Source organism: Tenrec ecaudatus, unplaced genomic scaffold (genome assembly GCF_050624435.1).
Source record: "Tenrec ecaudatus isolate mTenEca1 unplaced genomic scaffold, mTenEca1.hap1 Scaffold_222, whole genome shotgun sequence".
Taxonomy (NCBI): Eukaryota; Metazoa; Chordata; class Mammalia; order Afrosoricida; family Tenrecidae; genus Tenrec; species Tenrec ecaudatus.
In genome coordinates, this window is record NW_027458450.1 from 251,027 (window position 1) to 323,115 (window position 72,089).

At 43.2% G+C, this 72,089-nt stretch overlaps 1 protein-coding gene and 1 pseudogene across 1 annotated transcript; both read right to left on the reverse strand.

The window, feature by feature from the left end:
- Positions 1–12,948: 12,948 nt before the first annotated feature.
- Positions 12,949–14,193, reverse strand: LOC142436337 (nuclear receptor subfamily 2 group F member 6 pseudogene; annotated as a pseudogene).
- A 21,820-nt stretch (positions 14,194–36,013) lies between these two features.
- On the reverse strand, positions 36,014–36,938 carry LOC142436338 (prostate and testis expressed protein 1-like; the record flags this gene model as incomplete). The annotated part of the gene is made up of 2 exons (XM_075540053.1): positions 36,014–36,156; positions 36,810–36,938. Coding segments are annotated over 2 exons (272 nt in total), but the record flags the coding sequence as incomplete, so codon positions are not given.
- Positions 36,939–72,089: the final 35,151 nt, after the last annotated feature.

Below are 72,089 nucleotides of genomic sequence, written 5' to 3' on the forward strand. Positions count from 1 at the left end.
CGAAGGATCTTAAATGCACAAATGAACATACACGAATCTAACATGATTAACGAGGTAAAACAAATCACAGCCTGTCCTCTAAGGGAAGGAAATATTAACGAACCGGTGGATAAGCACGTGGTTCATGAGTACCATACCTTCTCCTGACTTAATCATCCTTTCCCCTTTGAGTGTCTCCTTCTGAGTGGTACTGTGGGATTACTACTGGACAGGTGAGTTTTGCATCTCTAGGGCATCCATGCCGCTTCACATCAAGTTGGACGTGTGTTTCTGAACTTTTGTTACCTCCTCCCTTCGACATCTCATGGTCACACAGGCTGGTGTGTTTCTTCCATGGGGGCTTTGTCTCTTCCATGCTAGATGGCTGCTTGTTTAATTACCAGCCTTTAAGACCCCAGATGCTATATCTTTTGATAGCCAGGCATCATCAGCTTCCTTCACCACATTTCCTATGTGCTTATGCACCATTATGTGCTTATGCACCAACTTGTCTTCAGGGAACTTGGACACTCTTCGTGATCGTCCAAAAGATGAGATGTGAAAAGTCCTTCAAGTCAGGTGATAAGGCACAGTCCTGCTCAGAATTGACCTGACCTCCCTATGCTCTGTTGACCCAGGACACCATTGACTATCTGATTGTGGTGTGTGTGTTTGTGTGTGTGTGCAGGAACATGTGTGTGTGATTTTATTATGACTGAGTGAAGGTTTACAGGGCAAATTAGTGTCCCACTTTACAGTTGATATGCATTCTGTGTCCTGTCATTGATTGTAATCACCACACTGTAAATTCACTTTTGCCAATTCATCTCTCGTTTGAATTTACATTCCTCCGCTTTCCTAGCCCTTCTGAACTTTGTCTCTGTGTAAATGCTGACATTTTGACCTCACGTCGTTGATTAGCCAATAGAAGCCCTACTTCCCTGAAATTATTGTGACCCCATTGAGACCTATTTTTATTTGGCTAAAAATCGAGCCTGTTCCAGATATCAAGGATTGCGAATGGCCATGGTGGAGTAGTGGTTATGCCTTGGGTTGCCATCTACAAGGCCAGCAGTTTGGGACCACTAGGGGTAAAGAAGGGCTTTCTACTCCTATAAAGAGTTACACTTGGAAATTCACAGAGCAGTTCTACCCTGCCCTACTGGGTCACTATGAGTGAGAATTGACTCGATGGCAGCAAGTTTGTTTTGTTTTATTTCGTTAAAAATGGAGGCACACGAGGAAAATCCGCTCTAGACCTCAAGGATTTCTAAGGAGCATAATCTCCATAGTCCTGGGGCTTCAGTACTCTTTATCCAAGAAGTAAGCCTGTTTCCTGTGTTTGTTTGGGATCGTTAGTTTTATTTCACATTTGTATCTCGGTCTATCGAGGACCTTGTCTGTAATTCCTTCCAGGCAGTTTGTTGTGCTGGCAGGACATCATCCAATTCTTCTGGATTCAGAGATGAGAAAGCTGATGTTCTGGGCCTTTACTCCATTGGGGTAATTGTTTCTCTACATCTTCAGTTTTCTTTAGTATCCTTACCTGGAGATGAGGAGAAACCGATCATGACACTTCAGTTGCTGCTCTCCAGCTATGAAGACCCCAGTCACTCTTCACCAAAGTAGGATGTAGAATATTGTCAAGTTTGCTATGCCTGTTGCTCTTGGTTTCCCCCATGGATACATTTTCAGTAAAGGTATGTATACATGTAGAAGTATCTGTCAAATATATGTAAGCACGTATGTACAATCCTACTCTCCCTCCACACTGGTTTCCCCATGTGTGTTGATCCATGCATTTACTGGGAAATCACTATAGTTGAATGATGTATATAACAATATCCCTCTATTACTGTTAACTGTTGCACTCCTGCCAGTGTTTTCTCTTGACTCCATCACTTTGGCTGACTTCACTCTTAATTGTATCTTGTCTTCTCCTTCACCCAAGTTTATATAAGCATAACCTCTCGTTTGTAATTTGCATTCCCACCACTTTTAACCCTAGCAACACTTGAAAGTGATTCTTTGAGTGTGAAAAGCTTTCCTTTTTATAACGTATCATCTAATAATGTTCCTCTAGGGTTGATTTATTTCAATCTGGAATATATATCTAGCAATGGGATTCCTGGGTCCTATGGACAATCTGTTTTCTAATCAGCAGTTCATAGACTTAGTGTCAGACCAGCTCTGAGACTAAGTTCAATCTCTACCAGAAAATAGAAGAGAAGGAGCAATTACCAGATTATTTATGGTTCAGACACCAAAACCAGACCAGGACTAGTTCCCACCCCTTCAGAAGGCATTCCTCTTCCCGGTACCACCATTGTGCATCACAGGACAGTACTCATCTTGCAGGGCTGTGTTGGCGCTCAAGGAGCTGGTTTCTGTTGTCATTGCAGCTGCAGCTAACTGCTGGGACTGAGCATCCTGATCCAAAGCAGCAAGTCTTGGCCACATGGGACCCTCTGCCTCCTAGGTCAGTGCTGTTCCACAAGATGGGACTCGGGGCTGGGGCATCCTGGCTTCCTAGTCACTGGGAAACATTGATAATAGTCTTGTAATGAGACCATGGTAACTTAGTGTCTTCCTGGTTCTTTCTGAAATTGTTTGCTGTTTTAATGAAGTTGAATGAGATTTCAGTGACATAGGGAACCTCTTCGTGGGGCCGACGCTTCGTACATGGGGTCTCGCTTATTCTCACAGCGATCTTACAAGAAGCAGTGTTGCTCCCGTTTCACAGGTGAAGACACTGAGTCTCTGAGAGATGAGGGGTCGTTGATCGGGGCTACAAAGAAGAAGAATTCGGGACTTATTTGTTCTTTAAAATTGTTTTATTATTAGGAAGATCCATCATATAATTTGAAAACTAAAAATTTAAAGGAACAATTCCAGGCAATACAGGAGCATATCCTGGAAAGCAACTTCTAACATGTCAGGTACCCTGTTCCCTCCAAGAGATAACATTGTCTTAGAATCCTTTCTTTAAAATAATAATAACAAACCAAACAGGAACGTGCTCTGCACACTATTGTTCACCTCGTGTTTGTCTGTTTTTGCTCCACAGTAACAATATATCTTGGAGGTGTTCTCCTTGGTCGGGTTTACATTGATCACATTCTTGATCTCCTTTTCACTTAGGTTCTCAGTATTGAGTAGTAAAAGCACAGTGGGCCGGGTAGGTGGGTTGCCTTCGGACACCCAGTTTCCTTCTCAGAGCAAATGCCACAACGAATTTTTTTGTTTGTCCTTCCTCAGACACGTGTCCGTTTATGAGAGGCAATGAGCAGGGTGGTTAAAACATGGACCCTGGCTGTTACAAAAGACAAAGGCGTTCATACCCAAGGAATCGACTTTGATGGTTACTAAGCAGATGAGAAGGAAAAATGAAACACGGTGACTGGCTATCAAAAGATATAGTGTCTGGGGTCTTAAAGGCTTGAAGGTAAATAATGGCCATCTAGCTAAGAAGCAACGAAGCTCACATGGAAGAAGCACACCAGCCTGTATGATCATGAATTATTGATGGGATCAAGTATCAGGCAGCTAAGCCCCAGAACAAAATCCTACCCAATGTGAATGGCCGGAGGTAGACAATTGGACACACTCTCACAGAGGGGTCACAGGGAAAAGATGAGGCAGTATGGGTGCAGTATGGCACTGATGAAACACAGGATTTCTCTCTCATTCTTTGTTCTTCCTTCCCCCCACTATCATGACCTCAATTCTACCTCAAAAATCGGATTAGACCAGAGCATGCACACGGCTACAGATAAGAACTCACAACACAGAGAATGTAGGATAGATAACCCCTCAGGGCCAATAATGAGAGTAGAGATACTAGGAGGACTAGGGGAGGGTGGCGGGGAGAAGAGGGGAATTGATCACAAGGATCAACCTATAATCCCCTCCATGTGGGACGCACCACAGAAAAGTGGGTGGTGACTGACAGCAGATGATATAAGATATGAAAATAATAATCTATATCTCTTATCAATGATTTGTGAGGGAAGGAAGGAGGAGGAAGAAATTGGGACCTGATATCAAGGGCACAAGTGGGAAGAGATTGCTTTGAAAATGGTGATGGCGGTATATGTGCAAATGTGCTTGACCCACTGGATGAATCGTGGATTGTGATGAGATGCAAGAGCCCCCAATAAAAGTATTTTTTAAATTCAAGGAGTAAAGAAACAACATGGGGTAGAAAAGAGTTCCCTTGGGTGAAGTGGAAGATAGCATTCCATAAGAGGGAGGGGAGAAATCAAATGAGGACAGCAGGGCAAGCTACTGAGTGTTTTGGTAAGTAGTTTAAGTTGTTATGTACCAATTGGATGATCTGAAATGTAAATCTCCACTTAATTTATTTTGAAAAATATTAAAAGAAAGAAAGAAACATGGACCCTGGAGTCAGATAATTTTAGGTTTGGAGGCTGCCTCCGTTACTCTTTTAACCCAGAAATTGGTGAGCCTTTGTAGAGATAGTTAGTGGAGAAGATTGTATTCAAGCCACAGACTTCAAAGCGCCTAAGCAGGAGGCTTTCTGACCCACTGAATTGCCTCTCTCTCTCCCCTGCTTTTGCATTCAGGAAGATAAAGGCCCTTTGGCTCTTAGTTGCCCCACAACTCACTGCCATCAAGTTCATTCCTGACCATACTAACCCTTGAGGACAGAGTAGTGCTGCTCCTTAAGGTTTCTGAGACTGTATCTTTACAGGAAGAGAGCCTCATCTTTCTGCCGTGGATTGGCTGGTGAGGTTGAACCTCTAAGCTGTGGTTATCAGCCCAATGCATAGGCCACTGTGTCATGAGTTTATCTTAAATAAGAGCCCTTGTTGGTTACTGTGCATTCCTATTAGCTCATTTCTATAAAGCCTCACATAATAAAAATAACGAGCTGAAAATTCATTTAAATTCAAAAGCATTGAGAAAAGTTAACCTGAAAAGATTATTACATGGTCAAAGTTGTTTTTGTTATTTGCTTCTAAAACCAGTCAAGTACACTAAAGTTGCAGGCATTTTTTTTGTGTGTGTGGTTAAACTTGGATGTGAAGGTGGAGAGAAAAAGCTCATAAAATCATGGACAAGGGGTGTGTTATATGAAAGTGAAGCAAGAGCCTCGTGAGGGACTTGGCTATTTTAACGTTTCATCTGAGAAATATTAATGTCTATTTCTCTAAGTAATTAGAATTTATTAAGCATTCAGATGCTACTGTCAACAGCCACGTGCCTCTCTGGCCTCTGGTTCCAGCTCTGTGCTGCACTTTCATATGAAAATCTCTTGATTTATTAATAATATTGTATGTCCAGCCTTGTTCTCGTTTCATTCGTATTCTTGTTTTACAAAACCCCTTTGGTCCTGTGACAATCATCCTGTTAGCTGGGAGAAGGAGAAGGCTACGGCCTGCTGTGAAGAGTCAGCTTCAGGAACCCAGGGGCCATTCTACCTTGTCCTGTCGGATTGCCAGCAGGTGAATCACCTCAATGGCGGTGATGTTGGTTTTCAGTCATGAGAATTTGCATTGCAGCTCTTTGGTTCCTCTAACCTTCAGGACTCTGGGGGCCCCATTGCAACTGCAACCCAACTTGCCACCAATTGTGTATCATTTGTTTGTTCTGTTAGAGAAAATGTTTGAACTGATCAGCACCCAACAGTGTGCTGATTTTAAGAAAAAACACTTTTGGGAGGCAAATTTACATATAATAAAGGAAATATGTTTCAAGTGGGGAAGAGGGCTCAGCCTTTGGTGGGCTACACCTGCAGTCTCTTCTTTACCTTGGCTTTTGCTGGTTCAGAGCCATCCCTCTCTCACGCATTATTGTGCTTCAGCATTGCTGCCTGAAGTCAACCAGTTCTCTATCACAAGGAATTGATGAAGGGTTTCTGGCCAACTTACAGATTTGGTGGCTGAGTGGCACAAATGATCTACCTCGTAGCCACAAGGTTGGGGAGAGAGCCTCCAAAGACAGACCTGGTGACTTGGTCTTGAAAGAACAGACTTTTGAAAACCCCAGACCAGTTATGCTCCACATGTGAGTTGCCATGAGTTGGAATCACCTCCACAGAAATTGACAAGAGCAACCTGTACGTCAGATTATGCCAAGCCTGGGCTCAGTCAGTTGTGGCCAGGATGGCAGTTAAGAAAACGTGTGTCAATTTATGTCCATAGACCTTTCAAAAGGAGAAAGGTTTGGTGGTCTCAGCTCCTGTAAACACTCAGTCTCCGTTACTCCATATGGCATTAACCATAAACCCTTATCGAAGAACTGTTATTACACTGTGGCTCCATACTTAAACTCATGAAGTGATCACTGAAGAGCTGGGTGCTAGAGAAAAGTGTGGGGGAAGAAATCAGATAGTGCCCTGTGATCAGCAACAATAGCATCTAGCATGTAGTGTCTTAACAACTTGTCTTAACAAGCAACCATCTAGGTGAAGTGCCAAAGTAGTCGTGTGATCCAAGGATTTGGAATAGTAGACTCTAAGATTAGAGGAGGGAATTATATTAGAGTTTAAATTCTGAAAACCTGGTTAGCAGAAGGCTAAGGATGACAGTGAAAGCCCCCTCCGTTTGCGTAGACCTTCTGTGCGTTGAGCCTCTAGTTAATTCCCTCAGTTGATTGAATACCCGTGTAAACAATCTGGTCCACAGACAGGGTGAATTGGAAAGTGAATCACTGAGATAAGGGGTCAACAAATTTTTTTATATTCATTAGCCATCGTGGTACATAACAATAATTTAAAAATTTATTCAAGAGCTATAAAATATATTTATAAATAAGGAAAATTTTAAGTAATACTATAAATGAAAGTATCATGGTGTTATCTTCATTTTCAATTTTACATCATAGTCACATATCCTTGCTGAAGGAGCTGCATAGAACTTATAAGTTAGAGTTTTCTGACCCCTGCTGCAGATTGCTTTTAATTATTTTAGATATTAACATTTTCCCCCCTTGATCCATTTTTTAATACTTTTATTGGGGCTCTTAAATCTCTTATCACAATCCATACATTTCTCCAGTGTGTCAGGCACATTTGCACCTAAAAATGCCATCATCATTTTCAAGTCTCTTCCCACTTGAGCCCCTGATATCCGCTCCCCATTTCTTCCCCCCACTTCCCCTGGGAATCTCCTTCATGAGCCCTTGATAAATTACAGATCATTTTGTCCAAATCTTATATCGTCCTCCATCGCCCCTCACCCACTTTTCTGTTCTTTGTCTCCCTGGGAGGGGCTTCAAGGTTGATCCTTGCTTTTGACCATTTTTTAACCTGTCCTAGTTTTTAATTACTTTTGCAAGGAGACTGTTCGGTTCTATTTTATGGTTGCTATATTTTCCCATTTTGTATGATTTTTATCAGAAATTCTGGATAGGTAAACATATAGCTCAATCGGTTTCTCTGACTACACTAGAAGACACAGGGGGACAGGGGATGCTAGTACTGATGGATGCAAGAATGTTGAAAATACTCCAACGTGGATTGTGGCAAAGATCGCACAATTCTTGATGTTTGAATCACTAATGTGTGTGATGTATGAGTTATATGTTAATACAATGTTAAAATACTAAAATTAAAAGATAAAGAAATAATCTTAAAATGGAAACACATTAAAAATTAAATACAAAGTTAGTCGATTTAGAAAAATGAGAATTGGACATGCACTTTGAACTGTAGCAGTGACTCAAGAATCTACAGTGAAGAATTATTTATAAACTATTTGGACTTGTTCATTTTTTCCAAAGAAATTTGAAGAGATTTAATAAAGTCATAGACAACAGAAAACTTCAAAGAAAGATCAGCATTTTCCTTCTTAATCACACATACTTCCAGTCCCCTGTTCTAAAGCTGGTCAATGTTTTCAATTATTTCTCTACATATGTAGGCTGTGAGCTTGTATTTTATTTTTTTCATATTGGTATAAAATTAATATTGTCTTGTGTTATTTGCTTAGGGGAAACAAAATATACAAGAACTGTTTTGAAAATTTGTTCTTATTTAAATATTCCTGAAACCACTCACCTCATCTCTCTCCACTGGAGTGAGGCACTATCCTGCCATTTCTAATAATCACTGAGTGTAGATGGATGCCTCTCTGATGTTGAATTTTGGTCCGATTTTGAAGGTTACATAAATGAACCTATACTTTTCTTCAATATCTTGTTTGAGAGATTGTTCTGTAGTTGATGTTGCTGTCAGGGGCCATCAAGTCATTCCTACTCCCAGCTCCCCAGAAGGAAACACACCACCTGGTCCTTCCTGTGCCATCCTCCCACTTGTTCGTAGGGTGGAGTTCGCAGTGACACAGTCACTGTCAATCAATCTCGCAATCTCGTCTACGGCCTTCCTTGGTTTGACAAAGACTCACCATCCTTGCCTCTAAGGAGCATTCTGGCCGTCCTTCTTCCAGGATTGGTCTGTTCGTTCTTCTGGCAGTCCATATACTTTCAATAATCTTCTCCAACACCGCGGTTCAAGTGCGTTGGATTTTCTTTGGTCTTCCATTTTCAATGTGCAATTTTCACATGCAGAGTAGACCATTGGGAAGACCTTGGTTTAGGTCAAGCCCACCTTAGTCCTCAGAGTATAATCCTTGCTTCTCAATGCTTTAAACAGGGGTTGTAGAGATTGACCCAAAACAAAGTGTAGCTTGGTCACTTGACGGCTGCTTCCATGAGTATTGATTATGGATCCAAGCAAGATGAAATCCTTACCAACTTCACATTTTATTCCATTTATCCCCTGCTACATATTGGTCCAGTTATGAAGATTTACGTTTTCCTTTCATTGAGTTGTAACCCATGCTGAAGGCTTCTGCCCTTGAACTTTATCAGCAAATGTTTGAATCCCCCTCACTTTCGCCAAACAAGGTTGTCACCTGCATAGCACAGGGTATTAATAAAGATTCCTCCAGTCCTGATGTGCAGGCTTATTCAGGTAATCTAGCCTCTCTGAGTGCTTGCTCAGCATACAGACTGAGTAAGTAGGGTTAGAGGATGCAGGCCTGACACAAACCTTTGATGATGTTAAAGCACACAGTGTGCCCTTGTTCTCTCTCCTGACTTCCTCTTGAACCAGGCACAGGTTGTGCACGAGCACAGGGAAGTGTTCTAGAATTCCCGTTCTTCACGGTGCTACCCACAGTTTGTTCTGATCAAGTTTTTTTTACTGTTGGTCTTTCTCATATAGTCTCTTAGAGTTCTAGTTCAATTCAACAAGTTTCATTGTGGATGTTTTGGTTTGTTTGTTTGTTTGTGTAGACTGCTAGTGGTAAACAGCGCTATGCTTCCAGTTCTGACCCCATGATTTCAACACTGGATATGGGCTTCCAGCCCCTGGGCTTAAGTAACATCACCACATAGCATTGTCATTACCTCCTAGGGATGGATGGTAATAGCTTCTTACTACAACTGAATTGTTGGTCATCTCTACTAATTTAAAGTTTTTGCTTACAATTCTTCTGCTTTGCATTGAACTATATTGCCTGTGACTTTCCTGTCTAAAACTCTCATTCAAGGAAATGAAGGAAAACGAACCTACTAAAAATAATAAATAAAATGGACGTAGTAGATTGTTCCTCTAATAATTTTGGTTTATCTCATCAATTTTCATCTTCTTTTGGCTTTTTTCCTTCCAGTGGAGTTTGTTTTACTATCATGTTTCATTTTATTATTGTAAGCTTCTGCTACAACGTTACAATTTCCACAATCTCTTCCGGGATGGCAGTGTGTTCTTTTCTTTCCTGGTAGAAGGAGCCTTGTTTATGTCCTCAAGTTTCAGAACCAGTATTTACCTCTGATTTCAGAGGTATGCAGTTAGCTCTAAACACCAGATATTTCTGGAGTTGTAGCACGAATGGACTTTCTTCTTGTTGACCCACCCACCACTATTGGCAGAGCTGAGAGAAAAACGAAAAATAATACTCTTCAATAAAATTCTAATTTCAGGAACATTTGAGCAGTTAAGTTGTGCTTAACGAATGAAAGAAGAATCGGAGGGTCAACAAAAGAAGGTGCTTTCGCAGTGTTTGTGTGAATAGATCTACACACAGAGTAATAAGGTCAATCCAATTAACTTGCTAGTAAAGATTCCAAATGGGATCTTATACCCAAACATAAGCTCTTTGTGCTTCCCTACTAAACCAAGTTACAAGATCACAGTGCCTTGCTGGTTTCTGATGTTGAATGTGAATGTCATAGGACCATCAACTATCTACGCTTTCATCAGTTGTGGATTCATCAGATACATATAGAGAGAGAGTTACATCACTCAGAAATGCCAGACGGCGTCAATTGCTGATACACAAAGTTCTGCTCTTATCGGAAAAGACAATGAGAAAGCATCGTGTCTTATGAGGAATGAGGCGGTCCTAATTTTCCTTTTGTGCACCACATTTGAACGTTCTCTTTCTCATCTGTGATCATTAGAATTTCTGTCAGCTGGACCTGTTTGTGTGAAAATAGAGTTAGAGTCCAACTTATCAATCAGGTGTAAGTCCCATGAGCCCTCTTCTGGGTTGTCGTCTCTATTATAAGAGGAATCCTGTGCAGAAGCGTGCTTTGTCTTGCCCATTTCCCTTTGTCCACTTCTGGATTCTACATCTGGTTTGTCAATTTCCTGTTAGGTCATCTACTGATCACACTAACCATCAGTGGAATGTCAACTTGTATTGATTCATCCCAACTCAGATTCATGCAGCGCTGCCTTCCCCACCCGAGACCCTCTTCCTGCATCTTCCTCTTTCATGTCCATCAGTTCCCGTAGCTCTATGAGACAGGAGAAGTCTCCCGCTTATATATGACCGATGAACTTGAACCAAACTGGACTTACCTGCTTCTATAGCTGTTTAGGCAATTGTGGATATATATCACTATTTGTCCATACATGTATCATACAAGTATCCTTGGTCTTGCTTCTCTAGAGAACCCTGGTGGCATAGCGCTTATGCATTGGCTGCTAAGGTCAAGGTCAACAGTTCAAAACCACGTGTTACACCACAGCAAAAGGAAGAAACATTTTAATGCAATAATGAATTACAGTCTCTGGAACACAGAGGGGAAGCTTACCCTGTTGTAGAGGGTTGTTCCGCATCAGAGTTGACTTGACGGGACCAGGAGAGGTTCTAAAGAAACAGAATGAGAAAAGATGAGTTGTCTAAATTGGTTCTGATGTCTGATGCAAGCCCTAAAGCTACTGTACATACCCCACATCTCTCGGTAAGTTTTGAGAAATCTATCACTACGAACCAAGAAGGTGTTTTCATCCCTGGCCCTGATGGCACAGTGATCATCCTCTGTGCTACAAAACACAAGAGCAGAAAGGTCAAACCAAGGGCAGCTCCCCTAACAAAAGACCAGGTTTTCTTCTCTCATGAAGAATTACAGTCTCAGAACCCACAGGAGCAGGTCTACTCTGTCCTGTAGGGTCCCCATGCGTCCAAATGACTGAGTTTGGGATGTGTGCCAATAATGGTGCTTAGGCTGTATCTGGAGCAAGACACCGCTGCATGGGCCCAGGAAACACCTCCCACGGTTTATGGCCTCCAGACCTCTACCTAGACTTAACTCATAGCAAGTTCCCAAAGTGAAGCCCAGGTGTTGGGCCAGGAACAGCTATGCTCTACCCCCCAAAAATATTCTAGAATTCCTTAACTTGTGCAGACAGAAACCTGCAGACTATGTGTCAGGATCGTTATAAGGGTTGTGTGATTATTGTGCAAGGAACATAAACTCTGATAAGTCTCAGTTTATTGATATGGCCCACTCAGCACAGATTCTCTGTCCAGTATTGGAGCTTGCGGGGTTGATGTAGTCATTCATTGGTTGGCCATCTACAGTAAGTCAAGCAGACGTATCAGACCTACAGTAGCATTCCCTAGGAGAGGGATCCAAAGGCTCAGGGAAAATGGCATGGGAGAGTGGACTTCTCAGAATAAAGCCATGGACGCAAAATCTGAGAGCCACGAGGGCACGCCTGTGAGCAGAACTGTAAGGAGCACATTTATGGAAGCAGCCCCAGCAGGGGGTCTGCAAAGGGAAAGCAAACAATTAAGCTGAGTGTGGTTTTCTGTTTGTTTGTTTTCCTTCAACAAACCTCTGCAGGCATAAGGCAACGTGACAACATATATGAAACTTTAAAAGAAATAACTGACAAGCAAGGATCTTAAATCCAGCAAAATATGAAGAAGAAATAAGGGCATTTTCAGTCAAGGAGAATTCCAGAAATCCAAAGCAGCGGAATGAGTTATAAAAAAATACGAAGGCTATTCTATGGATGGAGAATCAAAAGGAAGAGCAAACATAAACCTGAGATCAATGAGCAAGGCAGTCCCCACCAGACAGTAACCAAGGTGAAGCAGTTCTGCAAATATGACACAAGACTGAAAAGAGAGAGCTACAAATATCAATCTGCAATGGAGACAAACACGAAGCAAATAGGGGGAGAAAAGTACATGCAAAGAAACTGTATGGAGAGGAAGGCAAGCAGTACACAAGAGAAACATGACCATCTTACACTAGATAAGAAAATAACTATCAAGGGAATGTCGTAAGAAATAGGAAAGAAACCTCATCAAAATGAAGAAAACCACAAAAGCCAACTCAGTAGTAAAATAACAGCAAACCAAGAAGGACAAGAAAATCCACAAGCACAAGGAATCCAGCACAGAAATTTATGTAAAACCAACTTACATAGACATCCTCTCCAAATGACTTCAGGTGCCTATCCAGGTGCAGAACGCAAGTCAGCACCGCCGAGGCATGTGCTTGCTGTGCCTGAAATAAACCTTCCAGGCTTGTAAGGCTCTGAAGTCCAGTAGCCTCCGAGTCAAATTGTAACCAGGGTCACTAAGGGCTACTGCATATTACATAATGATCTTTCGCCCTAGTCATGGTTCTGGTTAGCCACTTGGGGAGGCTGTCCCTATCCTTGGCCTGGGGACCCCGAGCATCTGTGTCGCTGGAGGTCGGTCACTGGCCGGAGCCCTAAGGCCAGTTGAAAGTACTCCCCGAGAGCAGCATGTCTCGGATCAGCGTCTCAACGGGTGTCTTGCCCACCAGGCGCATGAAGAACAGCTGAGAGATGAGTGAGGCTGGGACTGCGCGCAGGGCAGGCAGACGCAGCAGCAGGCGGCCGAAGCACTGGGGCTGGGCTGGGTACTGGGTCAGCATGTACTCGGTCAGGGCCACCTGCGCCTTCTCCTGCAGCCTCTCCACGTGTGCTGGGTCTGAGAGGCCACAGGCATCAAGAGTAAAGAGCGCGATGGCCTTGAGGCAGCCATACTCCGCCGAGTCCACCTGCAGGCGGCCCAGCTTGTCCACTTGCTCCTGGAAGGCGCGCACCTGGTCCATGAAGGCCACCGCCCGCTCGGCGGCCATGGGAGCGGTGTGCAGCCCGGCTGCGGCCAGCAGAGGCGCAGTGTGCAGGGTCAGGGCGGCCTCCGCCGCGTTCAGCAGGAACAGCTCGCTCCAGCTGAGCCGCAGCAGGGCCACCTGGTCGGCCACGGGCAGCTCGGGGAAGAAGGGCGCGTGGCGCGCCCACTCCACGGTGCTGAAGAGCAGCCGCGCCGCCAGCTCCACACACGTTATCGATGCCCAGCACCGCGCCCGCGCCGCCCGGGCCGAAGGCGCTCGCCGCGCCCGTGCCAAAGTGGCCGGCCACCGCCAGGTAGGGCTTGGCGCTCAGCAGCTGTGCGATCAGCTCCCACACTGGCTGGCCAGGGAAGAGGTCTCCGCCCACCGCCTCCGCCAGCGCCAAGCCCGGGGGGGGGGGGGGGGGGGGGCTGCCGGAGACGCGGCGCCAGGACCTGGCGGCGAGTGGGGGCTGCGGCCCCGCTGCACGGCCTCTTTGCGCATGCCGACCGGAACACTTCTTGAGGCAACAGTACTGACACTGGTTCCGGTGGTGCTGGTCAATGTGGCAGTCACGGTTGGACCTGCAGGTGTAGCTGAGGTTGAGGAGTATGCTCCGCTTGAAGAAGCTCTTGCAGCCCTGGCAGGTGAGGACGCCCTAGTGCTTGCGCTCGCCTTGTCCCCGCACACCACACAGTCCACCTGCAGCCCCTGCCGCTCCTCGTCGCCCTGCTCGGCGTCGCTGGCGGCGCCCGGGGGCGAGGCCGAGTCCTCGGTGGCGGGCGGGTAGCCACCCACCTTGTCCACGCCATTCGCGTCTCCACCGCCGCCGGGGCCGCCCCAGCCTCCGGCCACCATGGCCATAGCCCCCGGGCCGCGGGTCCGGGGCGCCCCCGCTGCGCGTCGCTCTGGGGGTACCTCTCTCGGCGCAGGGGTCGCTAGCCGGCGCGCATCCGGTCCCGACGCACGGGGGCTCCCGCGGAACCCCCCAAAAAGTTTTGCAGCACCAACTTCTGCGGCCGGTGTGCGCGCCGGCGGAACTGGTCGGGCCGGTTCCAGGCCAATTTTCCCACGCGTGCGCGGGCCCGGGGTCGGGGGAGGCGCACTGGCGTTGAGGCCCGGGGGCCCCGGGGGCAGGAGCCCGGCCGCCCAGGGGCTCCGGCGGGGGCGCGCGGGCCATGGGCCGGCCCGAGCCGCGGCGGGGGCCACAGCCAACTTCGCGGGCCGCCCCGCGCACTCCTGAGGCTGGGGCCAAACTTTGGCCACAAGTTGCCCGGGCGGCCGCGGCGCGGGGAAGGGGTGGCGGGCGCGCGCTGGGGCCTGACGCTGCGCCTCCCAGGAACCCCTGCGCCCCTTGCCGCCGCTGCCGCCGTTATTTTGTTATATCGTTATTTTGTTACATCGTTACATCGTTACATCGTTATTTTGTCATATCTTGCTCTATCCCAAGTCTCCCTTCCCACATTTTCTGCCGTCCCTCTCCCAGGGAGGAGGTCACATGTGGATCCTTGTAATCAGTTCCCCCTTCCAACCCACTCACCCTATACTCTCCCAGCATCATCCCTCACACCCTTGGTCCAGAAGATATCATCCACCCTGGATTTCCTGTGCCTCCAGCCCTCATATTACCAATGTACAACCTCTGCCCTATCCAGCCCTCTAAGGTAGAATTCGGATCATGGTAGTTGGGGGGAGGAAGCATCCAGAATCTGGGGGAAAGCTTTGCTCTTCATCGGCACTACCTCGCACCCTGACTGACCCATCTCCTCTCCTAAACCCCTCTCTGAGGGGATCTCCAGTGGCCGACGCTTGGGCCTTGGGTCTCCACTCTGCACTTCCCCCTTCATTCATTATGGTATATATATATATATATATATATATATATATATATATATATATATATATATATATATACACACATGCACACATATTCTTTTTTTTTTGCATGATGCCTTATACCTGGTCCCTTTGGCACCAAATATGGATTTCTTAAATTGGTTTTCCAACCTATTTAGTCTTGACGGGGATACGTCTACTACCCGTACTAATCCATGGTCTGAAATAGCAAAGATAATATTAAAGTAGCACCTAAAGTAGATGACATGCTGGATAAAGGAGATGCTCTTGGCAATCGTATATTTGATATTTTCCAGGAGTTTTGTGAAAATGACAAGTATAGCGAAGCTGGTTGGCTGGTCCTTCATACGATGGAAAGTGTTATTAAGGAGAGGGATGATCTCAGAGCCTCAAAAGCACGCCTCACATGCAGACTAACAGATTTGAAAATTTCCATCTGTGCTACAAAGGAGAGCCTTCCCTCCTCTAGTAAAAGAGCTGACATTGCTGAGAACCAGGTCCAGAGTCTCATTATACGAGTGGCTGAATGACAACGGCAGCTGAATTGCAGATCTAGAGCAGTGTCTGAAACCAAAGTAAGGGCATTCATTGGGAAAAGTTGGGACCCTGAAACATGGGATGGGAACATAGGGGCTGATGATCCGGAAGTAGAGGATATTGAGCCCTTAGAAACACCTGAGCAGATTAGCCAAACGATTCAAGTTGATAGGCCAGGTGGGGCTGCATCAGTAGCATTACCTGAGGAAGATGCCTCGCAAGGTATTGCTGAGAGCACCCAGGAAACACCCTCAGCACCCATTATTTCCACTAGACCTGTCACTAAAATGAAGTCTCAGAAACCTCCTAAAGGTGAGGTTGAGAAGATTATCCAAGAAGAAGTGCGCTACACACATAAAGACCTGCTTGAGTTCTCAAATACGTACAAGCAAAAGCCTGGAGAATACCCCTGGGAATGGTTACTCAGGGTGTGGGATACTGGTGCACGAAATGTAATATTAGACCAGTCTGAGTTTCTGGATATGGGACCCCTAAGCACAGACTCTTCTTTCAATGTCTCTGCGAGACAGGCTAAAAAAGGATCTAAGTCTTTATTTGGTTAGTTCAGTGAAGCATGGACTGCCAGATGGCCTAGATTAGACCAACTTGAAGACCCTGACCTGCCTTGGCACACTGTAGAGGAAGGCATCCAAAAGCTTAGAGAAATTGGTATGTTAGAATGGATCTATCAAGATATTCCCATAGATCCAAAAAGGGGGTGACCTGAAGACATACCCTTTACCATAACCATAAGGAACAAGTTTGTGAAGTGGGCCCCAGCATCTCTTAAGACTCCTGTAATTGCTATTCTATGTGCACCAGGATTAACAGTGGCCACTGCCCGAAGCGAACTCCGACATTTGCCCACAATGGGGCTGATTGGTCCCCGTGATGGTAGAGGGCAGGTGTCAGCACTGGATCCACGGAGATAGGGTGGGCGTGGTTCTAATAGACAACGAGTTTTCAATAACAATCAAAGCAACCTGTCTCGTGTGGAATTATGGCATTGGCTACTTAGCCGCAGTGTCCCTAGGAATGAAATGGATGGGAAGCCTACTAAATATTTACGTGATCTGTACAGGCAAAAGAATGGTAGATCAGGCGAACAGCAGAATAGACAGTCACGATCGCTCAATCAATTCCCAGACCTGAGCCAGTTTACAGACCCACAACCCCTTGAATGAAGGGGAGGCCGGGTCCCTTGTAAGGAGGATCCTGCTACATCACTGAAGGTTTATACTGTTAGTCTTCCTTCTAGCCTTCCCCAAAGGGACCTGCGGCCTTTCACAACAGTGACTGTTCATTGGGGGAAAGGAAATAATCAAACTTTTCGGGGATTACTAGACACCGGCTCAGAACTGACACTAATTCCAGGAGACCCAAAATGTTTCAAAGGCCCACCAATCAGAGTGGGGGCTTATGGAGGTCAAGCTATCAATGGAGTTTTAGCTCAAGTACGCCTCACTGTGGGTCCAGTGGGCCCCGGGACCCATCCTGTGGTTATTTCCCCAGTTCCAGAATGCATCATTGGAATAGACATACTTAGTAACTGGCAGAACCCCCATATCGGATCCCTAAAATGTGGAATAAGGGCTATCATGGTAGGAAAGGCCAAGTGGACACCATTAGAATTGCCATTACCTAGGAAAAGAGTAAACCAAGAGCAATACCGCATGCCTGGAGGGATTGCAGAGATCAGTGCCACCATCAAAGACTTGAAAGATGCAGGGGTGGTGATTCCTACTACCTCCCCCATTTAGTTCACCAATTTGGCCTGTAACGAAGACAGATGGATCCTGGAGAATGACAGTGGATTATCGTCAGCTCCAATTGCAGCTGCTGGCCCAGATGTGATTACATTGCTTGAGCAAATTAATACTTCTCCTGGTACATGGTATGCAGCTATTGATCTGGCTAATGCCTTCTTCTCCATACCAGTCTCAAAGGCCCACCAGAAGCAGTTTGCCTTCACCTGGCAAGGGCAACAATATACTTTCACAACTCTCCCCCAGGAGTACATCAACTCTTCTGCCCTGTGCCATAATTTAGTCCGAAGGGACCTTGACCACCTGTCTATTCCACAGCATGTCACACTGGTCCATTATATTGATGACATTATGCTGATTGGACGCACTCAGGAGGATGTATCAAAGACTCTAAATTCATTGGTACAATATCTGCGTACAAGGGGTTGGGAAATTAACCCAACAAAGATTCAGGTACCCTCCACATCAGTACAATTTCTAGGGGTCCAGTGGTGTGGGGCATGTCGAGATATTCCTACTAAAGTGAAGGATAAGCTATTACATTTAGCTCCCCCAACGACTAAAAAAGAGGCACAACGCCTAGTGGGCCTCTTCGGATTTTGGAGGCAACATATTCCTCACTTGGGTGTTCTACTTCGACCTATTTATCAAGTGACACGAAAAGCCTCCATTTTTGAGTGGGGCCCAGAACAAGAAAAGGCTCTTCAACAAGTGCAGGCTGCCGTGCAAGCTGCTTTGCCACTGGGACCATATGATCCAGCTGACCCAATGGTGCTAGAGGTGTCAGTTGTAGATCAAGATGCAGTGTGCAGTCTTTGGCAGACCCTTATTCGTGAATCACAGCGTAGATAGACCATTGGGATTTTGGAGTAAAGTCTTGCCATCCTCTGCAAGCAACTACTCCCCCTTTGAAAAACAGCTGTTGGCCTGTTACTGGGCCTGGCTGGAGACTGAAGGCCTCACCATGGGCCACCAAGTCACCATGAGGCCTGAATTACCTATCATGAAGTGGCTATTGTCTGACCCACGTAATCATAAAGTTGGATGTGCGCAGCAACACTCCCTTGTTAAATGGAAGTGGTATATACGAGATCGGGCCAAAGCAGGACCTGAAGGAACAAGTAAGCTGCAAGAAGAAGTGGCCCAAATGCCAACAGTCTCCACTCCTGTTACATTGCCTCCGTTCTCCCAGTCTGCACCTATGGCCTCCTGGGGAGTTCCTTACCATACTTTAAGTGAAGACCAAAAAAGTCATGCTTGGTTTACGGTCGGCTCTGCACGATATGCAGGTGCCACTCATAAGTGGACAGCAGCAGCACTACAGCCCTTTTCTGGGATCTCCGTAAAGGACAGTGGTGAAGGGATATCTTCCCAATGGGCAGAACTTCGAGCAGTGCACCTGGCCGTTCAGTTTGCATATAAGGAAAAATGACCAGATGTGAGATTATATACTGATTCATGGGCTGTGGCTAATAGCTTGGCTGAATGGTCAGGGAATTGGAAGGACCATGATTGGAAAATTGGTGACAAGGAGGTATGTGGATAGACTTCTCTGAATGGGCCAAGAAAGTAAAGTTAATTGTATCTCACGTGAATGCTCACCAAAGGATTACCTCTGAAGAGGAGGACTTTAATAATCAAGTGGATAAGATGACACACGCTGTGGAGACTGGTCCTCCTCTTTCCTCTGCCACCCCTGTTATCGCCCAATGGGCACATGAACAAAGTGCACATGGCGGCAGGGATGGAGGTTATGCATGGGCACAGCAACATGGACTTCCACTCACCAAGGCTGACTTGGCCACTGCCACTGCTGAGTGTCCATTTGCCAGCAACAGAAACCAATATTACGTTCAAGAGATGGGACAATTCCTCGGGGAGATCAACCAGCAAGTAGGTGGCAGGTTGATTCCATAGGACCACTTCCATCATGGAGGGGACAGCGTTTTGTTCTTACTGGAATAGACACCTACTCTGGATATGGATTTGCCTTCCCTGCACGTGATGCTTCTGCCAAAACTACTATTTGTGGACTCAAAGAATGCCTCATGCACCGGCATGGCATCCCACATAGCTTTGCTTCAGATCAAGGAGCTCACTTCACAGCAAATCCAGTGTGGCAATGGGCCCATTCCCATGGAATCCACTGGCCGTATCATGTTCCTCATCATCCTGAAGCTGCCAGCTTGATGGAACGATGGAATGGGCTCCTAAAGACGCAATTACGACGCCAAGTAGGTGGCAACAACTTGCGGGGCTTCCTGATCTCCAGGAAGCTGTATACGCTCTAAACCAGCGGCCAATATATGGTGCTGTGTCTCCAAGAGCCAGAATTCATGGGTCCAGGAACCAAGGGGTGGAAGCTGGAGTGGCACCACTCACTATTACTCCTAGTGATCCCCTTGAAGCATGTTTGCTTCCTGTCCCAACAACCCTGTGTTCCTCAGGCCTGGAGGTCCTGGTCCTGAAGAAAGGAACTCTCCCACCTGGAAACACAGCACGGATTCCACTGAAGTGGCAGCTGAGAATGCCCCCTGGCCACTTTGGACTTCTCATGCCTTTGGATCAACAGGTCAGGAAGAGTGTCACCGTACTAAGTGGTGTGATTGATCCTGATGACAGAGTTAACAGGACAATGCTACAAATGGCAAAAGAAACGAAATAACAAACAATTAGGGCAGACGTGAATAACTTGGAAAACGTGAAAACAATGCAAACAAATCAATGCAGTAAAATAGTTGTTTCTTTGAACAGATTAACAGAATAGGTAGGCCACTGCAAACCTAACCAAAGAAAGAAAGGAACATATAACAATAGTCACGCCACTGAGGGATAAAACAGGGAAAACTACAATGGGCTCTAATGATATTTAAAGCTGAATTGTATAGTACTATGAGTACCGTTACACCAATGAATTCAACATCCTGGAAGACATGGACAAATACCCTCCCAGATGGACCACAAGCAACTCAACAGACTCAGAGAAATAGAGAAAATAGACAAGGTTATCAAGAAAATGTCAACTAAAATATCCCCTGGGCCAGATGGCTTCACAGGAAAATGCTGGCAAGCATTCAGGCAAGAGCTGACAACAATCCTACACAAATGGCCAACTCCCAAATTTTCTCTATGAATCTAGCAGATTACCGATAGTTAAAGTGGGGAAGGATCCACAAGGATTGAGAATGACATTCTGATCTTTCTAATGAACATTGATTCAAAATCCTTAACAAAATACTGGTCAATATAATTCAAAATATGATAAAACGAATAATTCTCCATGAACAAGTGGGATTCATTCCAAGGATGCATGGAGGTTTCAACATCTGCAAGTCCATTAGCCTTATTCAGGGTATTGGTAAGAAAGAGGAATAAAACCACATGATAATATCAATACACACAGAAAAAACATTCAATATCATCCAGCACCCGTTCCTGTTTAACACATTACAAAGATCGGAATGGAAGGGAAATTCTTCAAGATAATATAAAAATTCTTCAAATTTGCCCTCTACAACAAGCTATATATGAAGCTACAGATGAAAAGTTAACACCAAAAGTTGTATTCAGTGGAAAAAAGACAAAGGAATCGCGCTGAAAATGTCAACCAGGCAAGATGCCCCTTGCACCCTCTTCTATTTAACAACATTCTGGGGTTCCTAGTTAACAACATAAGGGAAAGGAAAGAGATCAGTGGTATACATCTGAGGAAAAAGAGGTGAAATTATCTTTATTCTCAGGTGATATAATTTTTTTTTGTGATATAATTTTATAAACAGAAAACCCAAAAGCTCCACAAGGGGAGTGCAGGAAGTGATAGAGGAATATGGCAGAGTGGAAGCATACAAGATCAGCAAACAGAAGGCTATGGAACTACTATATCCATCAGAATAGTCCATGGAAGAGAAGATAAACAATTTAGTACCCTTCACAATAATACAGCACAAATTGAAGTTGGAAACAGAAAGACTTCTCCCAAGTTGTTTCGCCTAAATATATGGCAAACTTAGCTGCCTCCTACACGTGGTAAGTGACTATCCACTTGGAGGTCAACAGAAGTAGGTCAGAGGTTATTCTCCCTAAGGGTTATCAGCTATCTAGAGGAATCAGACTGCAGTCTGTCACACCCTAAGTAGGGCCCACCTCCTTCTGATAAGGGCAGTAAATTGTTTTCTTGTAGGAAAGCCCAGGGAGGTCAAGGCCACTCAAGAGTGACCAAGGTAGGCCGCCATCATGAATGAATGGTTCGCCCTCCTTGTCACACGTATATCTCTAATTCCACCCTTTCCTGTCATGCCGTCACCCCAGCTCATCCGCTTGCTGTTCCGCTTATGCACATTGTATATCCCCCCCATTGATTGTATTGGCTATTGTACAACCCCTTTCTGTGATGTATGTCTCTACCTGCAATTAGGAGCCATGCATACCCCCAAAGATATATAAGCCTTGGTTAGCAGTAAATCTCTCCTGCACTCTCTCCTGGCCTGTACCACCAAGAGGAGCTGAGATGATCATGCAACCATGAAATGTGTTTGACTCCATTATTTCAACATATCTTCTGTCTCTTCTTATTCTCTATGACTTGACTTTAGTCTTTACTTATTATCCCTGTATAATTGTGCCTACTGAACCCATGATGATGTGTTAAGGGCTGGATACGTTGACAAATTTAAATACCTAGGGGTATACCTAACCAAAAAGCCCAAAACGATTTGAATGTGGAGAACTACAGAACACTATTACAAGAAACCCCAAAGTGACCTCCAGAAATGGAAGGATATCCCATGGTCATACATCAGAACACGTAGTATAGCAAAGATTTCTGTCATGCCCAAGGTACTAGACAAATGTAATGGTACTCTACTACATGTACCAACATCCTTTGTCAATGAATTGGAAAACACTGACTAGCAATTTCATATGGAAAGAGAAGAAGGCCAGAATTCTCAGGGAACTCTTCAAGAAGAAGGATAAAGTCGAAGGACTTGCTTTACCTGACTTTAGCACCTACGATTGAACCACCATGGTGAAAACCGCATGGTACTGTTATAATGACAGATGTTCGGACCAATTGAATAGAACGAAAACCTAGAAATGAAATCATCAGCATAGAGACAACTGATCGTTGATAAGGACCCCAAAATTATCAAATGAGAAGCTGATGCCCTCTTCAACAAGTGTTACTAGAAAAACACCCAACACAAAAGGTAAGGCAAACAAATGGCGTGAAAGGTATTCACTTGGGGAAGGAAGAGGTGAAGCTATCGTTGTTTGAAGATGATATGATTTTATATATGGAAAATCCCAAAAGCACCTGAGGGGAGTGCAGGAAGTGAGAGGGGAATATCGCAGAGTGGCAGGTTACAACACCAACAAACAGAAGTGTATCAGACTGCAATACACATCGAATAAGACCACAGAAGAGGAGATACCAAAAGATGGTACCCTTGACAATAGCAAAGCACAAATGGAAATAACTAGGGCTATACCTGAGTAAAAGAACAAAATATTTATATGAGGAAAGCTACAGAACACTATTACAAGAAAGCAAGGGTGAACTCAACCAATGGAAGGATAGCCCATGCTTATGGATTGGAAGTCTCAACCTAGTGAATATGCCAGTTTTGGCCAAGGCACTATCTAAGTTTAATGCAAAATCCCAATGAAATTACCCTCCTCTTTCTTCAAAGAAATGGAAAACCTGATTACCAACTCCTTATGGAGAGAGAAGAAGCCCCGAATTAGCCCAGAACTCCTCAAAAGGAAGGATACAGTGGGAGGGCTTCCTTTACCTGACTTTGGCATATGTTATACAACCACGGTGGTCAAATCCACATGGTATTGATACAATGACAGGTACGCAGACCAATGGAAAAGAACAACACGCAGGAATCAGATCATCAGCATACAGACAACTGATCTTTGATAAGGGCCCCCAAAATATCAAATGGGAAGCAGATGCCCTCTTCTACAAGTGGTGCTGGAAAAAATGGAGATCTACCTGTGGAAAAATGAAGTAAGACCTTTATCTCACTCCATGCAAAGGGATCAACTCAAGGTAGACCACCGAGCTCAAGGTAAAATCCTAAACAATTAGGGCCATCAATGAGGGGAAAAGGACACACCTGAGAACTTTGGGGCAGGAAATACTTAGGCTATCAGAAATAGGGAAGGACATACATACAGAGGAGTCACCAATTGAGAAATGGTATATACTGAAGATAAGACACCTATGTACATCGAAATAATTCACCAAGAGGGTACTAAGGCAGTCCACGGACTGGGAAAACATCTTTAGCAATGACAAATCAGACAAAGGCCTCATTACTAAAATCTACACTATTCTGCTAGCTTCCCAAAAGAGAAAAACCTATTTCCCACTGAGGAGGTGGGCAAAGGACCTGAACAGAAGTTTCACAGGGGGCAAAAATCAGAATGGCCAACAAACATATGAGAAAATGTTCCCGATCTTTAGCCATAAGAGAAATGCAAATGAAAACAACAATGAGGTACCACCTAATGCCTTCAAAGAAAGCCCAATTCAAAGAATCAGAAAGCAACAAGTGTTGGAGGGGCTGTGGTGAGATAGGAGCTATCATCCACTGCTGGTGAACCTGTAGGTATATACAGCCACGATGGCAATCCATTTGGTGATTTCTAAAGCAGATGGAAAATTACCTATCTTACGACCCAGAAATCCTCTACTGGACATATACCCAGAGAGGCAAGGAACAAGCCACGGCCAGACAGCTGTGCTCTAATGTTCCTTGCGCCGCAATTCACAAAGGCAAAGAGTTGGAAACAACCCAAATTTCCATCAACATACGAATGGATTAAAAAACCGTGGTACATAAATGTAATGGAGCACTACACATCACTAAAAAGTACTGATGAACGCAATAAGCACATCGCCTCAAGGGAAGAGCTGGATGATATTATGCTAAGTGAAGTAATCCATGCACAAGAGAACAAGTACAACACGATTTCGCTGAGGTAAGCTTAAAAAAATGCAAAAGGGGCGTAGGGCAAGAGCAAATGTACACAAACGTTCCTGAGTGAGGTCCAGGTAGTATGGAATGGGACAGACCAAATCCAGGGGGTACATATGGTAGCCAACTGAAAAGGAAAAGGTAAAAATAAAAAGGAAAAAAAGGAGAAATGGATAGTGGAGAAAAGGGCACTGACCCACCCAAGGCGAGGGTATTGTTTATATCTCCATAGGGAAATAGGGACCGGGCTTCATGCCGGTGCTCCAAGATGTGAATGCAATATACTGGCATGAAGCAGGGAACCAAGAGAAAGGTCTGAGGGCCAGGCCCCAATCCCTACTTCGTGGACAGCCACCCCTCCCCAGAGAAGAATTTACATCAGAGGACCGCATTGAAGCTATAGCTCAGGGAGAGTGACATGTCTGATCAGAGCACTGGGGAGCAAATGACGGGCGAGGAAGAGAGAGTGGAGCACACCCTGGCCCACCAAGCCTTGAGGATGATATCCCCACTCAGAGCAGCCAATGCACAGAGAGGACCATATGGCTGGCCCCACTATGAGACACGACATCCCTCACTGACACATAGCCCTTCAGGGGACAACACTGGAGACAGTGGGGGATTTGTGCCCGATCTGACACCACCATACCGAGGCAAAACTCTGGAGGAATGCAACAGAACAGCACGGGGAGCAGAACAAGGAAGTCCTGTGGAGTACCACAAACGACTTTTGGTCCAGTGCGTGTAACCCAATCAGACTCAACCAGAGAACACTCCTAAAGGTCAGCAAACAGGCCGTGAACCATTTACAGGCTTTCCCTTTTTTGTGTCATTGGCTTTTTGGTGGTGCCATAGTTTTGCTTCCTTTTGTCACTTTCTTTTGCTCTGTCTTGTTTTTTGTGTGCATATTATGATCTCTTCAGGTCTATGTCTAGAAGATAGGCTGGATAAACCATCTGGAGGGGAAAGCAATGGGACCAGTGTTCCCCGGGGTACATGGCAAAGGGGGAGGTGGAGGAAAGGAAGTGGTGTTAATCAACCGAGGGACAAGGGAACGACAAGTGATCCAAAATCAGTGTCGAGGCGTGTGTAAGAGGCCTGTTAGGACTTGATCAAGGGCAATGTAACCAAGAGGAATTACTGAAACCCAAAAGAAGGCTGAGCATGACAGTGGGACAAGAGGAAAGTAAAAGGAAATCAAGGAAAGAACTAGTAGGCAAAGGGCATTTATAAAGGTCTAAATACAGGCGTGTACATGTATAAATATATTTAAATATCTTGATGGGGAAATAGATCTATGTGCATATATTTACTTATAGGTTTAGTATTGAGGTAGCAGATGGACATTGATCCTCCACTCAAGTACTCCTCAGTTCAAGAACACTTTGTTCTATTAACTTGGAAGACCATGATGCTCACCTTCCCAACATGTTTGCTCAAGACATATGTGTGCATAAGCAAAGGAGGTGAAGAAAGCTGATGGTGTCCAGCTTTCAAAAGATATAGCATGTGGGGTCTTAAAGGCTTGAACATAAACATCGGCCATGTAACTCGGAAGCCACAAAACCCTATGGAAGAAGCACACCAGCCTTTGTGACCACGAGGTGAAGACAGAATAAGATACCAGGCATCAAAAACCAAACTAATAACACAATGCAAATGATGGAATTCAGAGTGGAGATCCAAAGCCCATCCAGAGACAAGTGGACATTCCCTCACACAAGGGTCAAGGGAAAGAACAGGACAGCCAGGGTGCAGCATAACACCGAGAGAACACACAATGTTCCTTAGTTCTGTCATTCTTCCCCTCCACCTCACTCTCATGACCCGAGTTTCAACTCACAATCAAGCTACACTTGAGCATATGCCCTGGCGCAGATAAGATCTTTCGACATACTGAATCCAGAACTGGTCATCCATGTGGAACAGGAATGGGAGGTGCGATACCTGTTGGTAGGGGGAAGGTGGGAGGAGAAATGGGAGACGCTGGTAACCGACTACAGTGATGAATGTATAATCACCCCACCTCACAGCCACGGGGACAAACAACAGTAACTTGGGTGAAGGGAGACAGCGGGCACTGTAAGATATCAAAACAATAATAATTTAGCATGGATGAGGGTCCCATGATGGTGGGAGAGTATGGAAAAAGGGGGGAAAAAAGAGGAGCCGACGCCAAGGACTCAAAAAGAAAGAAACCGTTTAGAAAAGGATGATGTCTAAGTATGCACAAATGTTTCAGTACAACTGATGTATAGGTTGTTATGAGAGGTGTGACAGCCCCAAGAAAATGATTTATTTAAAAAATTTTAAAAAGCAGAGAAGGCAAGTGGACACGGGAAATATGCAACAATGGACTCAGGCAGAGGAACAATTGTGAGGCTGGGGCAGGACTGGGCAGTGCTGCACATGAGGTCGCTAAGGGTCTGAACTGACTTGATGGCACTTAACAGCAATAAACCACTTTGACACAGGAGGCCTCACTGCAACTGGTCTTGTTTTTCATAATGAAGGCAGAGGGAGAAGACCAATCATTTCCTGCGGCTCACAGTGCAATGTTTAACCAAACACTGTTGAGATCCTGGACATTGTATTGGTTCCTCTTGGTAAATGGCTGGTCACTATAACTCTTTTCTGTACCTTCCCCCTTGTGAGTGTCTAGAGGGAGGATTAGGGTCGATTGCCTTGTCTTATAAGGGGTATCAATGGGCTATCACAGGAGCGAGGCAGACAAACACTAAAGAAATCCAAATTGTACTCACTTTAGTGAGAGCGATGCCTTTATTGTTTGATTTTGCAAAATTGGGCAGAGGGGCACATCTCACACTCTCTCCACAAGAATTTAATCCCTTCACGTATCGGGCATCAAAGACCCAGAAGAAAATATTATTTCAATGTGAATGAGGGGGAGTGTGGAGACCCAAAGTCTATCTGGAGACAACTGGACATCCCCTTACATAAGGGTCACAAGGAAGAGATGATCCAGTCAAGGTGTAGTATAGCACCAATGAAACATACAACTTCCCTCTAGTTCTTTAATGCTCCCCCCCCCACTAGCATGACACCAATTCTACCTAAATATGGCTAAACCAGAACATGTGCACGGGTACAGGTAAGAGCTGGAAACACAGGGAATGCAGGACAGATAAACCCCTCAGGACCAATATTGAAAGTAGCAATACCAAGAGGGTAAAGGGAAGGTGGGAGGAGCAAGGGGAAACAGATCATAATGATCTATCTATAACCCCCCTCTGTGTTAGGGTTCTCTAGAGAGACAAAACCAGATTTCTAATAATTATATATAAATATATATTTATAAAGATAGATATATAATATAAGAAATGAACTGTTAAATTATATACAGATAGATAGATATATAATACAATAAATGAACAGTTAAATTATAAAGCAGTACAAATGGCTCAGTGCAACTCACTCCCAAGAGAGAGAGTTGTGAGACCCTGGCATTCCTTCAAGTCTTGAGGGCCGCCAGCTAGTCCTCTGTAGAGAGATCCAGGCTATCCCAGCACAGGTAGCAAACAATAAGGCAGGGCACCAACAGTAAATCCCCAGATCAAGAGATGTAAATTCCAATTGTATGGCAAAGGAGGTCTTAAAGGGACCTCAAATTACAGCAACACAATTCACAGACAGTGTAGCTTGAGGCACAGAATAAGCAAGACAGCCGCACATTGGTCCGATGATCAAAGAGCGAGAGACAGTAAAGGCAAGGCTTGCCAAGCCATTTATTTTCTGCACTTCAGTTAATCCCACATGGGTTTATCAGCCAGGCTGGCACAATAAACTAACTACCGCACCCTCTGAGAGGGACAAACAACAGAAAAATGGGTGAAGGGAGACATCAGTCAGTGTAAGACATGAAAAAAAAATTTATAAATTATCAAGGGTTCATGTGGGAGGGAGGGTGGGAAAGTGAGGGGGAAAATGAGGAGCTAAAAAAAAAATGAGCTGATACCAAAGGCTCAAGTAGAAAGAAAATGTTTTTAAATTGATGATGGCAACATATGTACAAATGTGCTTGACACAATGGGTGGATGGATGGGTGGGTGGGTGGGTGGGTGGATGGATGAATGGATGGATGGATCGTGATAAGAGCTGTACGAGCGCTCAATAAAACTATTTTTTTTTTAAAAAGCATTTTATCCCCTAGTTTGAAAGCCTCTTCCCCCAGCCTCATTGGCTGAATACTGTGAGGTGAACACACTTTCCTGAATGGCACCTACTTCTTTAATTTAAAATTTCTCTCTCCAGAGCAGATTCCCTCCCTCTTCCCACCTATCATTCTTAATTGATCCAGCTCACATATTTCATACCCAAGGTGCGTGGGTCCTAGTAATTGTAATACCAGCTATCAACTGGTGGCCTAGCACTTTAGTAACTACTTGATTATTTGTTACCTGATTGCTGAAGATGGACCCGACTGGTGACTCATTTCTCACACCACTGTACCACCAGAGCTCCTGCCGTGGCCTTAGCTAATTAATCTTCTAATTGCTGTCTCTACAGTTTTATCATCATGAATTTCTATGCAGAAATCTGACTCATAGTGACCCTATAGGACAGGGTACAACTGCCCTTGTGAGTTCTCAAGACTGTAACTCTTTATGAAAGTAGAAAGCAGCCTCTTTCGCTTGGAGTTGTTGGTAGTTTCAAGCTGCTGACCTTGCAGCTAGCAGCCCAACGTGTAAACCACTACACCACCAAGAAAATGCTTTGACTCAAGCCAAATAAGCAGTGCCACAGAACCAAGGCCTAGAGGCCACAGAAGAAGGAGTGCTTTTGAAGTACATGTTACTGTTACTGAAGATAGTTGGAGCTAGGCCTTGTAGAGAAAAAAACAAAAACAGGTGGCCTTTAAGATTCTGGTCCATTGCTATTCAAAGGTGTGAAGACATACTACATCTTGACAGAAAAATAAGTCTTGGCCCTCACGAAAGAATCCTCAGTAGAAATAGGGACAGCATGCTCTATAGAAGGATGGGTAAAAGTCCTCTTGGCCAAGGCAACAGGAGCTTGAAGCAAAGCAGTACCTTGGTGAGATAACATGTCTATCTGCAACAATGTGGTAACTTATTCCCTGTCCCCTGTCCAAAGGTTATTTGGGACCTATTAAATTTATACAGGAAATGTCCACTGGTCACCAACAGGTAGCTCTACAGGCCCCTGGATGTGTCAAGGAGGGGGCAAGCACACCCCTGGCTGATGCCTAGTGAATAATAATTGCCATGTAAGCCAGTCTACCAAGTTGTCACATGTTGCTATCTGGCTCTTTACTGACACCATATGGAGAAAACCAGCAATCACTGGGCCAAACTGAGTGCAGCATGACTAGGGGCCACCCAGAAACTCCATGCTTGGACAATTTGGACTTGCTCCGACAGTGAAGAAAAGCCTTATTTTATACTGAGAGAAAATTAATGAATGGGAGACCTTTGGATTGGCTGGAATTTATTGTGATATCTCAGATAAATTTTAAAAACCCAATACAAAAGTAACTGAATCATGTCCCAGTCTAAATAGTATGGTCCCCAATGGGCCCTGTAGAAGCAAATGCTCTAGTAGCGGTGAGAGCTGTTGTGGATTCACAGAAATACTACTGTGTGGATACATAGAAATGGAGGGCGGTGAGGTGCTCAAACCAAATGGAAGCAAGCCCAAGGAGTAAAACTACTATCAGAAAGCAAGTAAAGTAGACTATCAAATAATGTATGGTATTTTACCCCAAGCACCCTGCTCCATTTAAGAATAGGATTGGACGCATTAAAAGGAGGTGAGAATCCCTTAGAGATTTGCATACTGATTACATTTGCCCCCTGCCTAATAGTGAGAAACATAAATCTGCTCTCACGGTGTAGATGTCTATAGTTGAATACTCCCCAAGTGCTTCCCAGTATATGGCCAAGAGCTAAGCAGACTGACACTTTTCATTTTAGAAAAATGAATATCCATTGTACTAAAGAAATGAGCAAGCAAAATAAAAGAAGAAGACACGAACAGTGGGGGACTCTCACTTTACAGTGCAATAATGGACCTAGAAACACGTTATAGGCTTACACGTTTGCCTTCTTCTTAACCCAGCAGGAGCAGCATTAATTGAAAGGAAAATTAGTCTCTCTAAGGAATGTATAAGAACTCTAACTGGCTTTTCACTCTTAGGCACACACCCCAGAGCTTTGTAAGCAGTGACAAAAACAGACACAGGCATGCCAATGTTCAGTGCAGCCCTATTTACAATGGCAGATGGTAGAAATAACCTAAATGTCTATTAAAGGATGAATAAACCAAAGCCATTGCTATTGAATCCATACTGAACCATACCCCTGTAGGACAGTAGAGCTGCTCCTTAGGGGTTCAGGCACTCTAAATCTTGAATGGAGCCAGAAAATCCTATTTCCTGAAAGAGAAGCTGATGGGTTTTGATCAACAACTTTATATTCAGCAGCTAAGCTCTCTACCGCACCCCAATGCCCCCAGATATACAAAATATGGTGCTACAGACGACTCAGTCATGAAGAGAAGTGAGGTTTTGATACAGACTACAACACAGTTGAACTTAGAGATTCAGCTGAGTGAAATTAGTCATCCATAAGTCAAATGTATGAAATTAAGAGTATAGGCACATATAGAGATATCAATGCGTATTAGTCATTACCAGGGGGTTGATAGAAGAAAAAAGGTGGTTGGCTGCTTAGGAATCAATGAATTTCATATATGGTGATGGGAAATTTGAAAACGATTATGGTTTATGATTTTACCACGTGTCTAATGTATTTGATCTAGCTTCTCCAGAAATTGTATTACATGAAGAAAAATGCATCATTAAAATCGGAAGAAGACTTATCAACAACCTGTGATAATCAGGTGACACGACCTTCTTGCTGAAGGTGAAGAGGATTTGAAGCACTTGCTGGTGAAGATCAAGGGTTGTGTAACAACAGGTTTATTGTGCCAATCTGCCCAATAAGAACATGTGGGATTAATAAGGTCGCAGTTTGATTGGAAGGCAAAGAGATAAATGGCTCGGCAAGACCAGCTAGTTGTCTGCCTCAACTTGCGAGCTAGACTACTTGTGGTATATCCAACCCATGGATCATGTTGCTAGAGCGTGAGGTTCCTTTGAGACCTGCTTCGCCATGTCACTGGTGTATACATCACTTGAGCTTGGGGCTGTTGGATCCTGCCATCTGGATGACTGTTGGTGACCTGCTCTGTTTTTTGCTGCCTGTGGCTGGACTACCTGCATTGTTCTATGGAAGGCTCAGCTGTCTGCTTCCTTGACCTTGGACCCAGCAGCCCTCATGACTTGAAGGACTTCCAGTACATTAACTGTTTCACAGAAGTGAGAGGAACTGAGTCCTCTGTACTGCTGTGTGGATTAATTAGCTCATATTCCTTCTTGTTGTATATATCCATCATATATATATATATATATATAATCTTAAGTGTCCTATGTTTGCTTCTTTAGAGAACCTTGTCTAACACAGGTTGAATCCTTCAGTGTGGATTACAACTTAATATGAAGAAGATCAAAACCCTTACATTGGACCAACAGGTCCATGATAAATGGAGAAGACTTTGAAGTTGTCAAGGATTTTGTCTTGTTTCGATCCGCAATTAATATTCATGGAAGCAGAAATTCAAACAACACAATTCATTGAGTAAATACGCTGCAAAAGACCTCTTCACCGTATTTAAAATTATGAATGCTATTTTGAGGACTAGTGTGCCTGATCCAAGCCATGGTTTTTTCAATGGCCTCACATGCATGTGAAAGTTGGACACTGAATAAGGAAGACTGAAGAAGAATCGGTGTGTTTGAATTAGGGTGCTGACAAGGAATACTGGAAGCACTGTGGACTGTCAAAAGAAAAAGTAAATCTGCCTTGGAAGAAGTTCAGCCTGAATGGTCCTTGGAGACAAGGATGGTGGGACTTCCTCACAGACTTCGGACTTGTCCCTGGAGGAAGAGGAGGACCTTCCACAAAGTGGAGAGCCTCAGTGGCATCTCACAAGAACAATGCAATTGACATCCCTAAACTGTGCAGGCGAAATAGGCTGAAATGTACTGTATGTATATTTGTATCAAAAAGTCATTAGTGGAGGAAGAATAGAAATAATAAGAAATACAAGTTAATCCAAAAGAATTTGAGAAATATATGACTTAGAAAATGCTCAATAGCTACTACAATTTTCTGACATAAAGTAGGTACTGATAAGTAAGTTGAGAATATTCATAAGCCATCATTCATATATACATGTATATATTTGTGTGTATACACAGAGAGAGAATTGTGTGCAAACACATAGTGCCGTTTGATTTTTACTTTATTGAGGAGGATGTCTTGTATGCACCCTTGCTTCAAAATTGTTGGAAACTTCTGTGAAACATAACCTTTAATCCCAACAAGTCTACTAGTCCCACATGTTCTCTTAATTAAATTGCTATCCTGGTAATAAAACCCAGACTTATCTACTTTCGGAAGTTATGAATGATGGTTAGTAATTTTTGTGAGGCAATTGAAGAACCTTGAGAGTTCTTTCTTTCTCGTCCAGTATAAAGGTCCCTTCCTGGAAGCCTTGCTCTTTCTCACTGGACATTCTGAATGCTTGTCTTTATATGTTGCTGTAGTCATTACGCGTGGGGATGTGATCCACAGGGTCGGCGGTTCGAAATATGGCAGCTCTGTGGAGAAAGACTGGGCTTTCTAATGCTGTAAAGTGATAGCCTTGGGAACCCACAGGGGCTGGCTGTGATCAGCATTGACTCGATGGCAGTGAGTTTGTATTTCGGTTTTTTGTATTGTATATTCTTTAACTCGCTGCTTTCAAGTTGTTCATTATGTTTCTTTTGGGGTACTCTGTGCTGCTATTTCGTAACCCCTTTTCTTTCCTGCTGCATTCTGAGAGAATTCCTCATGCTGATCACTCCACTGCCTAGTTTTCATCTGTATTTGTCCATTTAATATTTGACCTGTTGTGTTTTTACTTGATTTATTATATACTTTACAGCAGATATCTCCATCTGTTCTTTTTTACATCTTGTTTAAGTTTGCGTATTTTACAATATAATTCAGTTTATTTCAAAATATTTTGTTTGGAATCCCTAATTATCCTAATAGTTTGACTTCAGCTGACATATAATTTGGGCTTAGTTTCACTCTTCAAATTTCTAATGATCTTTTGTTAATAGACTTATCTTCCCTGACAATCATCAGAATCTCTGCCTGACTATGGATTTTTACGAAGTGTAGAAGGCCATATTCTAGTTTATTAGACCCAGTGAGTTCAAAGACTGGACAAGGGAATTCAGTGAATTACAGACGTTACACAATACTTAATAACTCCTGTTTGTAGATATTGCATCAAGTAACTCCTCTATCAGAGTTTTACCATTTAACCCTTAAAGAGAAGTAGCATTGGGCCAAGGGAGTCTTTAATTTGTCATACATAATTTCAGGGACTTTGAAAGGAGAATCATAGCAACTTCTTACCTATTAATATTCCCTTCTATTCCTGCAGCAAATATCTAGTCAAAATCATTGTCAATTTCTGTATTGAAAGAATAGATAAGAGAGTCTAACAGAAGAGACAAATTCAGAATCGGAAGAGCATTTCCTTAAAGCCCTGGAATATGGTCATCAACAACCCTGCCACTCACCCTACGTGTTGCTTCAGAAGCCCCGGGTTTGATCATGGCTTTATTGCTCTATAGAATACCAGTTTTGGAGATTCACCAGGGCTCACTTTGGGGAAAAAAGACAGACAAATATGGCACTTTTCCATTTCATAGTAACCAAATAGTGTTCCTACTGCTCTCATAGTCCATCAATCTATCTTCTAGTAAGAGAGTTCCCCACCCACAAATGAACAGGCAAATCCTAAGTCTGATATAAAGAGGAACTAGAATGAATCACTAAATTATTTTTCATTAGTTCATTTATTTTTAAGTTTCACCGACATCATATAGCATACATTTCAGGAGTCCCATGACATTGCAACCATCACCACAATCGATTCCAAAACATTTATTTTTCCTTGTACTCATTGTTAGCTCCCCATTTCCTGCCAATCTTCCTTCATGTCCCTTTGAATCAACTGTTGTTGTGAAGGAGCTATGCTCATGGTCGGTAGTTCGAAACCACAGACAGCTCCATAAGAGCAAGACTGGGTTTTCTACCCCCATAAACAGATGCAGTCTCAGAAGCCCACAGTAGTAGGAGAAGAGCCATGACAGAATGTCCTTTGCTCCTCAGACGGTTTAGCCGCCCTGCTTCCTTTACGTGGACTGGGAGTGCTTCTTCTACAGCTATTCTTCACCCTGTCCTCCAGGTTGTGACCTAACAAGACTTATCTCTTACAAGCCCTTATTGTTCATTTTAAATGCAACTTTCTTAGAACGCCTTTCCTTTACTTCCCTGTCCTATTTCTATAATATTGATGATAAATAAATGTTTCCTGGATATTTGTAGGATAATCAAGAGATAGACTCTACAGTCAGATTGCCCAAGTTTGAAACTTGGATCAGCCCTTGCTTACTCATGTGACTGACAAGTTAGGTAACCTCTAGCGGATTCAATTTCTATGAATGTGAAGCCATCAGATGTTTGTGAAACCTAATCTGTCCATCATTTCCTTGGGTCACCAAACCCTAAAATCGAGTATGTGCACTAGCAACCTGTTATCTGCTGGAAATGGTCAATGACTGCATAAAGATAGGAAAAGCAGGTGGTACATCTGCTCCATTGCCTGCAGAATATGATACACCAGAATAAGATGGTCTCTTGGTCTGTTTCTTATGAATAATCTAATTGAGGAGGAGAAACTGGGGCTCACAGATATCTTCTGAAACAACGTCTTTTATATCTTTCCACGAGTTTTCCAAGAAAGCAGTTTCTAGCACTCTCTCAAGAACACTATATTCCTCTTCCTCTTCTTTAACCCCTCGATGGCAAAAAGAATCGCTCTCAAAAGCAGATAATTCGTGCCCCTTCATTGTGCTGATGTGAATTCCTTTCCACCCCCTAACCTTCACACTCTAAAATTAGAATTCATTAAAATAATTCATTAAAAAAACAACCTCGACGTCTCTTTTCACTCTGCCACATCCCTCCCTCCAGACAATCCCATAGTTATATACTTTAATTATAGCTGAAAATAAGGGAAAGTACACAGGGGAAAAAACATTAAAAAATATGAAAACGTCTAGTCAGAGAAGAAAAGAGAGAAGCAGGAAACAGAAGAAGGTTAACTTCAGTTGAAATCGGGCTGTGCTTTGTCATCTTGAGTAAACATCGAAAACACTAGATTTTACAACAATCTCCAGGGTGTGCTGTCATTATTCTCTTGAAAGGATGAAAGCAGACATGAGAAAAAGGAGACCTGCCCTTGCACATACGAAGGGCAGAGCAAGCTCTCGCAGTCCTCGTGTGTAGTGTGCTTTTGTAAGAAGTCGTCATGAAAAAGCCCAGGCAGCAAGCTCGCTTAGTGATTGGAGTCATGGAAGGACCAGGGTATCTAGAGCAACTCATTGCACAGGTTAAAACTCCCGCAGCAGTGAAAATTCACAGTGTAGGCATCCCATTTTATATTTTCAACGTCGGCAAAGTTCTTATGGCAACCCATGAAGACTAAGAAGAATTGTTTGGCGGTGCCATTTCCTGAGGAAAGGAGAAGAAACAGATCAAGGCTCTGTCGGTCACCTGTGTAGAAGGCAAGTTTGGCAAGTAGGGTGCTTCCTTCCCCAAAGAACAAGGTATGAAGAATTGCGAGGAGATAATGAGAACAGCAATTCAAGAAATCCCTCGGCTGAATTGCTCAGTGAGAATTTTTAACACTGGTTTAATCATACGTTACAAATGTCAAAAGATCACTGAACACAAAGTCCAGGAAGGTAGAAAAGTCATGATGTTCAGTTTTCCCCATCAAGGGCCATTTGTTACCTATTGCTGACCCTGGTCCCTTTATTTCTCTGGTTTAGAACCACCCATAAGGATGTCCAGATGGGTCCCAAGACAACGAACCTCCATCAACACCCTAACAACCAGTAGTTCTCCACTGGGTGCAGTGTGGCCCTCCTCTTACTTCAGTTTAAGCTCCTCTGTCACCTCCGGCTTCCCTAAGAACAGGATCCATAGCCGCATTGCATGTCAGTGCCCACCTCTCTCTAGTTTCCATTGTGGTAGCAGACAGGGGTGGCATTAGCAGCTACCCTCAGACTGATACTGTTTGTCGTTCAGCAAGTCTCACTAGGGTTGATGTGTTTCTATCTGCTTCTTTACCCCGTTCCTTCTTCCCCCACATCAAAACTTACCTTTGAAAATCCTCCCTATTACACAGGCCTCATTTATATCTGCATTACATATTCCTCTTCCTCTGGAACAGATATTTCCTGGAAACTGGAGGTGACACATTCTACACTGAATGGTCTCTGCATTTTTGACTAGAAAGCAGGGAAATAAAAGTGAGAGCACGTCTCAGACCACCTTGAAATGACCCATTTCCTCTCTCCTGCTAGAAATTGCCTTGGAGCCAAAAGGTTTGTTTCAGAATCCAAAGATAGGCATCTGCCCCTATTAAAATAGGCTAAACTAGGAGATTAACTGGAATTTACCGTTTTTAGATTTTTATCCTGAAAATTGAAGAGGAAACGGTGGTGGAAGGACAACATAATGAGGAAATGATATTATCAGAGCAGATCTTGTTCATACTCACTATAATTTTGCTTTGCTAATGGCTTTTTGGGGTCTTTTCTGGGAAAGGTAAATAGAATAAACCTGTACTTTTGTCTGATATTCATCTCTGCCTAGTGCCCTGAAACCTCTCCTTTAGGATTAACCTATATCCACATCACGGAATCATCCCCATCCCTTTCTGTTCCTAGAAAGCCTAGCAGCCCATCGCATGGCCACTCTGGGCCTCCTCCCTTCCTCCAGGCGAGTCTCTTCACCTTGTTAGGGCCTCCAGAACAGAACCAAGTGCACATGTTTGGAGCCTCCTGTCCTTCTTAATCAGTACAATGTGATGTGCTGACTTGCATATGCCCACAGGCTACAATGGACGCATATATCTAAAAGTCACAGCGTTTCCACACTTAGGACCAGGTCAGAGAGAACCTTTTAAGTAATCATTCCTCCTCCATTTTCCCACTGCACACCCCCCAGGAACCGTCCCCCACTTCATCACACTTGATACTAGCTTGTCAGAGGCCGCTCCTCTTTCCTGGTCAAGCACAAAACCAGTTCCTGTCCCAGCCCTGTTGTGCTGAATCCAGGGTATGGAGTGCTGAGATGGATAGTTTGTCTCTTGGTCCCCTGCAACCACTAATGCGCCCCCCCCATGTCCCACCAGCCTCTCCCTCCCCCAGTACTGTCCCATGTCAACTCACCTGGGAACACTCATTTCAGAAAGGACCCAGTGCACACTATAGAAAAAATAGATAAATTCTTTGATTACATTCTCATTTCCCAAAACCCACCTCACAGTGCCCATGGAAATTTTCTCCAAGCCCATGCTAACCTGCCTCCTTCCTTCTACAAGGGTGAATGTCCCAGAGGGTGACATGTTGTAGACAGGAGACACTACTAAAGAAGTACAGTTAATCATGTTTTTGTCTTTCAGTACATGGCTCCCTCAAGAACTTCCTGTCACAGGATCTCTTGCCAATTCCAAGATCTTGGACATACCTGGGCAACTGTCCACCCCAGAAACTTACATGGGAAACAACAGAACAAAGCAGAGATCCCCAGCAGGAGGAACCGGTCCATTGTGAGGGAAGAGGAAATCTGATTAGGCAGAAGGCAGCAACTGATGCCTATTTATGCAGCTACTAGGTTGGACTTTTCCAGAAATGGCTAGGGGTGGGGACAAGGTAGAAGTCCCAGAACGTCATACACTGCTCTTATAAAACAAGGGACTATAATTTCTCTTCCTGGCACCTGGGGAAGAAGACAGAGGGACTAGTTAGCCCTGGGCCTGAGTCCAGCTGCACCACTCGAGTTGTTGTTTCTTTAGCCATTTAGTAGGATTTTATTAATTTAGGACATAAGAGAGAAGCAAACATGTCTTCCTGAGTAGTCTTAACACAGAATAGTCTAACTGAAATGCAGTTTTAATATCTTAAGGACACAGTACATATATTAAGTTAAACTACAAATGGATAATACATTAAATTACATAAGTTAATTAAAAACTTATCATTTGAAATAGGTCTTTAATGTACTAGACAGTAATGTGTCAAAAATATGTCTTTCAATAATTTCTGAAGAACTTAAAATTTTTTTTCTTTAATCACTTTATTGGGGGTTCATACAACTCTTATCACAATCCATACGTATATTTAGTGTGTCAAGCACATTTGCACATATTTTGCCATCATTCTCAAAACATTTGCTTTTTACTTGCGCCCTTGGTATCAGCTCCTCGTTTTTCCCTTCCCTCCCCGCTCCTCCTTCCCTCATGAACCCTTGATAATTTATAAATTATTATTATATTGTCATATCTTACACTGTCTGACATCTTCCTTCACCCACTTTTCTGTTGTCCATCCCCCAGGGAGGAGGTTATATGTAGATCCTTATAATCAGTTCCCCTTTTCCACCCCACCCTTCCTCTACCCTTCCAGTATTGCCACTCTCAGTACTGGTCCTGAAGGGATCAACTGTCCTGGATTCTCTGTGTTTCCAGTTCCTATCTGTACCAGTGTAAATCTTGTGGTCTAGCCATATTTGTAAGGTAGAATTGGGATCATGGTAGTGGAAGGAGGAGGAAGCATTTAAGAACTAGAAAAAAGTTGTATGTTTCAGCATTACTACACTGCACCCTGACTGGCTCATCTCCTCCTCACGACCCTTCTGTAAGGGGATGTCCAGTTGCCTACAGATGGGTCTTGGGTCCCCAATCTGTACTCCCCCTCATTCAAAATAATTTGAATTTTTGTTCTTGGATGCCTGATACCTGGTGCCTTCGACACCCTCGTGATCACACAGGCTGATGTGCTTCCTCCATGTGGATTTTGTTGTTTCTGAGGTAGATGACTGCTTTTTTCCCTTCAAGTGTTTAAGACCTGAGACGCTGTATATTTTGCTATCTGGGCACCATCAGCTTTCTTCACCACTTTTGCTTATGCACCTATGTGTCTTCAGTGATCATATTGGGAAGGCACCACTTGAGATGTTGTGTGCCAAATACTATGGTTTCCATGACAGCACACTGTGGGCGAACACCATGACTCAGGGCTGAGGTGCTCCCTGAGGCTGAAAGACTACACGAGTACACTGAATTGAAATACAGAAGGCCAGGAAGACTCCTGGCACAGAGCCTGGGAAAAGTAAACCTGGAGGGAATGGTGAAGGGGCTGAGATGGAAAGTTGGGCTCAGAGGATAGGCCAGAGGAGAGCAGAGAGATTTCTCCAGTTGATCATTCCTGAAGGATGCCACCTCTGGGATGAAAGGGAAGAGAGCTGAGGGGATCAGTGATTTAGTAGGAAGCTGGATCCCTTTCTTGGAGTTAGCTGATGGCTAAGGTTCAGACTTGGGCTAGGAGGGAGGTTTTCTAGGACGGCAACAACTGGAGGGAGGTAAGCAGATTCTCCCCACTGGGTGTCAGACTAAGTATGAGGCAGGGAGGTAGCTAAGCTTGAAAAGGATTGAACCTGGGTGTTCTATAAACAGTTATATTTATTATCTAATTCTAAACACTATTGGTTGTAATCACAAATTCTCCAGCCATCAATATTTGTAATGAACGTTGCAGCTTCACCTCCACTGACACTGGAGGAAACAGAGGGAAGGTACTGTCCACATGCTGAGGACAAGCGGTGCAAAACCAGCCTCACGTGAAAGGGAACAGAGTGTTTCCAGCCAAGCAAGGTAGTGTATTAGCCCTATGTTGACTGAACAGGCAATGCCCAGTCAAGTTTGATATGTGTAATGTTCAATATCACCACAATGTCTAAAAGCAGGAAGAAATATCCGATTTTCTTCCACCATCTCATATGGGGAAGAAAAGTATTGTATTTTGAGTCTTTAAATATATATATATTTCTCAAGTGGATGAAGCTCCACTTGTGATTTCAAAACTTGTGATTTTAAAGCCTATTCTGAGTTGTATATTAATCTTCTGGAGAGTAGACACTGTTCCTTAGATTTTCCTTAAGCAACACGTTGCTTAAGGAACTGACCTTGTAGGTGGCTATTCAGAACTGGCTGGTTTTTAGTTATGCAATCCTGTGTCCATCCAAATGCAAGACATGGAAGACCTTCATGTGTGTCAGCTATTATAGAGGGACTAATCGATGAGTAAGACAGTGCTTCGTGGAACAGATTTTATCCATCATAATTTGGGGGCTGTTATTTTTGTTGCTATTAGTTAGGCATTGAGTCTGCATGCCAAAAAAGCAAACTGACATTTCATATTGAGAGGGCGATGTATACATTATGGACCTGCTTAACTATGACACCCACTGACCTAGCAGTTATTAAATAACACATTAAATGTATTACGCACACCTATATATTCACTACAAATGGAATCATTGGTTTTCGTTTTTGTTTTTTTTTTACTGTGCTTACTCACTAGACAATCTTTTCCGTTCCCTCCCTGATCCCCTTTATTCCTTGACTATTAGCATGAGACCTCTACTCGGATCCATCCAAAAATTTCATATTTAATTCCTTAGCTAATGATAGCTCCCAAATAGAAAGGTAAGAAAGGTTTAATTCCCCTCCCTGAACTGAAGAATCATAAGCCAGTCTGTACTCCAATTACATGGAAGAATGATACGGCTCTCTGTTCTCTTAAAGATTTACACTGTTTAATTACATCCAATTATCTACTCGGTGGTTCTCAACTGCAATCCTTTAATACAGTTCCTCATGTATTACAGGTCCTCATGTTGTGGTGACTCCCAACCATAAAATTATTTTTGTTGCTACTTCCCAACTGTAATTTTGCTACTGTTATAAATCGAGCGACCCCTGTAAAAGGGTCATTCGACCCCAAAAGGGATTGCAACCCACCGGTTGAGAACTGCTGACCTACATTGTAGTATACCACTTTCGCTGATCCAGACTATTTCTTCACCCATATGCATTGCTCATCCAAGACTCCTGACCTATATATGAATTATACAGTCTACACTCTAGGAGTTACTAATCTTTCACACGAAACTTTACTTCTATGCTACATAGTATGCTATCATATGAATATATAGGTATCTTTAAAGTACACCTGGAAAAAAATCAAGACCTCAAAAAAAACCCCAAGTAAAAGAAATGAAAAAGAAGTAGCTGCTAAAACAAAATCACTAGCATCATGAAATTTCAGAAAGTTGAATAAAATGTCAAATTGTTTAAATAGAGGAAAAAGAATACATTCCAATGAACAACAATTAAACTGACAATAGAGCTCTCGACAGGACAATGGAAGGTGAAAGTTAATGGGATGGTGTCTTCAAATGCTGAAGAAAGATAACTACCAACCTAAGTTTTTTTATCCAGAGGAAATAATCTTCAGGAATAAATTTAATTAAAACATTATTAGGGAATAATAATGCTTTCTATAGGGTTCACTTCTGCAGTCTCAGTTCTGTCCAATCGGTCTATAATTCTACCACTATTTTGACTACTCTGGCTGTAGGTTTTACTTTCTTGCAGTAGTTAGTTATAACTAAATAAATGCATGTCCTATGAAGTCATCGATAAGGGTTGTCATAGCATAGTGAGTTATGAATTGAGCTGCTAACCAGAAGGGCAGCCGTCTGAACCCACCAGCGACTCCATGGGAGAATGAGGCTCTCTGTTCTCCGAAAGATTTACACTCTTGGAAACCCAAAGGACCCTGTTCCGTCCTGCAGGGTCATTTTTAGCTAAATTCATCTTGATGGCAGTGGGTTTGGTAAAGCCACGCACCTTGTGGCAGCACTGAGAAATTTAGCAAGTTTGGTGCTGAGAATGGAGTGCTGCCTTAACACATACCCCAAAAATGTGGGGAAAGTTTTGGAAGACCTTAAGCGGTAAGGACTTAGAGGTAGGAGAACTAGATCGCAAACTCCAAGTCGCCCTAAAGAGACAGTTTTGACAGAGCGTCCTGGGACAGAAAGGAAGGGGCTGTCTTCAGTGAACAAGGGTTTTAAAAGGAAGGCGGTTTATGGCAGTGGCAGTGGAAATGGGGATGGGCCGCTGCGGGTTGCTTGTAGTTTAGGACTTGGCGATGCAGGCAAAACGTGGCCTTGGCCTCGGCGTGCAAAAGCCCGGAGTTTGCGGAGCTGGCTTGGCTGGCAAACCCTGGGGGGGGGGGCATGTTTCCCTTTCACAGTGCACCCCGCCACATACAGCACTTCAGCTGGAGTTGAAGGACGCCCCCAGAGCACCCTTTCAAAAGGCTACTAGCTCAGAGAGAAACTGGGACCCAAGGAAGCAGAGCTTTAGTTCTAACAGCAAAAGCAAGCTGGGGTGGGGGCGGGGAGGCGGGCAAAGGGTGGGGGTGGAGGGGGAGAAGCGGGGGTTCTCCTGTGCGGATATAAAGCACACCTTAACTGCCAGGTCTCCTTCGACTGCGGTGCTAATTTACCTCACCGACAACCTGAATTGAATAAGCCGGTAGAATTAGGCGTTAAAATCTTTGTAGCTTCCAAAAAAGCTACCTCGCTTGCGGTCTAGAAGGTGCTGACTCCGGTGCCTCCAGCCGCCCATGCGTTTGAGACTTCACTCTAGCTGCTTGTTTCCAACTGCTGCGTGCAGGTACTAGATGCACCTGCGCGTTGGGTCCTGGGGCACGAATTTCCGAGGCTCCCCTAAACCTTGACCTAGAAGTAGCCGGCCTTTCTGTGAAGAATGTGCCACAGGAGCTAAAAAAGCCTTCAACAACCCTCCCTCCCCCCAACTCTGCTGTTGGATGGATGCCAACTTGAAAGTGGCTCTGTAAGGCGGTCGGTCGCCTCATACCACGAAGGTTTTCTTCCGTTATAGGTGATCCACAGTCAAGCAAGGTCGCCCTTGGCTCTCCATGGCCGTGCAGAGCTTGTGCATGGCCCATGGCCCCCACTCAACCCTGCCGACCTGCCGAATGCCTTCCCAGTTAGTAGTGAAGGAAATAAGTGCCCCAAGACTCTTGATCAGGAAAAGGGACCTTTGAAATATTGTCCGCGGAGACCCAAGCTCCCCAAGCAAAAGCACAAAAGTGGGTGGGAGGGAAGTGCTGTGTTGCTTGGAGAAACCAGCTGGCTTAAAGACAGGTGTCTCCTGGGGCAGGGATTTATTTATTTTTATTATTTTTGTAGATATCAAAGTTTATTAGTGGCTACTAGGGTCAGTATACAGAAAGTGGGGGTGGAGGGTAGCCGGGATGGGAAAACAACATGGATCATGGAATGGTACTCTTGCAAACATATTCTTTTAATTGCTGTCAATAAGGCTGAAACCTGTAAATCATGGAACGGGCAAAAGTTGTGTGATAGACACACAAGGGGGCTTCAAAAAGTTTGTGGGAGACTTCCATTATTTTAAAATTTTATTTGCAGTCATCCCTGGGGCAAGTGCTTGCTCATTTGTTTGCTGGCTTGCTCTCCACCTGCGTGGCCAGGTGCAGTGCATTCCTGAAACCCTGGAGGGCTCAGAGGTACTTAGTAAGGTTGGCGAGGGTGGATTCTGCTTTGTTCTCAATGGTCTCCAGGTCACAGTCAAGCTTCTTGGTCATCGTGGGAGAGCTTAAGTCAGGTTGGCCCTTGCTTGGGCAGAAGACACCTCTGGGAGCGCCGGCTACGAAGTGTTCAGGCTGCGGGTTCTTCTCTGGCACCGGGCTCTCCATGCACAAGAAGTGGGCGGGGCAGGGACTTATTAAGAGCAGGTACTTACACACCGGAAAGCGGCTCCCAATCAAGGGAGGTGAAATGACTGGCAGAGCTGATGACAACATACGGCACATAGGTCTGGCTCTTAAATTGCTGGAAAACGGACCACGCAAACGGGATCTCAAATTGAACGCGTTTTGGGGTTCTGGGCAACCTCTATTTAAAAAAAGAGAGAGAGGGGCTGTTTTTAGAATTATGAACATGAGGGTTAATTATGACGAGTGCTCAGAATGAAGACAGAGAAATTGTAGGGATATCTTCTATCATCATGTACACAATGCTGCTAGAGTTGCTGAAAGTAAATGTGTTTAGTGGCATTTTTAAAGGAAATTATGCACGTCATTGAACACTAGGGAAGATGATAATGTAAAGAAGTGGCATCGATTTGTAAAATTGTAAACTAGGTGGAGATTTACATTTCATATAATCAGTTTTGAATTTAACAGTGTAAATCACCAATCACCCCCACCTATCGTTTGCTCCTCCTACTCCATGATTTCTCTTCTCTCCCTTGTATACCACCATCTTGAACTTCACCCAAGTTTACACTCATCAATCTTTTACTCTATTGCTCTACCTTTCCTCTCTTACTCTCCACCCCTCAACAAACTACAAAACCTGTTTCTTTGGGTGCAGAAATCCTTATCTTTCCCCCTTTTGTAATGGTGATCTCATGTAATATTTGCCCTTCTGTAATTGGCTAACTTCACTCAGCATATGTTCTCTAGGTAAATTCATGCAACAAAGGGATCCGTGGTTTTATCATTTTTTACGGATGCGTAGTTTTCCATTGTGTGTAGTCCCAAAGTTCCTTTATCCATTTTCTACTGATGGGCAGTTAGGTTGTTTCTACCTTCTTTCTATTACGAACAGTGATGTGATGATCACAGGTGTAACACAGTGTTGTGACTCTTGCTTCTTCAGGTTATATGCCCAGCAGTGAGATTGCTGGATTTTATGAAATTTCTATCCTGTTGTTTAAGGTAGTGCCATATTGCTTTCCACAGTGATTGTACATATTTACAGTCCCACTAGCAGTATATGAGGGTTTCAATCACTTCATAGCCTCTCCAAATTTTGTTATTTTCCATTTTTCTGAATTCAGTGGTCACGGTTGGTGTAAGGCTGTAGCTCATGATTGTTTTTATGTACATCTCCCAGACGACTAGTGATCATGAGAATTACTTCATATGTGTGTTGGCCACTCGATGTCTTTTTTGATGAACTGTGTTCAAGTCCTTTGCCCACTTCTTAATGGGGCTACTGGTATTTTTCTTATTTAGGTGTTGCAATGTTCTATAGATTTCAGAGATTAGTTCCTTGTCTCTTGTGTAGTTATCAAATATGTCTACTACTCTGTGGGTTCTCTTTTTTTACTCTCTTGATGCATTTTTTTTGTGATGCATATAAGGGTCTTATTTTTATTAGGTCGCCGTCATCTATTTTTCCATCTACTGTGTATGTTTACTTCTTATTTTGATAGTGTGTCTATGTCCTGCAATAGGGACCTTAAGGGAGTCCCCATTTTCTCACTGATGATCTTTTTGCTCTGGGATTTACATTTGGGTCTTAGATCCATATTGAGTTCATTTTCATACATGGAGTGAGCAATGGATCCTGTTGCTTTCTTCTGCAGATAGAAACCCAATTTTACCAGCACCATTTGTAGAGGAGACTATTCCTATTCCTTTAAAAAAATGTTGGCCCTTTGTTGAAGATTAGTAGTCTATAGATGGATAGATTTATTTCTGGGCCCCTGTTCTGTTCCATTGGTCTGAGGAGCTATCATTGTACTAGTGCTGGGCTGCTGTAGTTTTTGAGGTCAGAAAGTTAAAAGCTTCCTTCTTTGTTCTTCTTAAGAAGATTTTTGCTTGTCCTGGGTCTCTTATAAAGTAAGTAATAAGTTTTTCCATTTTGTTAAAGAATGAAATTGGGATCTGGATTGGAATTGTATTGTGCTCATAGATTGCTTGGGGTGGTATTGACATTTTCACACTGTTAAGCACCCCTATCCATGAGCATGGAATATGTTTCCATTTATACACATCTTTTGGTTTCTTGTGGCAGTGTTCTGTAGTTTTCTTTGTGCAAGCCTTTGTTTCTCTGGTTAGTTTTATTCCTAAATATTTCAAATTTTTGTATGACTATTGTAAATGGTTTTGTTTTCTTAGTTTCTTTTCAGAGTTGCCTTGGTTATTATACAGGAGTCCACTTGATTTTTGAATGATAACCTTGCATCCAGCCACATTCTAATCTTTTGATTGCTTCTACCAATTTTTTATTGAGTGTTGGGATTTTATATATATAAAACGATGCCATCTGAAAATAGTGAGAGTTTCACTCACTGGGGTTGAGTTGATTCTAGTTAATGGCAACCGTAGGTGCTACCAAGTAAAACTACTTCATAGGGTTATCTTGCTTGTAATATTTAGAGAGGCATTTTTGTAAGCCTTTCTTCCTCTGAGTCACTGAATGAGTTCGCACTGCTACCAACCTTTATGTTAGTAGCTGAATGGTCACAAACCAGTTGCATCACCTGAGAACTTTAATCTGTCAGCAAAGGGGACCAAACCCAAGTACTCCCTCTGGCACCATTCCCTGCAGTATTCAGTTACTACATGGTACAGGTAGATTACATTCACATTGCTGCAGCTACTGTACCATAGAACCTGGCGTTTGATGACAGTTAAACCTTCAGTATCCCTCACGCATAGATTGGGAAACATCCACTTGGGGAGCTAAGTTCCTCATGATGCCATACTTATCAATATGGTAAAGTCATCAATAGACTAAAATGTTTTCCTGTTCAGAAATCTAGAAATAAAGGGGGAAATCGAGATCGCTAGGGAACATGAATACAGAAGGGGAGGGGAAAGTCCCCTTGCTGCATGATTAGTCACCTTAGCACTGTCTAGGGATTTACTTTCACTCACCTACCTATTAAAAGTTCATCAGATGCATGTTATATTCAAGGCACTCTACTAGGCGGTAGGCTACAGTGGTCCAATCATTGTCCGATAGTAGATCCTGACCTGGCTCTCATAGAGCTTAGAGTATATATTAGCTAATTTTGTTTTATGCCTAGTGCTTTCACTTAGGCAAATGTGGTCTTCTCTAACAGATGGTGAGTTCTCTAACGAGGAAAGATCACCATAGGAGTTCATTTGCACCGTTTGCCACCTTCATCCCCATGAGCTAGCACTCTGCTAAGTGCATCCGAGGTGTTGGGAAATTAAAATGTAATGCTCACACAGTGGCAGCCACTATGCTCATTGCTTTAAGTATGTTTTCTTGCTTTAAAAATTTTATCATTTAATATTTACAATCATCCAAGGTGAAAGGCATTGTCTCCTTTATTCAGAAACTCAGGCTCAGAGAATTGGAGGTGAGGTTCAAAGTCCAGGCAAACTCTGGAGACCATCTCGACACCAACATGTAGGTTCTGGATGAATTAAATCCATTGACGTGGAGTCCTACGAACATTGCGTTTGGGTAGGGAAGAAGGCAGAGTAGAAAGTTATGTCTCTGCTCTTCCAGGTGCAGGAAGACTGTTACGGCAGAGCTAGGGTGCTGGAGCTGCTTGTAAGAACAATGGGAAAAAAGTTTGGGGATTTGGAAAAAGATTGTTTAAGCACTTCAACCTGTACAAATGTTCAGAGGAAGCAAGAAAATAATAGCACTTCAGAAGAGGTAAATGAAGTCAAGGAGAGAAGACCCCGTGAGATGAGCTCCCTAGCCATGTCTAGAGTTCCATAGGAAGCCAGAACAATAGGGAGGCGGCTTGGGTTTCCTGAGCTGCACAGAGGGTGGGAGATGGCTGGAGGAGATAGTGGGTCAAAGGAAGGTGCTCTGGCTCAGTCGAGCAGCCCTGTTCCAGGAACGCTTTGTGATTTCACTCTGGGGCTGGGGGAACAGGCCGTCTTCTTTTTGGCACCTTGATGGGAGGAAGTGTCTTTTACTAATCACCAATGGGCAGCAGGGGAGAGGAGAGAAGCTCAGTCAGGTGGGAGAGGGAACAAGGAGAACTAGACAAGGCAGCCATAGAACGCTGGACAGGATTCTATGATGGCTGTGGAGAGCAGGATGGTGGCCTCTTTGGTACCTTTAGAAGATATGAGCAAATTCCAAAGACTTAAACAGGTGCCAAAAAGATATAAAATTGAAGGTTAGAAAGAGAATACAAACTTATCCTCAAGGCTCTAGACATTTCCCGAGGATGTATGCTCCCACTGTAAAACGTGGGACTCTTGTAACGCTTCCCTTCCCCTCCATATGCCAGAAAAGACCCTTCCCAAGCAGGAGTCTGGAAGGCACATCCCAACACTCTTCTGAGGACACCCTCTATAGGCAGCCATGAAGATACCCAAGTACCATACTTTCTAAATTTATGTAAAAATAAACATCGTAGTCTCACAGATATCATGGGGCCATAGGTGATCGACAACATATTTTCTTTTCCTTTGGTATAACAATTTCAAGATGTTTCTTATTCTCAAGATTTGCTTGTGGTGCATCGTTTAATCTCATATCCTGTCTCCTGCCATTCAGGGCCAACATTCAGGATTGCTGAGGTGTTTTTTGAAGTCCTGCATCTTGGCACTCTTATTATTCAGATGTCCTCTTTTCTCCTGGGTTTCCCTCAGGAGGACTAGCAGCCACAAATCTCCTTCACTCACTTAGGAGGATTCTTTGCAAGCAACACAGTCAGAATACAGCCTACAGACAAAAAAGACCAAACTTATTGGGTACATCCTTGATGCCAGCTCACAAGAACTGTACTAATAAAGCCACTTATAAGTGAGTCAAATCTGACTCATAGCAAACCCATGTTTGTTAAAGAACAACTGGGCTTGATACAGTGTTCAGTGTCTGGTTTAGGAGAAGTTGGTTGCCAGGCGTATCTTCTGAGGCATCTCTGGAGGAACATTTACCTACAAACTTCAACCTTATAAAGACATTGGTACTCTCAGTGGGTACCCAAGTGCTTAAATGTTACACCACCCAGGAACTCCAAGAGCTATACAGAACAATATCAACAATAAGGAAGCTGCTAATAACAATAATAATGGGAGACCTGACATTCATCTTGTTAATTATTGTGATGTGTTCATTTGCCCTTTCTGCCCTGCTAATTCTCTCATCTCATGCCTCTAAATCCCCTCTATAGACTCTGGTGCACAGATCTGTGTCTTCTTTCGTAAGACCTTTAAAAGAAGTTGGGTGCTCTCGAGAAGTAAAATCAGTGGCACTTGTATGTGCTGTATATAGAAAGAGGGTTATGGGTTACACAGTTATAGAAATAGTTAAATCCAGTCCAATTCCAGCCAGGCTTCTCCTGATTCATGGAAGCTGATGAGCTGGAAGCAGAATGATGAAGGAGGGACAATAGGAGGCACAGACTGGGGTGGATGTAGAGGTTTGAAGCCAGTCAGCCAAATGAATCCACCATTGACAGTCCACTACTTTTGGGATTGGCTGGCGACACAACAGGAGATTGAGGAACCATACACAAGATCCAGCTCCAACAAACGGGGAAGGCTAACCAGGATTGGAATCTGACTGGTCTCTCTTTTATAAAAAGACTTATGACACCAAGGAGATATCCTAAGTCTTTGATTTAGTTGGTAGCTTGGGCTTGCCTCTACCCTTATCCAAGAGTGTCTATTGACATAATCCCTAACCATCACAGGCCACCCTTTTTGTTTTTATTTTTTATTAAGATATAATTTTATTGGGGGCTCTTAAGCTCTTATCACTAACCATACATTCATGCATTGTGCTAAGGGCATTTGTACATAAGTTGCCATCATCATTTTCAAAGCTTTTTCTTTCTACTTGAACCCTTGATATCAGCTCCTCATTTCCCCTCTTCCTCTCCCACTTCCTCCCTCATGAATCCTTCATAAGTTATAGATTTTTATTTTTATATCTTACATCATCCTCTGTCACCCACTCTTCTGTGGCTTGTCCCCGTGGGAGGGGGTTATATGTTTATCCTTGTGATCAATTCCCCTTTCTCCCCCACCTTCCCCTTTTCCACCTGGTATCTCTATTCTCATTGTTAGTCCTGAGGGGGTTATCTATTGATATCCTGTGTTTCGGGCTCTTATCTGTAGCAGTGTACATGTTCTAGTATAGTCCGATTTGTAAGGTAGAATTAAGGTCAAAATAGTGGTTGGGGAGGAAGCATTAAAGAACTAGAGGAAAGTTGCATGTTTCACTGGTGCTATACTGCACCCTGACTAGCTCATCTCTTCCTTGTGACCCTTCTGTAAGAAGAAGCCCAATTGTCTACAGATGGACTTTGAGTCTCCACTCCACACCCTACCTCACCCCCATTCACATTGGTATGATTTTGTTCTGGATCTTAGATGCCTGATACCTGATCCCATCAACACCTCATGATCACACAGGCTGGTGTGCTTCTTCCATGTGGGCTTTGTTGCTTCTCAGCTAGATGACCACTCATTTATCTTCAAGCCTTCAAGACCACAGATGTTATATCTTTTGATAACCGGGCACCATCATCACCTTTGCTTATGCACCCATTTTGTCTTTAATGATCATTTCAGGGAAGGAGCATCACAGAATGCCAGATTATTAGAACAAAGTGTTCTTGTGTTGAGGGAGTACTTGAATAGAGGCCAAATGTCCATCCGCTACCTTAATTCTTAACATATAGATTTAAGTACATAGATCTATTTCCCTATCATCATATATAAATATATTTACATATGTGCATGCCCATATTTAGACCTCTATAAATGTCCTTTGCCTCCTAATTGTTTCTTCTATTTCCTTTTACTTTCCTCTTGTGCCACTATTATGTTCGCCCTTCATTCGAGACCATCCTTTTTCTTTTTAAAAAAAAATCATTTTATTGGGGGCTCAAGAGACCACCCTTTTCAAGTTGACACCTGTCCATTTCTCTTTAACCATACAGAATCACCAAAGGAAATTATAAAATCACACTTGTACCTAACATGACACACCTAACATGCATTCACCTGAAACACACTAACCTCATTTTCATCATATATTTTGTAAGTGCGCAAAGCACAAATATTTTGGTGCATATGTACAAATAGGAATTATTCATAACAATTACAGTCCACATTCCTACAGCTGGTCACACGGCCATACCTGGAATTTAGAACTGCTTTCTTCCACTCTCCATCATATATTGCCTCTACCCTCACTGAGTGCCTCAGCTGAATGTAGTTCTTTGTCTGGTGGGGGAACAAACATTAATTCCTGAAGAGTTTGGACTATTGATAGTCATGTCAGATTTGGGGTGCTGTACTTCACCATTGACTTTAATCATAGGATATGAATAGACAACCAAAGGAATCTCATGGACACCAGACATATTCTTCTTTACCACAATTATGCAATATGAATTCAATTTACCCCTGGAAATCAGAATCAATCACACCATTCAACACAATAGTACCCTTATTTGCCTGTCGACCCAGAGCATGAGCTTCCAGTTCAATGGAATCAATGTTGTGTCTCCAGGTTGGTGTATCCCCACTCTGGAACTAAGACCTCCATACCCAAAGAGCAGAGGGTCACAGGATGGGAAGTAAAAATGTAGTTAGGGTGTCTTAGGCATAATAATGAGTGGTTCCACTTCCATTTCCGTCCCTTGGTTCCTGGATCAGTAAATCTGGCTACTCAAGTAAGAGCACCATATATTGGACATGGTTTAAAGCATATACAGCTTCCTGGAGAAGATTGACCCAACCTTGCAAGGTGTTACCACAAAGATGGTTCCATAATTATGCTTTCAGAGGTCTAGTCCATTTTCTGTCAAGCCAACTACTTCAGGATGATGGGGAACATGGTTAGACCAATTGGTACCATGAGCATGGGTCCTTTGCCACACTTCATTTGCTGTGAAGTGAGTCTCTTGATATGAGATGATGCTGTCTGGGATACCATGTCAGTGGCTGAGATGTTCTGTAAGTTTGCAAATGGTAGTTTGGGCAGGAGCATTGCATGCAGGGAAATCAAATCTGTTTCCTCAGTAATTGTAGTCTAATAAGAATAAAATGCTGCCCTTTCCATGAAGGAAGTGATCCTATATCAACCTGCCACCAGGTTTCTGGTTGATCCCCCTATCCACTCCATCCCACCACCAGATGAATGATCCCATCTCTTAGACTCAGTCTTAGTCTCTGTTGCTGGAAGATTGGGCACTCGGCAATGGCAGTAGCCAAGTCAGCCATGGTGAGTGCAAGTCTGTGTTGCTGAGCCCATGCATAGCCTCTATCCCCGGCACCATAGCCACTTTGTTCATGTGCACATTGTATAAGGACAGGAGTGGCCGGGGAAAGAGAATGACTGGTTTTACAGAATGTGTCATCTTATCCACTTGATTGTTAAAATCCTTCTCGGCATAAGTAACCCTTTAGTGAGTGGTATACAAATATCTTTATTTTGTGACCTATTGAGCAAGTTCTATCTACATAGCTCTTCTCCATGCCTCCATGTCACTGATTTTCCAATCATATGCCTTTCAAGTCTCTGAACATTACTCAAGCCATTGGCCACAGACAATGAATGAGTATTCTGTCACACATTTGTCCATTACTCCTTTCAAACAAACTGAAAACCCAGATGTACCACTGAAAGCTCTGTGCATTGGGAGGATTTCCCTTCACTGCTGTCCTTCATGGAAGTTCCAGAAAGAGGTGGTATTGCCACTGCTGTCCATTTTTGAGTGGTACCTGCAAATCGTGCAGAACCATCAATAAATCAAGCACCAGTTTTCTGTCCTCAGTCAACTGATCATAAGGAAATCCCCATGAGGCCATAGGTGCAGGCTGGGAGTAAGGCAGTCCTGTGACAGAAGGACACAACCAAATGTTATGTTATGTTGCCTCCAAAATACAAGAAGACCCGCCAGGAATTGTGTTTAATTTTTAGTTGTTGGAGGGGCCATGTGCAATAACTTATTTTCCCCTTTAATAGGGATATCTCAACATGCCCCACACCACTAGACCCCTATAAATTTCACTGAGGTATAAGACACCTAAATTTTTATCAGATTAATTCCCCACCCTCTAGCAGGCAGATGTTATACCAATAAGTCTAAAGTCATTGATACTTCTTCCCTATTAGGTTCAATCAGCATCATGTCACCAAATGGACCACTGTAACATTCTGTGGACCCTGCAGACTAAATTGTGACACAGTCTAGGAAAGTTCACATAATGCTGACAAATGTAAAAGTGTATTGTTGTTCTTGCCAGCTGATGGCAAACTTCTTCGTGTGGTCCTTTGAGTTAAGAAAAAGGCATTGGCCATATCAATGGCTGCATAGCATGTACCAGAAGTATCAGTTTGCTCAAGCAATAACTCCATATCTGGAGCAGCAGCTGCAATTACAGTAGCTGCCTGGTTAAGTTTACAATACTCCACTGTCCTTCATCAATAGCCATCTGATTTCTGCACAGACCAAAGAATGAGCTAAATGGCAATGTGGTGGGACTCACCACCCCTGCAGCCTTCAAGTCCTTGAGAGTTGCATGGGTCTCTGCATCCCTGAAGGAATGCTGTATTGATTTTGGTTTACTATTTTCCTACAGAGATGTAGTTCTAGAAGCAATTCTAATAGTTTCCATTCGTTTTTTTTCTACTGTAATAGTCCATATTCCACATTGCAGGGATACAATATGGGGGTTCTTCCCGTTTCTTAGTATGTCTATTCACTACAGGAAGGCTTTGGGAACCCATAGCACTCACTGTGAGATGGACCTGAGCTAGAACTTTATTAATAACTTGACTTTTATACACTCCCACTCTGAATGGGTGTTCAAAACATTTGGTGTCTCTTGGGATTGATGTCAATTTAGAGCCAGTGTCCAATAATCACCCAAAAGTCGGATTATTTCTTTTTTCCCAATGAACAGTCGCTTTTATGAAAGTCTTCACAGTCACATTTTAGGGAAGACTAGGAGAAAGATGAACAGTGGAAGCCCTGCTGGTGTAGGGGTCCTGCCTTAAAGGAGCCTGGCCTCTCTTTCATTCAGGGGGCTGTGGGTCTGTACACTGACTCAAGTCTGGGAATTTATTGAGATGACTCTGCGTTCTGATGAAATGAGTTCGATTGTCAGTCACTTGGGCTAGAGCTTTTCTGCTTTATAGGTCAAGTAAATATTCGATAGGTTTCCCATCTTTTTTACTCTCAGGGACACTCTGCGTAAGTCTCCAATGCCATATGTTCATACCAGTCAGGCTATTCTGATCACGATTTTTCTCTGCTGCCCACTTTGTTTTGGTCAGTTGACTGCTGGAACTTGGCCCCTATCCTCACAGGGCACAATCAGCCCTATTGCAGGCAAGTGCATTAATTTGCTTAGGCAGATCCCATCATTGAACCTGGTTGACATCGAATAACAATCATTGACTGTCTTCAGAAGCGCTGGGACTTTCTTCACGAATTTGTTTCTTGCTGTTTGGGTAGAAGGTATGTCCTCAAAACAATCTTTTTGTGGATCTATGGGTTTATCCTGATGAATCCACGCTAACATGATGCCAATTTTCCTAAACCTTTGGATGCCTTCTTCTATAGTCTATCAAGGCAGGTCTGGTTTTTTAACTTGACTTAGTGTAGGCCATCTTGAAACCTATACTTTAACCAACTAATGAAATAAGTTATTTGATCCTCTCCTAAGCTCTCGAACCCAAATACTGAATAAAGAATCTGTACTTAGCAGGCCCATATCAATAAACTCAGACCAATCCAACTTATGTGCCTTGGTGGCGGTGGTTACAAGTTTGGCCGCTAACTGTGAGGTCATGAATTTGAAATCACCAGGGGTTCCACTGCAAAAAGATGAAGTTTACTACTCCCATAAAGAGTTAAAGTCTCAAACCCTCCCCCATAGGGTTTCCATGAGTCAGAATTGATTTGATGGCAGTGAACTGAGTTTAATCCAATTTATGTACCTTTCACCACTATCCCATACTGTGTTAGTCTGTGTTGACTAGAGAAGTGAATTCATAGACACTCATAAGTCTATAAGAAAAAACTTTATATATAAGAGCAATTGAATAGTGAGAAAACATCCCAGTCCAGTCCAGATCAAGTCCATAAGTCTGATATTAGCCCATATGTCCAACACCAATCTACTCATGAAATACATGCAATGGCATCTAATGCAGGAAGATCACTGGCCAGTGGATGGAAAGTCTTGTGGATCCAATGGCAGTGTAAGCATCTCAGTGCTCCATGTGGTTCCTCCAGCTCCCGGGCTCTGGCTGCATCAGCGTAGCTCCATCAGACTCATCATCAGTAATGGCTCCTAGGGAATGAGCATGGGTCCCACCTCCACCTGCAACCTGAGAGACAGGCTAGACTCCACTCCTTCACTCTTAAGTCTCAAACTGACAACAGAGTATGTAACTGTCACACATACCAGGAATCATTCCCACACATATTCTCCAGATTTCTGTCTATAAATATTAGAAAGCTCTAGCAGTTATTTGGGAATTTAGCACACTTCTTCCTGGGTTGCCATCTGGACTTCTTTGGGAATTTACTGTAACTTAAGTCTAGTTATAGGTCTGGAGGCAATAATGGGTTGAGAGGGTGTTTCCTGGGAACCTGAGATATTATTTTTAAGGCATCTGCCTCAGGCTGTATCTCCAGATACAGACCCAGGTGCCATGTCAGCAAGCATACTTGATTTAATGCCCCAAATGTGAATAGGTGGAGGGTAATAGTTTTACTGAGAGCGGATTGATCTCTTCAGATGGAAGAGTTAGTACTGGTGCCTGGAGTGGCTCGGTGTCTCCATCTCAAGTTTCAGTGTTCTCTTTCTTTCCAATTAGGGCTTTCGTTTTAATATCAGACACCTTTTAAGACTGAGAATTAAACTGGCATTGCATTAAACTGCATCAAATGCAGGATGATCGCAGGCCATTGGGTAGTAAGTCTTGTAGACCCAGTGGCAGTGTAAGCATCTCAGCACTGGCAGGTGTCTCCACGTGGCTTCTCTAGGTCCAGTGTTCTGGCTGCATCAGGGTATGTCCATGTGGCTCCTCCTCAGGGATGTCTTGCAGGGAGTCAGCCTTGTCAGTACAGAGTCTCCAAGGAAGTGAGATGACAGAGAGAATGTGTCTCCCACCTCCAAGGAGGAATATACTAGAGTTCCCAGAACCCTCAGGTGAAGGCCATGCCCACACAGAGGCCTCATTGGCTATGATTGAATTGACAGCCTAAACTCCACCCCTTCACTCTTAATCCTCTCAAGTTCCAAAGTGACACCAGATTATGTAACTACCACATGTGGAAAGAAACAGATGGCTACTTCTTTCCCAAGGTCATCGAATTGGTTTACTTTGGAACTTTAGTTTAGATCTCTTCCTTTGAAAGTGCCCAATGACTCTCTGACATTTATTATTTTAATGCGCTCCTTTCTTATGATATGTAATAAATAGCCTTGTAGGCATGATTCTTCCCTTGTGAATGCATTTTACTAAAAGTTTTGCCCTATCACCAACCCCATTTTTCATTTAAATAGTCTAATCAGTATAAGTCAATAATTCATGTGTTTTTTTCCTGAAAAAAACTGGCCTATACTTGAACAATTTCCTATTATCATCAGTGTTTTCAATTGTATATTATTGGCTAAATTATGACATTATCCTAATTACCTTATGATCCAGGGAGATGATTTATAATGTTTTCTGTCATATTGTGATAATGATGTCTCCAAAGTGAATCAGAAACGTATCTAAACCATAGCTATATGAATGAATCTGGGGCTCACACTAATTCCAGCCCCAAACTAAAAGCCATCAGTTCTTGTATCATGGCCCTACTTGATGCTCCCCTCATGAAGAGATCATTGAAGTGCTATAGCAAAATGTGAGTTAGGAAAGCAGATGATGCCCAGCTATCACAAAGAATCGTGTTTGGAGCCTTAAAGGCTTCTCTTAAAACAACTGTGGCATCAACCAAGCCCACAAGGACAAAGCATAGCAGCCTGTGTGACCCAAGGATTGCATATAATAAAATCAAAATCCAAGCGAGGGGACCATCTCAAAGCTTAAATTCTGACCATCCAGGTTGCAGAGGGCTATGCGTGATAGTGGAAGCACACCATTCACCCACAGGGTCCCCACATGGATTAGGCAAATCCCCTCTGACCCTAGACCATAGATGTGACTAGCCTCGCTATAAGATAGACAGCGCTACAAAGTCTATTATGGCAGATATAGTTAGGATAAAATGTAATTGTCTATCATTTAATCACCCTTTAGACTCATTTAAAAGTAGTTTCAGGATTTTTTTATTAAATTATTTTATTGGGGGCTCATACAATTCTTGTCATAATCCATACATACATCCATTGTGTCAAGCACATTTGTACATATGTTGTCATTATCATTCTCAAAACTTCTGCTTTCTACTTGAGCCCTTGGTATCAGTTCCTCATTTTTCCCCTCCCTTCCCGCTCCCCACTCCCCACTGAACTTAGTTTCAGTTTTCAATAATTTATTTCTTTTTGACTAAAGTTTTTCTCTGATTTGTTTTGTCATTGTTGTTAGGATTTGTTTGTTTGCTTCCAGTGTGTGGACTTTTGTGGAGGTTTTTTCATCTATGGAATCCATGCTAAGCCTATGTTTAGAGGTTGTGGTAGTTACATAATCTGTTGTCCATTTGAGGCCTAAGAGTGAAGGAATGTAGTTAACCTGCCAATCGAATCAAAGCTTGATGATCTCATTTGGAGGCACTAAGGTGATAAAAATAGCTTGTTGGAAGTAGGATACATGTGCAGTGTCTTAAGACATTCTTGTTGAAAAGCCACATGGAGACAGGCTGATGACAGCCAGAGCCTCAGAGCTGGAGAATCCACGTGGAGACCTCTGCCAGCACTGAGATGCTTACACCGCCACTGGATCCACAGGACATATGGGCTAATATCAGACTTATGGACTTGATCTGGATTGGGGTAGGAATTACTCTTTTATAAAGCTATTTCTTATATATGTATGAGTGTCTATGATTTTTTTCCCTCTGCTCTATCCAGACTAACACATTATGGTACCAGGAGTAGGGCACTAGAGAAACAAATCATGAATATGGAAAGTGGATGTTTGTTTGACCTCTCCCTCATGATAGTGTTTCTTCTTTGGCTAGCCAGAAGTCAGATATGCCATGTGGTTTGCTGGGTTGTTTTATGGAGAGAATATGTGAAATTATAGTTTTGATTATATTGTTTGGTTGTTGCCTTTGTTTATTCCTGTTTGAGATGATGAAAATGAATGTTAATGTATATTTTGAGCTCAGGGGTAGAAATCACCGCTTGAATTTGTCAGAAACTATGCTGCTTAGGGAAAATGACTGATAGGCGGTCAAAATGGCTCACAGCAAGGCAGGATCTGGCTTGATGCTGCCAAGAGGCCTAACCCCTCTTTTGTATCAATGGAATCATTTAGATATAGATTAAGATAGACTAGATAAGGATTGAACTTGACTGTTTTAAGAGTTGAGATTAATATATGATTCTATTTTGTTTATACTGATCTCTTCTGCTTATTATTAATTGAAATGATTATTGGAAGTATGAAACTAAAGAGCTTGTAAGTTCACTTGCCTTGAACCATTAAAATTTGATCTTTAAATGGGTTTGGACACTCCTGCAAAGAAGGCTCTGAAAAGTAAGCCCCACCCAGTGCTTTGGAATACTCAAGATATTTGCATTTCAAGAGGTCTGCCTAGGGGATTATTAACAGATTGAAGGATAAGAAGTCTTTGGATTTTGGAATTTTGAACTCGTGGTTTGTGCCAGTAGCTGGAAAAAATCTGGAACCATGAAGAAAACTCCTCTCTAGGTCAGATCATTAGAGGAAACCCATGGCAGCCTGAAATACTTGCTAGCAAGACCATCTGGATCCACTTGTTGAGTGGAAATGGAAGAAAAGCAGCAATAGAGAGATGTGTTGAATCTGGCCACTGACACCTGTGGACCCGGTTTACAAGGAACTAGTGAAGAAGACAAGAGAAGATTGACTGGTCTGAAGTTCATGACCTAGCACAAGCACAAGGGGGCTAGACTTGTTGAGAATTTGTGACAAGCCCATAGCCTAAAGGCAAGGCGGCCAATGGGTACCCTGGGGAGGCTAGGTGAGGCAGCCCACATTGGGTTGATCAGAGCCCCACCAGATGAACAGAGTTTTGAGCCTGTGAACTGGTGCATATTGATGCAGACTTTATGGATGGTCTATCCTGATTTGACTTTGCTTATGTATGCAAATTTCAGAAGGGTCCAACTGGGATGAAGATTCTTCATGTCAAAAAATATGATTGTCTTCTCAGAGCACCGTGTTAATATAAGTGGGAATTATAGAAATTGGATACCCAAAATGGGGTGGATAAAGGTATGAAGTGGTTGGCTTACAAACTTTCATAGGTGGAGGAATATATTCAGAGGATTAGGGGATTAAGGTGTAGGTGTTACTTAACTGTTAGGCATAGGATATCAGTGTATTGTTCACTTATTGAATATTACATTTAAATGAGGCTTTGGCACATACTAAATTGTATACAGTTTGGTTTTATCCTGTTTGGTACAGATATGATTTTATTATTGTTTGCTTGGAAATTGTATATGACTAAAGAGTTGTGTGAAAGTGCCAAGTTGACAAGGGGTGGTCTGTGGTAGTTACATAATCTGTTGTCAATTTCAGAGGATTAAGAGCAAAGGGGTGGGGGTTAGCCTGTCCATCAGGTCCCAGCCTGATGACCTCATTTGGAGGCACTGAAGAGATAAATAGCTCACTAAAGGCAGGACACATGCTCACTCCCTGTGAGAAATTCTTGTGACAAGCCACATAGAGACAGGCCAATGGCAGCCAGAGTCTCAGAGCTGAAGGAGCCACATCTCCATGTGACCCATGCCTACACTGAGATGCTTCTACCACCACTGGATCCACAAGACTTTCTACCCACAGAGCTGTGATCTTCCTGTATTCCACATCATTGCATGACTGGTTGAGTGGCTGCATGAGTCTAAAGAGGAATTTACGAACTACTATTGACATATGGGGTAATATCAGACTTATGGACTTGATCTGGACTGGGCTGGGATGTTTTCTCAATATACAATTGCTCTTTTATATAAAACACTCTCTTATACACATATGAGTGCCTATGAATTTGTTTCTCTAGTCCACCCAGACTAACACAACAGAGCAGTGGGATAGAGTTGCATGGATCTAAGGTCTACAGGAACATGACAGGATGCTTACAGTTCCCAGTTTCTGGAGGCCACATGGACCAGGTCCCTAACATAAAACACAGGACCCAGGCCAGCAGGAAGGTGAAGAGCAAGAGAGAGAGAGAAGTTCTGAGTGTCTCCCTTGTAAAAACTTTACAGTGCCAAGGAGGCATCATTAGGTTAAATTCCACCTGTACATTTGCACAGGTGTACGATGATGTAAAACATCACAAGGGTTATATCATCCCATAAAGTGAATTCTGGATTTTCGCATCCTTTTCTAACTCTGGAATAGTTTAAGTATCATTGGTGTCAGCTCTTCTCTGAATGTTTAGTAATATTAACCTTTGAGGAGGTCAGGTGCCTCCAGATCATAATGGTTGTTCACCAGGAGCCCATACGTAAGAATGTTGCTATGAAGGGAGACAACAGATGGTGTAAGATATGAAATAATAATAACAATATATAATTGATCAAGGATTCGCAATGTGGGAGGGTGGGGAAGGGAGGGAAAAGAGAGGCGCCAAGGCTCACGTAGAAAATGTTTTGGAAATGATGATGGCAACACATGTACAAATATTCTTGATACAATCAATGTATGGAATGTTATAAGAGATATAAAAGCCATATATATATATAAAAGAATGTTGTTATGACCTCAGGGAGCACAGGGGTTATGCAGGTGGGGTGCAGTGTAACTCACTGCTTAGTCATCCTGGCCATTTCTTTCATCACTCAGAAGGTGTGGGGAACAAGGGATGATCCCACCTTTCTTGTCATCAGCCACCGTTGAACACCTGTGCTTCTCCTAAGCAATCTGAGTTGATTTTAGCCATGCCATATCCAGCCAGCTGACAAGTCACTCTTACTGGAGCCTTGATGGCATAGTGTTCATGTTCTGGGCTGGTAACTGCAAAGACAGCAGTGTGAAGCTAGCAGCCAATCTGTGGGAGGAAAAACAGCTTTCTGCTCCCATAAAGAGTTATATAGTCTCAGAAATTCACAGGGGCAGTTCTACCCTATCCTATAAGGTCACCCTGAGTTGGCATACACTCGATGATAGTGAGCTGACCCTTTCTTCTGAAGATAGGTTCAGGGATTATTACCCAGCTCTGCTTTCTCACATCTTTGTTTTAGAAAATCTGTGTAGCATGTTTGCCTAGTCTGCCTTCCTTCTGCCATTTCTATTATAACACGTTCCTATTGTTATAGGACCATGTGGATGATGGAGGTTACACCATCAATCAGGTCACAGCTTGATTGGAAGGCAACCAAAGCCAGGACTCCTCTCTTTCTCCCTGGTGATCAGACCAGGTGCTACTGCCTAAACTAGTCCTTATCTCAAGTGTGTGCTGCACTACCTGTGAGACAAGTCAACCCATGGATTGTGTTGCCATGCCATGCATCACTAGAGTTTAAGCCTCCATCGGGACCTGCTTCACTACACTGCTGCACTCCTGGCCTCTGCTATGCTTCTACTTCTCATCTTCCTGCTATTGCCTCTTCACCCTGCCATGTCTGCTGCCTACAGGCCAACTCAGCTCCTCTTACCTGAGGATAGATTTGCTGTCTGCTTCCTTGACCTTGGACCAGAAGCCAGTGTGAGTTGAAGGCCCTTCCGTACATGAACTCTCCCAGTGAAGTGAGTGGAACTGAGCCCTCCGTACTGCTGTGTGGACTCATCAACTGTTATACTCCTTCTCGCTGTGTAAACCTATAATCCTAAGCATCCTGGTTTCATTTCTCTAGAGAAGCCTGCCTAACACAATCATTATTCTTTAATATTTTGCAGTATTCCATAATGTATATGTCCTAAAGTACATGTATCCTTCCATCATGATGGGCATTGAGAGAAATGCATGTGCATACAACCATCTGGGCCCTGACTCTTATTTCTTTAGGATATATGTATGTATGTAACACCTTATGTACATAGCAGTGGAATTGCTGAATAATATATTTATAGTTTCAACTAATTTTTTCAGCTTTAAAAAAACATTTTATTGATGCTCTTACAGCTCTTATAACAATCAGCACATCAATTGTATCAAGCACATTTGTACATATGTTGCCATCATTATTTTCCACACATTTATTTTCTATTGAGCCCCTGGTGTCAGCTCCTCTTTTTGCCTCCCCTACCTGCCCCCCCTCATGGCCCCTTGATAAAATATGAATTATTAATATTTTCATATCTTATACCGACTACTATCTCCTTTCCCCCATTGTTTCTGTTGTCCTTTCCCCTGGAGTGTGGTTATGTGTCAATCATTGTTATTGGTTCCCCCTTCCTCCCCTCTGCTCTCCCCTTTCCCCTTACCTCCCGGTATTGCTACTCCCATTCCTGTTCCCGAATTCCATATGCTCTGAGTTCTTATGTCTTTTCTGTACCTGTGCACATGCTCCAGTATAGCCTGCAATGAAAGGCAGTACTAGGGTCATGATAGTGGGGGGTGTGGAAGCCTCAAGGAACCGAGGGAATATTGTATGTTTCATCAGTGCTTTACTGCGCCCTTTTCCTGTGACCTCCTCTGTTGAGGGGATGTCCCATTGTCTACAGATGGGCTTTGGGTCTCTGCTCTGAGACCCCACATTCTCAACAATATTGTTTGTTTGTTTATTTTTTGTCTTCTGCTACCTGTTACATGGTCCTGGCGACATCTCGTGATCACTCAGGCTGGTGTGCTTCTTCCCTGTGGGCATGTTGCTTCTCTGATAGATAGCCACCTATTTAACTTCAAGCCTTTAAGACCCCAGACGCTATATCTTTTGATAGTCAGGCACCATCTGCTTTCTTCATCATATTTGCTTATGCACCCATTTTGTCTTCAGAGATTGTACCTGGAGGGTGAGCATCACAGAATGCTAGGTTGCTGGAACAGTGTTCTTGCATTGAAGGAGGGCATGAGCAGAGGCCCAAAGTCCATCCACAACCTCAGTGTATTGCCATATAAATATATGTACATGGACCAATACCTCTATTTTTAAATGTTCATCAAAAATTAATGTTTAATTAATCAATTAAATAATGATTGATTAATTGGGATACAACAGTGTCTCTATTTTTATTAATTAATGTATTAATATATGTAAACACCTATGCTTATGCCTCTATCCATATCACTGCTTCCTAGATCATTCCTCTGTTTCCTTTTACATTCCTCCTGCCCTCACATCATGCTCACCCTACTTCCATCTCTTAGTAATTCTTCTCAGCTAGATTCTTGTTGCTCCCAGGATCTCTGTGTCCCGCGTGTTGTTGATTTTAATTCCCTACTTGTTCCCTGTCTATGGCTTTGGTTGCTCACCACTCCCTTCCCTCACCTCCTTTCCCCCCAGTCTCTCAGGGACCATCAGTTCTGATGCTTTTTTCTCGAGCTTGCTTCCCATGACTATTTTATATAAGTAGGCAACCCAAGAATAACAAAGACAAAACAAAAAGAAAACAAAAAATTGGAAAAAAGCAAAAACATACATAATTCCAGGTCTGTCCACTGACCTTTATGACTGTCGCCCCACTGGTCCTGGGGAATTCTGGGAGCTGCCCCTCCTAGCCTGGAGTCTATTATGGGGACTCTTCAGGGGCTTTTTGTCTTTTCTTTGTTCTTGGTGCTGTTCTATTTTGTTCCCTTCTTGATTTGCCCCTCTTCAGGGGGTTTCAGACTGGACTAACTCCCTGCCGTGTGTCCCCAGTATTGTCCTCTGTCATGGGATGCTCCAGTGAGGGGACAACATGTCTTGGGCTGTTGTCAGCCCTACAGTCCTCTCTGTGCCTTAGCAGCTCTGTGCAGGGATGTCGTCCTCCAGGCTTGGTGTGCCAATATGGGGTCTTCTAGACCATCCCTTTCTCTTGTTCCTTCTTGGTTTGCTTCTGTGTGGGTGTGCCACATTGACCCCCCCCCCAACCTGTAGGTTTAGTGTTGTCCTCTGTAGTACATACATCTAGGGAGAGGGCAGTTTGGTTCTGATTGGGGCCAGCCCTGTAGCCCAATCTTTTCATGCCTTTCTCCATGTGGTTACATTGCCCTCAAGGTTTGCTGTGCCCTGGCAGGGTCTACATGCACACTCCCAATTCTGTGGAGACATAGCGAACACTCTCCCCCTGGGTGGGTTAGTGCCCTGCTCCCCTGTGCCATCATCTCCTTTCCTGTCCCCTTTTTCTCCTACCTCCTGGTCCCCTTTCCCCTTCTTTGTGTTAGAACAACATGTACCTCCTTGTGTTTGGTCTGACCTCCACCCGACTGCCTGTACCTTTAGTGTGAGATAAGTGGTTTTTCTTCTATACCTACTGTGCTGATTGCATTTACCTCAGGGGACTCATGTTGTACTTGGCCTTTTCTGATAGGCTAACTTCGCTTAGCATAATTTCCTCCAACGCTTTGCATGGACAATGTGCTTCATCTGATAATCCGTGCATTTTAGTGATGTGTAGTACTTACTCCAGTGTGTGTATGTGCCAGAGTTTACTAATCCAATCCTGTAGCAATGGAAATTTAGCTTGTTTCCAACTCTTTGCAATTGCGAATCGCACCACAATAAACATTGGAGTGCAGACGATTAGTCGTGGTTTATTTCTTACCTCTTCTGGGTATATGCCCAGTAGAGGGATAGCTGGGTCATGAGGTAGCTCAATTTCCATGTGCCTTAAATATTGCCAGACCACTTTCCACAGAGGCTGTATGTATCTACAAGATCATCAACAGTTGGAGGACAGTTCATATCTCACCACATCCCCTCCAACATTTGTTGCTCTCTGATTTTGTGATTTGGGCTGTCCTCAGCGGTGTTAGAAAATATACCAGGCAAATGGCAACTTTAAAAAAACAGGGTTGCACTCTTAATCTCTGACCATAACATGAGACAGGAGGGGCACAATACAATGCTCAAAGGATCAGTAGGCCAGGAACCAGTGAGCGTAATAAATATACAGGCGCCGAATGCGAGAGAGACCCATGAAATTTGGCAAACAAACTATTCAAAAGGTGAAAAAAGAAATCAGAGAATCAACAATCACAACAGGTGACTTTAACACACTGCTACCAGAGAAAGATAGATCACTGGGAAAGAAGCTCAGCAAGGAGGCTAGAGAGCTGAACACTACAATTCGGCAACTGGACCTGATAGACATGTATAGCGCTTTCCATTCAAGTGGGGAAAAATCACTTTATTTTCAAGTACACATGACTTAATTTTAAAAAGTAGACCACATGCTGGATGCAAGTCAAGCCTGAGTAAATTCAAACCCAAGAGATTACTCAGTTGTCCCTCTTGGATCATATCACCATAAAGCTGGAGATAAACAAAAGAGAAGCAAGGACAGTTGGAGGATGAACAATGATCTTCTGTGACACGAATGGGTACTGGCCCAGATTAGAGAGTTTCTAGAAACTAATGAGAATACGTCATACCAAAACCTATGGGATACAACCAAAGCAGGAATCAGAGGTAGCTTGATAGCAATAAGTGTTTATATTGGAAAAGGAAAAGAGACTTCTGACTTATAAGTTATCACCAAGTCTCCAGAAACTAGAACAGAGTCAACAGAACAACCCCTTCAATAGCAAAAGAAAAGAAATCATAGAAATCATGGCAGACATCTCCCAACATCTGAGAAATGAAATGATTCGGGGACCTTCACTAGGCCATTCTCAGTATCTATCTTTCTCATCTAACCCTTATGTTAGCAGCCATGAGCTCTAATGCACATACTTTAGTTAATCGTTAGAGTTGTTCTAGTAACCCATTCAGGGAGGCCCAGAAATGCCGGGATAGATTCCTCTCCTAGCTCACTTGGAGCATGGCCTCAGAATTTGTCTTGAGGCATGATAGAAACAAATGACCGTGCATGGTGGATCTGACTCAGGCTCAGACAGCATTTCAAAGTTCTGTTACATGTTTTCCTCACTCGTGGCTTCTTACTCTTGGACCTGTTGGTTCTCAGGAGACAGTGTGGGTTGAGGTTTTGGCATGAAGGCATTTCTGGAACTTAAGATTTGTTCAGAAAGAAATAGTCCTGGCACCGTCCTGAAGAAGATCTCTACACATTTGGCTCAGGCCAAATCCATGGTATGAGTGGCGTAGAAAGGAACGGTGTCTTGTACTGATAAATCATTGCAATAGCTTTGGTTGCAACAGTGGATCACAGTTTTCTCCCGCTTGGTGATGAGCACATACTCCACACATCTTTTTGGACACCTCAGAATGGAATATTGGTACACATAAGCTGTAAAGAGTGGAAGAAAAACACACGCAGGCCCCATGTTACACGTGGAACGTGACTGATGGAACAAACCCTCCCTGGCCTCAGGTTCACTTGAGCCAGGGCTGAGACTTGAAGATCCTGCCACAAGAAGGCCTTTGCCACAGAGAGCAGCTCACCACCAAACCCCACACTTAACAACGTAGGACCTGTAATCTCCATACCCTTTTAGAGACTGAGTCATTCAATCAGAGATGGATGGGGAGTGGAGGTTAAAATGGAATCGATGTTGCGGGTGGGAAATTTGAACTCAGGGAGGGTATACAACATGCTCACAACCCAAGATCATCTGAGGTAGTAAAACTAGAAATTTTAACTGCCGATCTAGGGCTCTTTTCTCCCCCAGGCCAAGTCATTAAATGAAAATTCCCATCCCTTCTGTCCCGTCTCACCTCCAGTGTACTGATGAGAATACACTTCTTTGGTCTGGCATGCAAAGTCAGGGTATTTAGATGAACAGGAGCCCAAATTCTTTCTACAGATCTTGTCAACAAATTCGTCACAGGAGGTGCAAAATGTAGATCCCCTCACATAACCTGCACATGTATCAACCATTGGGTGATAACAAAGATGTTAGGCAGTGGATGGAAGAGAGGACAGATATGCTGAAGGTCTCTGCATCCTGGACTCTTCTAGCATCCTTAGTCAGTCCTTAGGGGACCTCCAGTAACCCTCTTTTCCAAAGGTATCTCTCTCTGAAGAGCTCGAATCTCTAAGGAAATTTCAGGTTAGGACTTACGGCCAGAAAGTCATCTCCCCTCTCTCTTGTCATTATCAACTTGGAGCTGTGGCTTCTAAAGGAGACTCTGAGATGGATATTTTATGGTTACTCGTGCTAAGCAAAGCTGACTGTGGGAAAAGACAAATGGTCAAATGGGAGGAAGAGGACCTCTTTTCTGAGTTCCATTCTCTGATACGGGTCTTAGCTGAAAGACAGGTGCTTTTATTCTCTGACTTCTTTTTCTATTGATCCAGAATGACCTTTTATCCCTCTTTGTCCTTAAACCTCCCTCCTCACACTTTTCCTGGGGTTAGAATTTGGTAGACCGAATGGATGACTTCAACAGCAGGCTCTCAAAGTTACCTTTTGGATGAAGGAAATGTGAAGCAAGCAGAGGCTCAAGAACTCCATGATTTACTCCTTGGCCATATCACCCTGCCTATTTCTCATACCTTCCCTGGGACTCACCCTCCACGTGAAACAAGCATAGATGCAGGAGAGCGCCTGGGACCAGGAGAAACAGAGGTCGGCCCATGTATGTCGAGGACAGCGTTGGAGGGAAAAGAAGATGCAGCAGGTGATCGAGCCCCAGGAAGGGCTCTGGACAGGATGTGGGGTGATTGTTGATGCAGGTGAAGCTGCAGTTACCTGTCCAGGATCTTCTCTGTAAATTATGTCTTGGGCTTTAAAAGGTTCACAGTGCATTCCTTTGTGTTGGGAGGCCCTGCCTCTAGAAGAGTGGGTGTTCTGCTTCCTCTCCCCACCCCACAGCCACCCGGAACCTAGATCCAGGGATTTACATTGTGAAGTGAAGGTGGTCACAGCCTCAATCCAGACAAAGTCTAGTGCCAACGTGAAACTTAGATGGGCATAACGTCCTCTACCACATGTTTAAAAAATCAAGGGAAAAGTTTTATTCAGAAAGAAAAGAGGGAAATGATCTATCACAATAAGCAAAAGGATTTGTGGTAAGAGGACGAATTCTCTGAACATAAGAACAGAAAGTATCTCAGAAAGATAGTGGGTGGGGGAATGTTTCTTTTATAGAGACTGAGTGTAAGTAAGACAAGAAGAAAAAAAAATCAAGTGGGCTGAAATGGTGACATCATCAAAAGCTGATCAGCATGTCATATTGAGGCCAGCCTGTTCTCATGTTGTCTCTGGCCAAGAGCGAATTTTGGGGGAGTAGAGAAACTTAAGCACTTTGTTTCTTATGGATCAGTGGGGCAAGCAATTCAGTAAATTATTATGAGGCAAGGGCTGTGAATTTGTAGGATATGTGTGTGGCCTCATTCTAGGTAACGAAGGGAGTATCCATGGGTCATATGTAAGACATAGGATAAGGATGGTTATTAACAGTAGGATATTTTTTATAAACAATAAGGTTGGGTGATTTATTTAACCATCACTGTGGTTTTGCTTGTTTGTTTTCAGTGTCACAGGGTTCAAGTAAAACCCGACAGTATCTTTTCTCTGTTGATTGAACATCATATGTGTTGAGCTTCCAAGCACTCGGCAGCTATAAGGCTATACCCCAGAGGCATACAATCGTTAAGCTGTCTTCCTTTTAAAGAGATGCCATTGATTCCTCAGCACAATATTTTCGTTTATGATTACATGCATAAAACTTAATTGTCTCAAAATAGTGCCTATCTTCTAATTCCCTGCCTTTAATTTCTCCCAGCTCCAGACTGGTGACTATATTATTCTTACATTCTTTATTCTGTCTTTGACTCACCTCGTGTCTGATCCAGCTACATCTTGGGTCCCGTTCACAACACTTGTTTTTAAAATAATACCTGATTGCATAGTTCACAGCTCCATTCTCATCAGACTGAAATCTAGAGTGCACTCAGCCTTCCCTGAGTAGCCGCCTCCTTCCCCTGCCCTGTGCTTTGTGATATATGTGATATCATGGAATACAGCACAAAACATAACAAAGCATTATGCGTTTGTCCTTTGGGAGTAGAGTTGTAATATTACAACATGTTTCAGTCTTCCTTCTTCTTCGTGGTTCCCTTTCTCCACACAACTCATTGATTAAACTCACTGTTCTTTCTTCTGCTGTTCTCTGATCATGTATGTAGATACACGTAAAGCTTGATCCTCCATCTCTTTAGCCTGTCTTTAATGGCAACTGTTGGTGGCTCATCAGGTATTTCTCTTGCTCACTTTCCAAATATTTCCATATTTAGTTGGGCGAATTGAAAATAGATTGCTTCAACCAGGAAATGTTCTGAGCTCCATTATTAAGAACACAATTTCTTTTATACACTTTCACCGTGAAGTCTACCTTAAGGAACTAAAACCTTTTCAGAGGAGGAATCAACTATCAGAGACAAGGTTGAGAGAGCAAAAACTCACCGAGGGGCACCCTGTAAGGAATCATGTGATTTAGTTGGCTAAGGGTAATCAAGATTAATGACATTTTAGAAACAGAGGTCCAATTTCTCATGGGTTTCAGACTTTCTGGAGCTAAGGGAACAAGATGAATCCCGAAATTACTGTCCTGAGATCATCTTTAAACCTATATGAAAATCTCCCTGAAGTCTTCTTAAAACCATACAATGGATCAACTAAAATACTTTAAAAAAAAATAAGGTCTGCTATGAGAATTGTGCTTATTTAAGAACCAGTGGTTCTCAACCTTCCTAATGCCATGATCCTTTAATACAGTTCCTCATGTTGTGGTGACCCCCACCAACCATAAATTTATTTTTGTTGCTACTTCATAACTGTAATTTTGCTACTGATATGAATCATAATGTAAACATCTGATATGCAGGATGGATTTTCATTGTTACAAATTGAACATAATTAAAGCATAGTGATTAGTCACAAAACAATATGTAATTATATATTGGAAAATGTTTATTTCTAAAAACAAATAGATGAAATTTTTGTCTTGAATCATGGTGTAGCATGGGTAACAGTCTTAATATAAAAACAGTAAACTACATTGCTACATTTTATGACAGTATGCTTAAAAAGTCAACGTCTGGGTGAAGGTTGAGATAGCTTCTTTCTCCCCAGATCAGAAATTCTCAGGGCAGTCTTTGCAAGAGCACAATGAAGATCATGTTCTACAACAAGTCCACTTTGGTATTTAGACATGATAACCAACAAGCTGGAAAACCCTGTTTCACAAAGATATGTTGTTGGCAAAGGAAGAAGAAGGCACAGCACAGTCTCAGACAGAACAGGACATGACTACAAACACTTGATCCAGAATTTTGTAACTGGCATTGTAGAGAAGTAAGTTCTTACTGCATCACTGTTAATGAGTTCAAGGAACTCCTCTTGTGCTGTCTCAGGAACATTTTCAACTTTGTCTAAGTTCCTGAGACCATTGGAAATATGTGTTTTCCAATGGTCTTAGGTGCGACCCCTGTGAAAGGGTCCTTTAACCCCCAAAGGGGCCATGGCCCACAGGTTGAGAACCACTGATCGAAACCAAAAGGACCATCCAGTGGATCCAATGCCACCAAGAGCATTCTGACTCACAATGACTTCACAGAGCGTTTCTACGACTATAACTCCTTGCAGGAGCAGTCTCATCTTTCTCCTATGCAGTGACTGGTGAGGTTTAACTGCCAACCTGTGGTCAGTAGCCCAATGCTTACTTCATAGTGCTGCCAGAGATCCTTAAGAACTATACGGGCTTAGAATGACAACAGCAATCTGAACAATTCGATGGGAACCTTATTGGGGCAGTGAGTTGATGCTAGTGGGGGAGGAACAACTCAGAAGAGGATGGTGAGAATGGCTACACAACTAGAAGAATGAAATCAATAGCATTGAATTGTACCCGCCTGTGGAAAAGGTTGAATTGGCGTGTGCTTTGATGCATACAGGCTCAGCAACAACAAAAGAAAATTTTCAAGTTAAGTTGCTGCAGTCTACGTTGACTTTCATCCCCAGGCATGGTAGCACTAAATGTTGTAAAGAATCTCATGATTTGCAGACATATTGTTGTTTACTTCCATTATGTAATATAAATCTGATTGTCCTTTGGTAATCAGGATCAATGACAGCACCCAATATAGTAGCTCCCTTCTTTACCTGTTGATCCAAGACATGAGGAACCAAAGTGACTGGGTGGCAAGCTTTACTTCCAGTTCAATGGGATCAGAGTGATTTCTGTCTCTGAGTGGAGTATACTTGGAGGATACTTCCTTTGGACCTAAGATCTCCAGACCCAAACAGCACAGGATTGAAGAGATAAGAAGCAAATATTTGAAAAGTGGGTCTCTAGGAGTAATAGTGAGTGATGTCACTCCAATTTCCACACCTTGGTTTCTTGACCCATGAATCTTGGCTACTGGAGAAACAGCGCCAAATATTTGACACTGGTTTATAGCATATACTATCTCCTAGAAAATCCTGCAAGGTATTGGCAACTAACTGACATTGTAATTGTGTCTTTAGAAGGCCATTTCATCATTCAATAAATCCTCCTGCTTTAGGGTGATGGAGAGCATGGTAAACCCACTATCACCAAATTGATTCCAACTCATAGTGACCCTAC